This window comes from Myxine glutinosa, chromosome 2, assembly GCF_964187855.1.
Source record: "Myxine glutinosa chromosome 2, kmMyxGlut1.1, whole genome shotgun sequence".
NCBI lineage: Eukaryota > Metazoa > Chordata > Myxini > Myxiniformes > Myxinidae > Myxine > Myxine glutinosa.
In genome coordinates, this window is record NC_136262.1 from 52,570,726 (window position 1) to 52,642,219 (window position 71,494).

Consider the following 71,494-nt stretch of genomic DNA (forward strand, 5'->3'; position numbering starts at 1 on the left):
TAGTCTAGTAGGAAGACTAGGTCCCCCTGCACCCCCCGGAGATATACTTCTAATCAGTGTTTCTAGATTGGAAAAAATGTGTAGAAAATGACTAGCTATGGCCCCAAGCTGAAAAAATGTCCCACATACCATTTTTATGCAAATTACTGCTGCAAATTTTATGCAAAATTATGCAAATTTTATGCAAATTTTTGATGAGGAGTAGAGTTGAGGGGTCTTTGAGGGCTTCATCGAGGTGCTCTCGGTTGCAAGACTGGGTCATTCTGAGAAGCACAGCAGGGTCAGAGATCATGATGTTCTCCTCCTCAGTGAATCTCTCCATCAACAGCCTCTCCATTGCCTCACACACTGTTTTGAGGCAAAAGAGGGACTTTGCGTAGGCCTTTCCACTGAGAACACCTTTGAGAGATCCACTTGTTACTAGTTGTGCCTCAAAGAGAATCTCTGCATATCCAGAACCACGCATCTTGTGTCCAGTGAGCATCCCGATGTAGTTCATGGATGTGTGGAAGGGTCCAATCGTTACTACATGACTAGCAAATTCATTTGGCCAGCGCCAGATGATGGGAAGGGCTTTCATGCAGACACCCAGATCAAATGTATTCAGGACCCATCTCTGACCCACCTCAGCAGTTGCTGCCTCGGAACGCTTCAGTAGCTCACGAACAACTGCGTTGTCTGTGATCGGTTGGTGGATAGGCGTGCAGTAGTCGACTGTTGATTTGCTGGGTGGGGGAGAACCAGTTGCAGAGGTGAAACCCCCTAGCCCAGGCACAGGCTGCAGGCCATTGCCATGCCATGCAGGCACCAGGCACAGACCGATCACAGACAACGCAGTTGTTCGTGAGCTACTGAAGCGTTCCGAGGCAGCAACTGCTGAGGTGGGTCAGAGATGGGTCCTGAATACATTTGATCTGGGTGTCTGCATGAAAGCCCTTCCCATCATCTGGCGCTGGCCAAATGAATTTGCTAGTCATGTAGTAACGATTGGACCCTTCCACACATCCATGAACTACATCGGGATGCTCACTGGACACAAGATGCGTGGTTCTGGATATGCAGAGATTCTCTTTGAGGCACAACTAGTAACAAGTGGATCTCTCAAAGGTGTTCTCAGTGGAAAGGCCTACGCAAAGTCCCTCTTTTGCCTCAAAACAGTGTGTGAGGCAATGGAGAGGCTGTTGATGGAGAGATTCACTGAGGAGGAGAACATCATGATCTCTGACCCTGCTGTGCTTCTCAGAATGACCCAGTCTTGCAACCGAGAGCACCTCGATGAAGCCCTCAAAGACCCCTCAACTCTACTCCTCATCAAAAATTTGCATAAAATTTGCATAATTTTGCATAAAATTTGCAGCAGTAATTTGCATAAAAATGGTATGTGGGACATTTTTTCAGCTTGGGGCCATAGCTAGTCATTTTCTACACATTTTTTCCAATCTAGAAACACTGATTAGAAGTATATCTCCGGGGGGTGCAGGGGGACCTAGTCTTCCTACTAGACTACATAGGTCGCTACAATGTAATCAAAATAATTGTACTACTGAGGTATAGTTCAGTGTTATTTCTGATTTAAAATAGTTATTGAGTACATTATGAAGCTGGATAAAGTTAGAATATATGCTGTTACACCATAAAATGAGAAGAAATGAAGGATATAATATGTGTTTCTAAGAATTCCCGATTTTGGTCATTTTTCAACATTTTCCCTTTCTGTTGTAAGGGGTTTACATAACAACTATGTATCATCTATAAACTTTAATGATATTATAAACTTTGCCTATAAGTCTTCTTATATAAAGAGTATCTTTGTTATTCTACACTTTATTGGTATGTATGAAATGGGGCAGTCTATTGACAAGATGCCTTAATTTTCACTTCCCTTCCAAATCGGTGACCTTTTGACCTCTGAGGACGTCATCGGTGATGTGATCAAAATAATTTTACTACCAAATTGTAGCCTGGGCCAATACCTTTCTACTGATGCCTAACATGTGTGTTTTCGTCAAAGCTGACCCTATCTAAATCCCAAATGTATTTCCCCTACCCCTAATTTTTTGACCAAAATTGTTGCATGCAAAAATTCAAAGTTATGGCCATAATTTCAGTTCGCAAGAGTTTTCGCAGAGCACACAACCTAGAATCTGTGCGGAATTAATATATCTACCAAAAAATACAGTCAAACAAAGTTTAGCATCCATCCCCACCTCCATCGGGATTTTAGGGCCTTGGCTCCCCTACTATTAGCTACAGGTGAGCGATCATTCAGCAGGATCAAACTGATCAAGAATCATCTTCACTCCACAATGACTGAAGAACAGCTTTCTGAGCTGGCATTGCTCAGCAGAGAAAAGGATCTTGCTTCAAGGGGGGTGTAAACTATAACATCACAAAAACAGCTAAAAACAAATTGATGATTTTATCCAACATTGACATTTTACCTTTAAATCTAAAACAAATCAGCTTCTAGCTTTTGATTGGTCAACCAATTCAGTGACCCAATATGCAAATTCTTAAAATGTCAGGTCAATTGGATGAAAATTGACGATTTTATGTGATGCTGACCTTTGAGCTTTGACCTTTTGCCCAAATTGTGCATGGTCGTAGCGATGCTGACAGAGGTCAGGTGCAGATTCCTTTTGGAATGCACGCAGTCGGCAGGTGCTATACGGCCTAAGGGGAAAAGGTCTCTCACGATCACCTTCCCATTTCTCTTTTACTTTGCCAACTACTTACTTATTTACCCTCTACCTGCCCGACGGGCAACGTTGTTCTAAGCATGCAACACATTATTTTGACGCATAGTCGCATACCTTTATTTGGGAGGTGTATAGGCAACTCACAACTCCCTCAATTGCTCCCGAAAATAAATTTTTTCATAACCTGGGTTACGTGTATGAAGCAAAAACATGCTGACTGATTACAATTCAAAACACCTCACTGCTCTGGAAAACATGGGACAGGAATACTGTGCGGTAAATGATGGGACGTGTAATACTCCCTCCCACCACGAGGCGGCGCTACACGATACACATTCACATAGAGAATAATCCTCTTTACATATCCGTAGCATATATTGTGCCTTGTGTATGACCCCAAGTCAACCTAATAATTACACAACCAAACCTAACACGGAGGAGAAAATTATTAATGAATTAAAATTAAATAACAGAAATATAAAATGGACCCGCGGCCTATACGTTAGTGTTAGGACGAGCGGACATAGGATCGCCACGGCTCTAAACATGCCATATAATTCGCTTTTGAAGAAGAAGAAGATTAGGTATAAAGACAAGAAGAAGATTAGGGATAAGGGAAGAAGAAGTGGAAGCTGTAGCGGAGTCGGAGGGAAAGGCGCATCGGCGTATTTAAAGAGGTGGGAGGGGTCGGTAGTTTGGTTTGTATCGGGTTCGGTTACCTTTAGCAGATTGTTGTGTTGAATGTGCGAGTTCAACCAACTACAGTATAAACATAATAATTGTAACTATTACCATGTGAGTTTTATTCCAGGAATTTAACCTGTTCAAGTTCCATCAATAACAGGTGTGTTTTGACGTGCTCGGTGTACGCACACGTTTGATTCGTAACAAGTTTAGAGTGAATTAAAATTAACCTTAAACCATCGATCATTGTAATCATTATTTATTTATTTGTTATTACGTCATGATATGACTCGAAGGAAAGATGGAGGAGGGGCCATGAATCGGGGCTCGATACAAATTCACAAATTTTGTACCAGATACTTTAACCTCTTTCTCCCTCATTCTCTCCCGAACCTCCCTGTGATTTATTCTTAATTTTGGTAAAAATGATTTAATTATTTACAATCGACATAGTGACGACTTGGTTAAAAGGCACTACACACACACACACACACACACACACACACACACACAGCCTTCCTTCATCATTATACCCATGGTCTTTTCCATCCCCATTAACCCTGGCCAACCCCAAGTTTTCCACCTCGGCCACAGAAGGTGGACGAAAGTTATGTTTGGATGGAGGTTTTGTTTTCATCCCTGTCTGTCTGTCTCTTTGTCCGTTTGTTTGTGAACAGGATATCTCAAAAAGTTGTGGACGAATTCTGACGAAATTTGGTGGATGAGTTTGTTAGGTGAGAAGTACAAGTGATTAGATTTTGGTTCAGGTCCGAATCCAGATCCGGCCTATCGGTGGGATACAAAACATAAACTGTTGAACCTGGTGGAGGTATGTGCTCTACCGAGTGTAGGTACTACTGGTTACTAAGTTTCCCCCTTCCTATATCTTACTCATTTCTTTTTCATCCCATGTTGTGTCCATCTCTCCCTCACTTTCATTGTTTCCTTCGACCCTCCTTTACCTCACTCCTTCATGAGCCTGGACTTTGTAAATAGTAATTCTATGTATGACCTTTTGCCTGTGGATATAAGGTGCAGAGAGAGTGAGAGAAGGAAGAGGTAGGGTTAAAAGCGGTATGGGATGGTAGGTGGTCAGGTTAAAAGGGGTATGGGATGGTAGGTGGTAGGGTTAAAAGGGGTACGGGATGGTAGGTGGTCAGGTTAAAAGGGGTACGGGATGGTAGGTGGTAGGGTTAAAAGTGGGATGGTAGGTGGTGGGGTTAAAATGGGTATGGGATGGTAGGTGGTGGGGTTAAAAGGGGTATGGGATGGTAGGTGGTAGGGTTAAAATGGGTACGGAATGGTAGGTGGTAGGGTTAAAAGGGGTACAGGATGGTAGGTGGTAGGGTTAAAGGGGTATGGGATGGTAGGTGGTAGGGTTAAAAGGGGTACGGAATGGTAGGTGGTAGGGTTAAAAGGGGTATGGGGTGGTAGGGTTAAAAGGGGTATGAGATAGTAGGTGGTAGGGTTAAAAGGGGTACAGGATGGTAGGTGGTAGGGTTAAAAGGGGTATGGGATGGTAGGTGGTAGGGTTAAAAGGGGTATGGGGTGGAATGGTTAAAAGGGGTATGGGATGGTAGGTGGTAGGGTTAAAAGGGGTACAGGATAGTAGGTGGTAGGGTTAAAAGGGGTATGGGGTGGTAGGGATAAAAGGGGTATGGGATGGTAGGTGGTAGGGTTAAAAGGGGTATGGGATATTAGGTGGTAGGGTTAAAAGTGGGATGGTAGGTGGTGGGGTTAAAAGGGGTAAGGGATGGGAGGTGGTAGTGTTAAAATGGGTACGGAATGGTAGGTGGTAGGGTTAAAAGGGGTATGGGGTGGTAGGGTTAAAAGGGGTATGGGATGGGAGGTGGTCGTGTTAAAAGGGGTATGGGATGGTAGGTGTTAGGGTTAAAAGGGGTATGGGATGGTAGGTGGTAGGGTTAAAATGGGTATGGAATGGTAGGTGGTAGGGTTAAAAGGGGTATGGGGTGGTAGGGTTAAAAGGGGTATGGGATGGGAGGTGGTCGTGTTAAAAGGGGTATGGGATGGTAGGTGTTAGGGTTAAAAGGGGTATGGGATGGTAGGTGGTAGGGTTAAAATGGGTATGGAATGATTGGTGGTAGGGTTAAAAGGGGTACGGGATGGTAGGTGGTAGGGTTAAACGGGGTATGGGATGGTAGGTGGTAGGGTTAAAATGGGTATGGAATGGTTGGTGGTCGTGTTAAAAGGGGTATGGGATGGTAGGTGTTAGGGTTAAAAGGGGTATGGGATGGTAGGTGGTAGGGTTAAAATGGGTATGGAATGGTTGGTGGTAGGGTTAAAAGGGGTACGGGATGGTAGGTGGTAGGGTTAAAAGGGGTATGGGATGGTAGGTGGTGGGGTTAAAAGGGGTATGGGATGGTAGGTGGTAGGGTTAAAAGGGGTACGGAATGGTTGGTGGTAGGGTTAAAAGGGGTATGGGGTGGTAGGGTTAAAAGGGGTATGGGATGGTAGGTGGTAGGGTTAAAAGGGGTATGAGATGGTAGGTGGTAGGGTTATAAGGGGTACAGGATGGTAGGTGGTAGGGTTAAAAGGGGTATGGGGTGGTATGGTTAAAAGGGGTATGGGATGGTAGGTGGTAGGGTTAAAAGGGGTACGGAATGGTAGGTGGTAGGGTTAAAAGGGGTATGGGGTGGTAGGGTTAAAAGGGGTATGAGATGGTAGGTGGTAGGGTTAAAAGGGGTACAGGATGGTAGGTGGTAGGGTTAAAAGGGGTATGGGATGGTAGGTGGTAGGGTTAAAAGGGGTATGGGGTGGTATGGTTAAAAGGGGTATGGGATGGTAGGTGATAGGGTTAAAAGGGGTACAGGATAGTAGGTGGTAGGGTTAAAAGGGGTATGGGGTGGTAGGGTTAAAAGGGGTATGGGGTGGTAGGGATAACAGGGGTATGGGATGGTAGGTGGTAGGGTTAAAAGGGGTATGGGATAGTAGGTGGTAGGGTTAAAAGTGGGATGGTAGGTGGTGGGGTTAAAAGGGGTAAGGGATGGGAGGTGGTAGTGTTAAAATGGGTACGGAATGGTAGGTGGTAGGGTTAAAAGGGGTATGGGGTGGTAGGGTTAAAAGGGGTATGGGATGGGAGGTGGTCGTGTTAAAAGGGGTATGGGATGGTAGGTGTTAGGGTTAAAAGGGGTATGGGATGGTAGGTGGTAGGGTTAAAATGGGTATGGAATGGTTGGTGGTAGGGTTAAAAGGGGTACGGGATGGTAGGTGGTAGGGTTAAAAGGGGTATGGGGTGGTAGGGTTAAAAGGGGTATGGGATGGGAGGTGGTCGTGTTAAAAGGGGTATGGGATGGTAGGTGTTAGGGTTAAAAGGGGTATGGGATGGTAGGTGGTAGGGTTAAAATGGGTATGGAATGGTTGGTGGTAGGGTTAAAAGGGGTACGGGATGGTAGGTGGTAGGGTTAAAAGGGGTATGGGATGGTAGGTGGTAGGGTTAAAATGGGTATGGAATGGTAGGTGGTAGGGTTAAAATGGGTATGGAATGGTTGGTGGTAGGGTTAAAAGGGGTACGGGATGGTAGGTGGTAGGGTTAAAAGGGGTATGGGATGGTAGGTGGTAGGGTTAAAAGGGGTATGGGATGGTAGGTGTTAGGGTTAAAAGGGGTATGGGATGGTAGGTGGTAGGGTTAAAAGGGGTATGGGATGGTAGGTGGTAGGGTTAAAAGGGGTATGGGATGGTAGGTGTTAGGGTTAAAAGGGGTATGGGATGGTAGGTGGTAGGGTTAAAATGGGTATGGAATGGTTGGTGGTCGGGTTAAAAGGGGTACGGGATGGTAGGTGGTCAGGGTTAAAAGGGGTACGGAATGGTAGGGTTAAAAGGCACACCCTATCTATGTGAATGTACTATTTGTTCAAGGTTAAAAAAAAAAAAATTCTCCAAGGCAGAGAAGCAAAGCATGCCAGTCTTACTCATCGTTTCCTTATCCTCACAAATATGAGAAGCTTCAGAAGAAAACAAAATATCCTGTTGTAATCCTGGGGTTGTGGTCACAGCTAGGAGACTCGATGTAGAATGAAGAACTTCTTGTTGGTGAGGTCTATTATCAAGAAGACATATGTCTTTGTCAATGATCTTCCTTTTACGTGAATTTACTGGCCTATCAAAGTGAAATTTGTACCTCCGCCACCATCGGTGGACGAGGTTAACTTTTCACTCTTGTTTGTCTGTTTGCAGAGCAGGATATCTCAAAAGTTTATGGACGGATTCAGACAAAATTTGGGTCACGTGTGTGTAACAAGGATGTATTGATTCGATCTTGGTGAAGATCCGGATATGAGACTTTTTAAACTGATTCTTCACCATTGAAAGATGGGGCCAAAAACGATATACAGTAAAGCACGACATCCCAAAGTTGTGAACGAGTTATGACAACACTTGGTGAATGGGTTGGTTAGGTGACGAGAACAAGCCGATTAGATTTTGGAAGTCCAAATCCGGATCCGGACATATCGGTGAGATACGAATGGTAAACTGTTCAGCCTGGTGGAGGTATGCGCTCTACCGAGAACAGTTCTAGTCTGATTCTGTGTTCACTTCCGGGAAGTATAAATGTAGAATCTGCATTGGATTTTATTCTTTTTTTTATTATTGTCTGCCATCATTCTTCCTTTTGACTTTCTATGGCAAAAATTGTCTTTGTGAATGTGTATTGTGTAGCGCCACCTCCAGGTGAGAGAGGGTATTACAAGGCCCAGCCTTGACAGTGCAGTATTCCTGTCCCCAAGTTTTCCAGTGCAATGAGGTGTTTTGAATTATGAGCAGTAACCTTAGGCATGTTTTTGCTTCATGCATGTAACCCGGATTATTTTTTTCTTAATTTTAGGGAGCTCGGTTGCCAAAAGCCACCCAAATAAAGGTGTATAAGAAGAACGTGTTGCATGCTTCGAACAAGATCGCGGTGGGTGGGTACTCTGAAAGTTGTATATAAATACAGATTTAACTAGAATGACACTGGGTAGAAAGCGTACCTCCACCAGGCTGAACGGTTTACGTTTTGTATCCCACTGATAGGTCATAATCTGGATTCGGACCTGAACCAAAATTCAAATTTTTTTTTTTTTTTTTTTTTTTTTTTGTATACTCAATCGAGGCTCGTGAAAGAGCTAACATTTATTTCACAAACAAATCAACCAGACAAACAAGATATATAAAAAGAGGGAGCGGAAGACAAAATGGGGAGAGAAGGGGAAGCACACAAACACAACATTTGAGAGCAGGGAGAAGTGTGGGAGGGAGAGGGCTTGGGGGGAGGAGGCGTGGGAATGGGGGGGGGGGGGGGGGACTTGGCTTGTTCTTGTCACTTACCCAACTCATCCACCAAGTTTTGTCCGAATCTGTCCAACTTTTTGAGATATCTTGTTGACAAACGAACAGACAGACATGGTTGAAAACATAACCTTCATCCACCTTTGGTGGCAGAGGTAAAAATACTGTTGGTATTGTGTCGATATAACATTTTGAGTGTCCCACAAAATGCACACAATCAAAAGTTTATTTTTCTTGTTTTTTTTGTGAAGTTGTTTGGAGAAATTATTATCTCTACCCTCCCTTCAGCTGCGATGCCAGAGGGTCCATCTTTGCGTCGGTGGCAAGAGCTCGTTGTGGATTATTGGGGTGGACGGGTGGAGCGGGTTGCAGGTTCTACCAAGCAGATTGCATCCCGTAGCCTAGTCGGCCGCATGTTACGTTCTTCACAGGTTTGTGGTGTCACAGCATAATGTTGAGTAATTTTTTACGAGGACTGAAAGAATAGCTCAAACGTGGAGCATTCACCGTTGAGATGCCGAGTTTGGGTTAAATTCCCATCCCATCTATAAACTTCCACTCTTGCTTTGTGTCGGCGAGTGCGCTGTATTTCAGAGGGTCATTAAATTGGGTGGCCCATCTGCTGGCATTCACTGGTGGACATTAAAGATCCCACAGTGAGTTTCTAAAAGATTATTTGGCCGTTTTATGTGGTAGTTTGGCCAACTTCCTAATTCCTTCCCGAACCGACATAACCTAACCTACATAGTATTCCTGCAACAGAATAGTGACCGGTCCCATGTTGATGCTCAGTTACGGAACCGTTCAAGTCGTGACTTGTCATAGTTGCAATGCAATGCTCCATAAAGGAGTATGGGCAATATAATTCAAACTTTTTTGATGTGAGCCTTTTTGACTAACCATATTCTGTTGTTGTCCAATATTGTCCATTAATTTTCAGGTGTCTGTTTTTTGCAACTGTTTGCGGACATTTTGTATGCACACAAAATGCATCTCAAATTTTGCATGCAGGTGCATGGTAAACGGCTTTTTATCGAATTTGAAACTTCAGAGGCAACGGCACTGTCTGAGGCATCTCAATCACTGAAGAGCGTTCCGCAAGCAACGAGTGATAGAAGCTCTGAACAAACCGAAGTTGAGAAGAGTGACTGTGGAGATGTAGCCAGTGGGACCACAAGTGGTAGAGAGGGAGAGGAAATGGCATCTGTAGTTGGTGTGGTCAGAAGGGGTGGTTCCCATTGGCTACAGTTCCACTTTGGAATGTATGGAAGTGTTCGAAGAGATTCGCTTGCCCGAGCAACCCGTGCCAATAAACGTGGAGATTGGAAAGATCCCTCACCGAGGTAATACCTGATTGTGTGCGACCTCATTTTATTGTGTACTCGGATGTTGCCGTTTTAAGAAATGTCCACAAATATTATAATTCCATTAATAATAATAATAATAATAATTCATTTATTTTGTATAGCGCTTTTCATGAAGCCCAAAGGCGCTTTGACAGAGTGGAAAACATAATGCATAACAAAACATGAAAACAACAATTGCAAAAAGACAAGAATCAATAGGGAAATATTTAAAGCAAAAGGAGGGAGAAGGAGAAGTGATAGTCAGGGGTTAAATGCTGTGGGTTGAATGTTGAATGCAGTGCTGAACAGGTTGGTCTTGAGTGATGTTTTGAATGTGGTGAGTGAGGAGGAGTCTCTGATGGTGTGAGGTAGTGAGTTCCAGAGGGTGGGAGCAGCGATGGAGAAGGCCCTGTCCCCCCCAAGATCTGAATTTGGTCTGGATGGGGGGGGGGGGTCAGGAGGTTGGTACCAGCAGAGCGGAGGATTCTCTTAAATCACATTAAAGTGGCGGTTTTGGTTCACCAATTTCAGGAATGTCTTTGGAAATCTGAAACATCACTTCTTGCCTTGTCATTACTTTTTTTTGCTTGTTGATTTTTCAAGTTTTGTTGATTTTTGGTTTTTTTAACTTCTATTCTTCATTAATTGGTTTAATGAAACATGAATAGTCATAATTTATCCCTTTTTTATAATTATTATTATTTACCTCTTTTATCCCACTCTCACTTAGGCTGGTGCTGCATTTTGGGGCCTCGAAATTTCTCGCCTTTTACAATTGCCGCATAATCTGGCTGCAAGGAGAGCCGCGGCTCGCCCCGGCCACTGACATTCTGTCGACCGACTTCGACCCACACGGGGCCGCTACCGTGCTGGCGCAGCCGGCTCCTGTTGCGCACACACTGCTAAACCAGAACTGCTTTGCTGGACTCGGTGAGACACTTGCCATGATCTGCCCTTTGGAAATGTGAAAAGTAAAAAAAAATTCGTAGATTTTCAGCATCGTTCTATGCGGACCATGTCATCGCATCATTTATCAAAAAATTTCCATACAAGATTTGTAAGAAAATATATTTGTTCCTCATTATATAGTTTTTTTAAAATAACGTTGGCTTTTATTTGACTGTTGCATATCTTGTTCCTAGTTCTGTTTGACTAGTGACCACCCCACGTAAATGCTATCTCAACAAACGTTGAGATGATGGCTGCTAACGCCATTTTCTTGTATGTATTTTAATGTTGCTTTGAAACATAACCCTCTCTAAGGCTATATTTCCAGTACTGTATGACGAGACTTTCGTCTTTACACCACTTATTCCTCCTTTTATCCATCCATTGTTTACCTTCCTCGCTGTTCAAGACCATTTCTCGAGCTGCCCATTCCACCCTCTTCACCTTTAATGATAGTTTGAAACTTAACCATGAAATAGTTTGTGGGTGACGATACCCACACAATGTTACTTCAACTTAATGATAATGATTTTAACAATTGTTGAAAGATTTGTGACACACACACACACACACACACACACACACACACACACACACACACACACACACACACACACACACACACACACACACACACACACACTATAGGAGGGGTTAGCAAACTGACCAATTGCACTTTATAGTACGGTACATATAGCTGAGCAAAAGTAACATTTTCGCCACATTATTAATGGGGCAACCTCTTTCATGTTACATTGGGGATATGCCAGATGTCCAAATGCAATAATTTGACCTAATTTGCCCTCTTTAAGGGACCGTCTACTTCTATATCCACATTGGTAAAAAGCTTTAATCATTTGGACTGGACTCCTGGTTCTGGGTTTGCAGCACATGGATGTCCTGATCAGCAGCTGCTGCTTCCAGCCCGGACCAGATACATTGTGTTTTACTGTTTCATTTTAATTCCTGTTTTGCTCGTAATGTTCATCAATTTTTATGTCTGAAACCACATCTTGCTGTGTTCAATCATCCGATTCATGTTCCGGATAAATTCAGGCCTACTGGTGATAGTCAGTTGGTGCTTTCCCTCTGTTGTTGGCCTCGTTTTCGCTCCTTTTATCCCAGGCATTGCTACTCCTATTTTCTCAGCTCAATCAATTTTCCCTTCCTCACTCAAAATTTCAAACAATATATCACTATTATTCACTCTAACCCCTCACCTCCATAAACAACAACAATGTCTGAAGGGGAGGGGGGAGGGTGGGGAGGAAGCTGTTTATCCCCTGTGCTCACTGCTCAGTTACTCGTTTCCCTTTTCCTCCTTTTCAATATCACCAAACTCTGTCTTCATTAAATATAAATGCTTTTTCTTCCTTTAAAAGCATTTAAAATAATTTTGAAATGAATTTCAACTTTCAACCCTCAATTATCTCCTTAAGAAATGCTACACGTGTTCTTCTTCACCAAGATCGTGTCAACTCTCCGGCATCTATGTCCAAGTATGTGTCCAATCTCAGGAGAGCCAGAAAACAATATCTGTCCAATTTCACGAATTAAATTAAAACCTTGTGCTCCTCCTCCAAACCTGCTGTCTCTCTCTCTCTCTCCCTCTCTCCCTCTCTCCCTCTCTCCCTCTCTCTCTCCCTCTCTCTCTCTCCCTCTCTCCCTCTCTCCCTCTCTCCCTCTCTCCCTCTCTGTACCCACCTTTCCCTGCCGTACCCAACTGCTCCTGAACTTTGTTGCTTTTGCACCTGAGAAGGTTATTTCAACTCTCGACTGTTACTCTGCAACTGGGTCAGATGGTTTCAGCTCACGTGTCCTAAATACCTGCTCTGCTGCTCCTTCACCTTATCATTTACCCTAGGTCATCTTCCATATCTGCCTGGAAATCTGCCAACATCACTGCATTGCATTAAAAAAAAGTGGTTCATAGAACACGATACCCACACAATGTTACTTCAACTTGATCATTTTAATGATTTTAACAATTGTTTTAAAAATCCGCAAATTTAGTGCTATTGAAGTAGTCCATAAGTGGTCCCAAACACCGCCCTTATACACCACCCATTGAACCTTTTATTTAAATTGAAGTACAGGTATTGCAAACCTGGAGGTTTATGGAAGTATTATGACAGGCGATTTGTGTTCTACAATATTCAAATACATACTTGATTGAATTTAAATAAAATCATTATTTAAAAGTCGTATAAATAAATGAATTCCCGTTTTACCGCCATTTTCTGTACTATCCATTACATCACCTTATCGAACACATTACATTAGTTATTCATGTGCGATCAGGTCGAACTCAAAGCCAAGGTAGACTAAAACAAAAGACTCGTCTTAGCCATGTTCTGATTTGTGTTCAAAATATAACATTCAATTTAACTAAGCTGTTCCTCGATCATAAACTGATAGGACGCGCAGACATGAACCAATTGCTGAACCCCACTTTTCACTTTGTGTGCGGGGTAAAAATCTGCAAAAACTGATCCCCTTAACAACAGACCTAACAGCTTACATCCAATCAGTAAGGTCAATGAATCGATCATCGCAATTGATATGACATCCTTCTTTTTCTCCAACACCCTCATCTTGAATCACCAATTTGGTTTCAGATCTGGTCATTCTACTCGCCCAAGAAGGGATGGAGGCCCTCAATGTCAGACATGAGATCGGGGCCGTCTCTCTGGATATATCTTGTTGTTTTTCTTAATCTGACATCCTGCCTTGGTCTCCAAACGCTCTATGTATGACATCCAAGGCCAATTCCACGCATGGCTTGCTGACTTCCGCTACTCTCGCAGCCAATGTGTGGCTCTCAACGGAATACCTTCATCTCCTCTCCCTGTCAAGGCTGTAGCGCCCCAAGGCAGTGTTCTGGGCCCAGTCATTTTCCTGATCTTCATAAATTATCTGACTGTCTGGAAAATCCCCTTTATCTCTTTGCTGATGACTCCACCCCCTGCCGTGACATCCCTCGTCCTCCAGACAGGCAGGCTGCAGCCTCTTTCTTCCCTCTATTCAGACGTTGAAAACAATGGCAAGGTGGTATGTCTTCACTTGGAATATATCTCTCAATCCCTTCACTGGTATGTCGGCAAGGTGGTATGTCTGCTCACCTTCACTCTTTCATTCCTCTTTTCTCCCGCCTCTGGAACAAACTCTCACACTCCCTTCAATCCCACTCCTCCCTCCAGGTCTTTAAAACAGCTGTTCACCACCATCTCTTATCTTCCCCCATCCAAAACCTTGATCTTTTCTACCCCCGCTAATTCACCCCAGATCCACCTTGTTTGAAATTCCAACTTCCTTCCTGGAAGTCCTGGCAGTGTCCATATGTTTATACCTCTCCCACCCCCTTCCCCTTCACATGCCTCCCCCCCCAAAGCCCTCTCCCTCCCACAGATCTCTCGATGTCTCCATGTCTCTCGGTCCCTGCTCTCAAATGTTTTGTTTGTGTCCTTCCCCCTCTCTCCCCATCTTGTCTACCGCTCCCGATGTTATTTGTTGTATGTGTCTGTTTGTCTTTCTGTGTGATTAATGTTCGCTCTTTCACGAGCCTCGATCTTGTATGCAAAAAAAAAAAAAAAAAATCCTGACAAATCTCACACACTCACTATCTCTCCTAAAGGACCGTCTGGCAACCCTCCCCCTCACCCCCCATATACTTTCTCAACGATCCTCTTGAGGAAGTTCAGTTACTCAAAGTCCTGGGTCACAGTATCAGCCATAATCTTTCTTAGGCAAACCACATTTCAAAGTTGGCTTCCAAAGCTAGTCGTCGACTGGGCATCCTCCGTCGTACAAAGTCCTTCTTTGGCACACCTGATGTCATCTGCACCTGCAAGGCCTTCATCCGCAACATGCAGGGTGCACACGGTCCACAATCGACCCCTTTCTGGTGAAACTACCCAAATTCAGAATCGCTACTCACAAACACATATCGCGACTTGTTTGCACCTCCAAAAACCTTTAGTTTAGCACTACTTGGACAAAATAGGGCATCATTTTACGCCGTCTCGGCCAATCAAATTTGCCACTCGCACCATCAGCGTTGAGAAATATCGAGATTCAGACAAATGATGGGTCGTCCTTGGAAATATAGATTGTGTTCGGAATCACAAAGCAAGAGTTGAAAAGAATCGTCCCATGTTCTTTTTCTCAAGACTACATGGGGTAACATGTTCTATGAACTCTCTCGCTAGCATGGATTCACTCTAATCTTTAAAAAATGCATTCCACATCTGTGTTCCTTGATCCAGGAAACATCATTAAGAATGAAGCTTTGTTTGCGGCAAAGGTGAACCCGCTGTCCTTCGGGTCAGCATTGCCTCAAAGTCGTATCTTCTCTCTTGTGCAAGAGGTTCTCAGAATTGCACAAACGTGGAAAGATGGAATGGATGCTAGAACCGGCTTACAAGGTTTCTACCAGGTACAATGTTTGGGACAGTTGTTACGGATTCGTCACTTCCGTTGTGGTGGTTTTCATCCACTGTAAACATTTCTGATTCCATGTATTATTATTGTTGTCATTTAAAGGGAATAGATATTTCTATTTTCAAAAGTAAATGTTTTAAATGAAACAGGGATGGCGACGAAGAGGAAGAGGAGAAAAAGAGGCGGAGCAAGTGGAGTCGGACAAGAAGCATAGCTGCTTCTTGGTCTGGAGCGAACGTTGGCGAGCAAGAGTCACGAGTGAACGTTGGGTTTCCCAGGAAAGGGATTCCTGCGACAGAGTGGTTATCGCTGTGACAGATTAACCTGCGTGTCAGGTTTTGCGATCGATTCCGGAAGAGAATCGTTGGACTGCCGTTACATCTCGAGTACGGCCGTCGGCCATTTTGACTCGCGCGTCGAGCAAGGTTTCTTTGCTTCGTCAGCAGTTTTCACCGCTTTCAGACGCGCGTGTGTGTGTGTGTGTGTGTGTGTGTGTGTGTGTGTGTGTGTGTGTGTGTGTGTGTGTGTGTGTGTGTGTGTGTGTGTGTGTGTGTGTGTGTGTGTGTGTGTGTGTGTGTGTGTGTGTGTGTGTGCGCACCATGGCTTTTGTAGATTAATTTGCGGTTCGCCAACTGAGCCGTGAAAGTCCATACCCGAGGGTGTGATTTCCCAGTCGCCTTGAGGGCGCCTTTGTGCAGCTTTGGGGCTGTGTGACTGTACTTTCCATCCGCACGGGATTCTGGTCTCGATTGGACATCGTTCTGGCGATCGCTGGAGCGAATCGACTCCGGCTTGAAACCGGAATCAACTTGGGTTTGAAGCCGGGAAAGAGACATTGGGAATGTTCTGGTTTCACTCACTTGGAGCACAGTGAGTTATATATTACGAAACTGATGGTACCATCATAGGATATATTGATTGTACTTTTGATTACTATTATTGTTGTACTGTTATTCTTGTGTGATCTTAATACAATATTTGTTTGTGAGTAACAATTGGTGTGGCTTCACCATTGATCTTTGACATACGGAATAACACATTTTTCTGCCGTGACTCCTCTCGGGGCTCGGAGGTACACCGTGACCAGGGGGTCGGGGAGGAGCATGTAACACAGTAACGTTCTTTGTTGACGTTGTTTTCCTTGCTAAACATAATCTGCATTGAGTCGTAACGTAGTATTGATTCACTGAGTAGCATGTAAGCCATCCTCCCTTCTGTGTTGTGGTTTGAAGGCAAATCCATCATGAACTCTTTTTCTTTTTTTTTCTTTTTTTTCTTCTTCTTCTTCTTCTTCCTTCCCCCCCCCCCCCCCCCCAAGAATACTTGCAGCATAAAGAACTGAACTTCAAGTAAATTGTTTTAGCCCATACCTTTGATCCTACAAATAAGCCGCAAGTATTGCATTGGTTTTGATAATGCCCTTTATGATGTTTCAAATTGGAGAATTATTCATGTGTGTGTTGGTTTTTGGTTAAATCCACATGCGGGTTTCAGGAGGTGGAATGGAGCTCTCCCAGGTCTCAAAGTATCCACCTCCACCTCCGTTTGTGTGTGTGCTGGTGTGTGTTTGTTGGTGTGCTTTTTGTTAGTATGTTCTTCTTTTCCTCCCTGTCTCCTTTCTTTTATTTGTCTATGGGGAGGGGTGAATCTTGCAAATAGTCTTTGTAGGGTTCACCTGCCTGCACCTGGATGTGTTTTAGTGTAGAGGAGTAGCAGCTGAAACCCAAATCCTATCCAGGTTCCTCCTGATGACTCAATCTTTGTCTATTTGGATTCCTTCTGATACTCTGGTGCTGTTTGGTTAGTTATTTGATTATTGACTGAAAGCGGTCAGACAGCAGCAGACACTGAAAATATGTACAAATGTCTGAACAAGAATAAGTAGAAAAAAAGGTCTATAAAACAAGCCATTTATTTATTGCCTTTCACTTTGATCCTCACACCTGAATTCCTTCTGTTTTCAGGTCTATAAGAGGTCGCACTGCCCTTTGGGCCACCAACTACTCCGTGAAGATCTAGGACCCCAACATTGCCTGCAGAGGCCTACCTGGTGGTGCCCTGATTGCCAGCCCCTCGTGTCCATACGGCCCAACTTGGTTCAAGAAGAGTAGGTTTAGTAGAGCGCACCTAATTGGCCGAATTATTTTAATGGGCAAGAAGTGTAAAAGGTGTGGAGTTTTGTTGCAATTATAACCAACCATAATTCATTTACAGCCAGGCTTGCTCTCTTCCAGAGCACATTGATGGCTGCAATTCGTTAATGGTGTAAATTTTGTTGTTGTTCACCTTTTTGAAATACGTTGTTGTTGTTGTTGTTGTTGTTGTTGTTGTTGTTGTTGTTGGCTTAAAATTACTTTCAACATGGTTTGTGTGTTGAAATATTTGTATTAGGAAGTTCTTCAGTTGTCTTCTTTGTATTGATTGTCTTCCATACAATGGTGATAAATTGTCCCATTGCTTCCCCAATTATTGGTGAAAGGTAAACTTGACCATTGAGTAATTGAGCCTCGGCCCAATAAAATTACACCATTTGGTAAAATGTTCAACCATTGAAACATTTTTGCAGATATTTATTTTCTTTTTTTTCTTCTTTTTTTAACAGCTGAAGGGAGAAAGCAGTCCTCTTTGGCTTCTTTTTTTCTTTTCTTTTTTCCTTCATGGCAATTCATTGCTGCAAAAGAGCAAAATTCTCATTTCACGCTTGCATTCTTTTATGCAAACACAGCCAAAGAATGGAGGCAATGTGTTTTCAGGTTGTCGTTTTTTTTTTTTTTTTTTTTTTTGGTTACCACAATAACTTGAGAAGCACTGAAGGGATTTCAACCAAACTTGGCACAAGTATGGATTGTAAAAGAAGATGAACTGATTCTATTTTTGGGTCTAAAAGGTCAAAGATCATGCATCCTTTAATCATTTTGCAGACCATAACTCGAGTTAGAAGCTTATGATGTCTTTTCTACTTTTCTTTTTCATATTCCCTCTCATTTGAGCTTTCATTTTTCCTGTGAATTTGGAAGATTAAATGTAACTGTGTTCACAACTAAAGCGTGCCTTTATTCTATGATGGTGCATCATTATTGTCTGTATGGTCATTGGTGGTTTCTTTTTTTTTTTTTTCCAAGTTAAATAATTATGTCGCACTTAAAGCCTGAAATCATCATATTGTAATGGTTGCTAGAAGACAGGGCAGCATGTGGAATCGTACTAACATAATCATGAGACTTCAAACAAACAAACAAAAAAATACCTTTTGGGGGGCAAACTCTCCCTCCCCCAACCCCATATACCTGCTAAGACCCAAATTTTTCTAATGCCTTGATACATCATGGGTGATTAAGGTTGTGGAGAAGTTTCATCAAAATTGTATGTGTAGTTTCAGAAAAGAAAGCAAATACCTATTTTGGGGGGTGACAAACCTGGACCCACTTTGACCGCCCATAGACCCTCTTAGCCTTTGATTTTCTTAGTGCCGTGAACAAACTTTGGTACATCACGGGTGATGAAGGTTGTGGTCAAGTTTCATCGAAATAGTGTGTGTAGTTTCAGAGAAAAAAGCAAATTCCTATTTTCGAGGGTCAAACCTGGATCCACTTTGACCCCGGTAAACCCCTTTAGACCCCACTCTTTTTTTCTTTTTTTTTAATGCCATGAACAAACTTTAGTCACAACACAACAAATATCATTTATGCCAAATTTGGTCACAATCCCATCAGCGGTTTCGGAGAAGAAATTTCAAGTGTCGTCAGTCCGTCAACGTGCCATCACATAAGCTCCCTTGAATTTCGTTCCAGGTGAGGTAAAAAAAGATCACGGACGTCTTCTGCACCACCCAACTCTGGTCGGATCCTGGTGCCAAATGTCATTTTACCTTACCTGTAAGATGACTGAAGCAGATAGAGAACCATGCTGACCACCACACAATGGATCTCAAGTGTCTGAGCGAACCAACGTTATCCGCCGCAACCCATCGCCTATTGGATACCAATTGATTGCTTGGGCTAATTAGCCCTAGGAGCGCTATATCCAACCAAACCCTAACTGGATAAATAAAGACAGTTCTTTATACCTTATACTTTATAGGTTTATTTAAACCAAGCGAGGCAGAAAATGCCAGGAGAAACTAGCAATGGCAGTCCAAACAAGAAATGCTGGCCGCACAAGCAATGTGATACAGGTGCATATACATTTCCCCAAATTACCTCCGTGACAAACCCACGATTGGAACCTCAATAAGGCTCTTAACACCATAACTTCGTTGGGTGGATGTTTGGCGCCAACTAAGTGAGATATATGGGGGTGTGGAGAAGAGGAGGGGGGGGGGGGGGTGAGAAGAAATGGTGAGAAAGAAATACTTTGGGGACTTTTGAAATTTCAAATATTACCGGTCTTTTGCGTGTCCGGACCCAACTTGCGACAACCCGCTTGGATTGCTGCCGCCCAATGGTCTGGCCTGGTTGTCCATATATCGCTTTACTCCCACTCACTCTGCTCCATACATGCTCCAGATCTCCTGGGGTGCCCCTGATAGTAACTGGCTGGCGTGATGAATTGCACAGCTTTGGTGGGAAATAGCTGTCAGCGAGGTGAGGGGCACAGCTCCAATGTGGCCAGGTGGCGAGATAAGCAACTGGGCTGACGCGAAGGTGTGCAGGGCTTGGTGCAGAGGTGTGTGTGTGTGGTGAGGTGAAAAGAAACGAAGAGTGCATAAAGAGCGCGAGCGTAGTGAAGTGAAGCGAGCTAACTGGAAAAATAAGGAAAAGGAAAGATGAGTTTGAGAAGGGATGAAAATAGAGCAAAGTCAAAGCAAGCTGTTCTGTACAAAGCTCGAGTTCCTGTTTAAGTGCTTATTCCTTCTCTACACTCCTCGTTTTATTCCTTCATTCCTGCCCCCCTCATCCCTTTCCTCACTACTCTGGGACTCTCATTGGTGGAGAGCCCACGAGGTCAATCTGACTCTCACATCTGGTAATTGTCTGTGTCCCATTCTTATGCCCCACACAGGAGCCTGATTGGTGGGGCAGGGTGTCCATGGTGGACTTTACGGGAAAAGGAGTGGTGAGAATTTGGTGCACACCTGCCAGTTCCATTGATTAAATGGCTTCCTGTTGAGGGGAACCCATCAGGATGTTCGACGAGTAGGCTGGCGAGCCCGTTGCATGGATTTCTCGCTAGTACGTCATGAGTGTGGTGTTAGCCGTGAAATGGTTTGAGTCCAGAATGTAAAAAGGAAGCAAGATGCATGAAAGCTAACTGCATTCGCAATGCATGTCTATCCACATGAATACAGTATATACTTAAAAGCAAAACAGAATACGAAGACATAACTAGATGGTATTCATAGAATACTTACCCACGCAGTCAACTTGGGGCAAGCAAACTCTTCTGTTTTTGAAGGGTTTTTTTTTCTTTGATCCAATATGGCTGCCTATCCGGTGTGTACCCCGGTTTAGAATAGGTACACCGTATCCCTGCGTGTCGTAAGAGGCGACTAAAAGGGTTGGCGTCAGGAAGGGCATCCGGCCATGAAAACATTGCCTCAAAAAGGCAACCATGACAATTACAACTACATATGGGCAGGGTACAGCCAGAAGTACCTCGTGGGGGACCCCACTCGTCAAAACTCAAGATGGGGAACCCGATCGAAGCAAGGGTGGAAATTACCCCATTTATGACGACGAAACATCTGATGCCCGACGTGGAGATCGGTTTCTGAGATTTGGGATGTGGAATGTAGGGATAATGACAGGAAGATCAGGAGAAGTGGTGGAAGTATTGTTCAGAAGAAGAGTGGACATATGTTGTGTGCAGGAGATGAGATGGCAGGGAAGTGGTGTGAGAATGGTGAATGGTAGGCAGGGACAGAAATACAAGTTTGTGTGGCAAGGGTGCCCAGAAGGCGTGAATAGTGTTGGTGTCCTGTTTTCTGAGGAGTTTGTAGACAGTGTGGTGAGTGTGACTAGAGTGAGTGATAGGTTGATGATGGTGAAAACGATGATTGGAAAGCTCTTGGTGAACGTCATCTCGGGATATGCTCCGCAGGTTGGTCGGAGCAATGAAGAGAAGGACAAGTTCTGGTGTGCGATAGAGCTGATGGAAAACGTGAAAGATGAGGAAGTTGTTGTGGTATGAGGAGACCTAAATGGACATGTGGGAAGGAGTATGGACGGTTTTGAGGGAGTTCATGGGGGTTACGGATATGGTGTGAGAAATGGAGAAGGTGAAAGGATTTTGGAGTTTGCTGATGGAGCTGATTTGTTGATTTGTAATACTCAGTTCCAGAAAGAGGATAATAAGCTTGTTACATACACGTCAGGTGGGTCGACGACAACCGTCGACTACCCTACTGGTGCATAGGCGAGATAGGGGGAACCTCTGGGACACAAACGTGATCCTGTGGGAGGAGGCTGTTTCACAGCACCACTTGGTTGTCTACGACATAAGGGTGGAAGGTGCGAGGAGAGCTCGGCGGGTGAAGTACCAACCGAGAATGAAGGTGTGGAGGTTTAAAGAGGTGACAGGAAGGGAGGCATTAAAAGAGAGGCTGAGTATGGTAGAGGATGATGTGGTTGAGCTTGAAAGTGGTTGGATGTCAATGAAAGATAGTCTGTTGGGAGCCGTTGGTGAGGTATGTGGATGGACAAAAGGACCACCGAGGCACTCGGAAACATGGTGCTGTGATGATGAAGTTGGAAAGAAGATTGACGAGAAGAGGAATAAGTTCAAGGAGTGGCAGAAGGTGAAGGGTATGGGGGCAGAAAAGGCAAAGCATGAAAGTTATAAAGCAGCCAAGAAGGCTGCAAAGAAAGAGGTAGCAAAGGTGCTGGAGGCATGTAGGAAAATGTTTGGAGAACGCTTGGATTTGGAAGAGGGTCAGAGAGCGGTATTCAGGATTGCAAAGCAGATAGCGAAAGAGAGGTGTGATGTGATGGGGGTGAGTTGCTTGAAGGATGAAGTGGGACAAATCGTTGTGGACCCAGATGGAATTAAAGGAAGATGGAAGAGATATATGGAAATACTGTTGAATGCAGAGAATGAATGGGATGGAAACATAGAGAGTAACCCAGTTTTAGGACCGGCAGAGAAGATAACCGAGCAGGAAGTTGAGGAAGCGATAAAAGCAATGAAGAGTAGAAAAGCAGGAGGGCCGACAGGAGTTGTGGGAGATATGTTGAAGGCAGCGGGAAATTGGGGTGCGAAGAGAATGACAGAGATATGCAATCTGGTGGTGAAAGAAGGCCGCATGCCAGTGGATTGGGAACTGAGTACCCTCGTCCCTCTATACAAGGGGAAAGGTGACCCTCTGGACTGTGGCTCGTATCGAGCGATAACGTTATTGGAGCATGGAATGAAGGTATTGGAAAGTGTGTTGGAGAGGAGGATAAGGAAGAAAGTGAAGATTGACGAAATGCAGTTTGGACCAATGCCAGGAAGAGGAACGACAGATGCCCTTTTTATTGTGAGGCAGTTGCAGGAGAAGTTCATGGAGAAGAGGAAGAAGTTTCTTGGGTTTGTTGATCTGGAGAAAGCATTCGATAGGATTCCACGTGAAGTAGTGACATGGGCATTGAGGAAGTTAGGAGTGGAGGAATGGTTGATCAGAGTGGTGATGGCAATGTACAAAAGAGCACGCACAGCTGTAAGGACGAAGGACGGGAACAGTGGTGAGTTTGAGGTAAAGGTGGGACTGTATCAGGGGTCGGTACTAAGCCCACTACTATTTGCAGCTGTGATGGAGGTGCTGGCTTGGAACGTAAAGGAGGGTTTACCGTGGGAGTTGTTGTCTGCAGATGATCTGGTGTTGATTGCAGAAAGTATGGATGGACTGAAGGAGAAGATGGACAAGTGGAAGGAATGTGTGGAGACAAAAGGTCTGAAGGTGAATATCGGAAAAACGAAGGTGATGGCAAGTGCTAAAGCATGTGGTGAGGTGGAAAGAACTGGGAAGTGGCCGTGTGCTGTGTGCAGGAAGGGTGTCTGAGTGAATTCCATTCAATGTGCAATGTGCGCTGAGTGGGTTCATCAAAAATGTAGTGGTTTGAGAGGGTCATTAACCAGTGTGGCAGCTACATTCAAGTGTAAGGTGTGCACAGAGGGAGCTGCAGATGGAGGAAATGTTGAGTTGGATCTTGGAGACGGCATGAAGCTGGAAGGTGTGAAAACATTTTGTTTCCTCGTGCATACCTCGACGTGCGTGTTACCTCGACATGCTGAATGGAGAAGGTGGATCAGACTCGGCAGCGGTTGCTAGAGTGAGAGGTGCATGGAAGAAGTTTCAGGAACTGCGTGGCATGCTGACGGGGAGGGGTGTGTCGTTGAAGCTGGAGGGAAAGGTGTATGCTGCATTTGTGGGAAGTGTTATGATTTATGGGAGCGAGACATGGGTAAGGAACGTAGAGCAGCAACGAAGGTTGGAAAGGGTGGAAATGCGAATGGTTCGGTGGATGTGTGGAGTGTCGTTGAGAGAGAGAGGAAGACAAATGATGAATTACGAAAGATGATGGGAATAGAGCCTGTGATGGATGCTGTGAAGAGAAACAGTTTGAGATGGTTTGGTCATGTGTTGAGGAAGGATGAAAGTGACTGGTTGAGAAGAGTGATGGAAATGAATGTAGAAGGAAGAAGATGACGGGGAAGACCGAGAAAGACTTGGCTAAAGATGGTGGAAGAATATATGCGGGCAAGGGGGTTAACAAGGAGAGATGCAGAAAATAGGGCAAGATGGAGAAGATTGTCATGGCGACCGCAAGGCTAACCCCCGCTCTTGCAGGGAAAATGGCCTTAAAATGCCTGTTGTTGTTGTTGTTGTTGATCCAATATGGCTGCCAGATCATGTGAGTGATGACATCATAAATTTATATTCTCCAATATAATTGTTGTGTAAATTACGCTCACCTCTAGGCTTTCTAGCCTGGGTTTCATTCTCGACCCAGCTTTAAACTGTCATCCCGATATTTCACAGGAAGGGTGATTCATCAACGTCTGTGCCATCCCTCAGATGGATGTTAAACTGGCGTCTCGTCTGCCGGCATTCGTTGGTGGATGTTAAAGATCCCATAGTGTCCTTCGCAAAGCGTAGACAAACTATAGCCGGCACCATGAGCAAATTCTAAATTCCTGCTCTTAACTAGTCAAATGTCAGGCCTGGCCATCTAGTGTGTGAAGATTCAGGCCAAGCTTCACATGGTCCACCAGCACAATAAAGATGAGATAATGATGGTCATTAAAGAAGAAGAAGATTGCGATGTGTACTCTTAAAAATAATCTTGGTCACGGTGGGCCCCATTGCAGGCCTGGTGCCATTGTAAACCCGCCACTGTTCATACTTACCTGCATGACCACACAATCTGGTGGAGATACAACCAGCGCATTCCTGATATCCCTATAGTGTGTGAATCTGGTATTTTGGTGCTATAGTGGGGAATTATTTTTCTTGTAGATGGCCAACATCCCAGACAAGGTACCTGGCAAATTTAATATTCTGATTTTAATATTTTAGCATGGCTAATTTATAAAACATAGGGGCAATACCCCTGGTGCTCACCTGGTGCAATAAACAGTATACTGCACTGACTAAAGGTATTGTTACGGACCGCGGATAAGATGTTGTTTTGCCGAGCGGATGGCACCGCGGCCGAACAGTTACCCCGACTAACCCGATTCCTGGACGTTGGCCAAAATCGCGCCACAGATATTCAATGGGGAAAAGACAAAGGCGACACGGATGTGAAGAAGAAGGAGCCAGAAGTAGGGAATACGAATATAATTTATTTGCTATTTACAAGACCAAAGAAACCAAGGAAGAAGGAAGGATAATAAAATAATATACAGAAGAATCAGAGACACAGTGCAATTATTAGCTTACCTACAGTCTTAATTAAACCCAGGACAGAACAAACAAAAGACAGACTCACACGGGGAATGATGATAGGAATGGCAGGAGGTGGATGGCTGGAGGGGGAGGAAGGTTCAGCTGGACCCCCAGCACGGTCGGGTTGGGGATTAGCAGCCGCTGCCCTTTCTCGATCGGCGCGTTTAGCAGCCGCCGTTCCTCTTTCGATCGGCGCGTTTAGCAGCCGCCGTTCCTTCGCAGCCCTGCTCAAAAACTGCCGTCAAGGCCCCCAAGCTGCTGTGGCTGAAGCTGCTGTGGCTGCTGCTGCTGTGGCTGAACTTGCGGTGGCTGGAACTGCTCTTTCAGGGATCCCTTACTCAACTCTTCTTAACTAAACTCAACTCCCCTCGTACTCAACTCAACTCTTCTCGTACTCAACTCAACTCTTCTCGTACTCAACTCAACTCAACTCCACTTAGTTCAACCACTTAACTCTTGCTTTTGCACGCACGCTTTTATAGCGCCTCAGGCGATCAAGCCGCCGGCCTTCAGGACACTCCCCTCGGTGAGCTCGCTTCGGCCCTGATTGGTGGGCACAGGCCCTCTGACTCCACCCTTGATGACAATGGGCGGGCACGCCCTTCTTCCCCGAGCTGAGCACATGCTTAATGGCGGCTATTGTAGTTGGCAATAGAAGTTTTGGGAGTGGGAATGGGGCATGAAAGGGAATCTATCTTATTTCACTTGGTGCAATGGAGTGTCATCTTAATGGAAGACAAGGCCTTACCCTAATACACATAATAAGGAAATAAGCTACTGAACAGGGATATTATGGTGTCCTTCATGTATGCTTTATGGAACTAACTACGGGAAGGCCCTTTGACCTTATACAACACTGGATTAAGGAGGGCGATATTTTACAACAATTTACACTACAACAACAAAAAAACTAAAACCATGCTCATATCCACAACACTGCACCCTCCTCCTCTTAGGCACGTCCCAGGCCTATAACTTTAACTTTTAGTGTGGCACGTAGGTGTAGTTCCCTCTACATTTAACCTGACCCTGAGTGCGACCGTTTTAAAACATAAATAAATATGTCCCGCTGCTCCATTGCACCCTACCTAACAGACTCATGCCCACAGCTAACCGAATTGCGGAATGGTCTTCAAACTATACATTGACGGTGGGGAGCATTATTTACAGTGACGTTACATTATTTACAAAACTAACCCAGGACCTGTGATTGTTCTTTTTTTGAGGGGGGAGACAGTCTGCTCTGCATCGACGCACCATGTAAGCACCCAAAACGCACCAACACACCCTCAAGCACCAATCGGTGCTCAGTCATCACTGTTCATCAAAATAAAAACGACAACCCCTAACCCTGCTGGTGGTCTCTTGCTCTTCGGCTCCCTCTGCTGGCTATTTGCTTTCTTCCAGATGTCATTTTCTTTGCTGGCGGCCTATTTGCACGATTAAAATGCACCCAACGTGTCCATTTTTATTTATTTATGGCCCACAGGGCCGACTAGTGTGGTTCACCTGTAGGGCATCGGTGCCCAGTGGCCAAGGTCCGCCAGCAAGATCTCGGGCCTTCATGGCCGGTGCCAGCAGAGGGGCCATGCCCCAACCCACAGGGTCCATAAGTGGTGCTCAGCCACAGACATGTGGTCCATAATGTGGTGCATCGATGTAGACAGCTGTGGTTGCGAGAGGTTCGGGCGCACAATGTCCGACTCACGCACGCTCCCCTCGGCGCCCAGTGGCGCACAGGTCCTCATGTGGGAGACAAAAGGGGGAAAAGACAGATGAGCGAGGGGTAAGGTCACAAGGGTACACATCAATCAAGGCAATGCAAGGCGAAGTGCGTACGGAGAGCAAAGTGAGAAAAGTTCATACCTACCCCCCCCCCCCCCCCCTGTCACCTACTCTACCCTTGCCCTTACCCCATATTTACAAAATCTACACCTTTACAAATTCGTCGCTACCGTCACGTCTCCCCATATCTCTCCTACACCAAATTCGTCACCACAATCCCTCTAGCCAAAATTTGCCATCACCCAATTCATCATCAATCCCTCCTAAGGAGGAAGAGATGGAACATAAAGCACAATGTCACACCCACGTCATGATGCGTCTCACATTCCAAACATCTGCACAATAAAAATAATAAAACATGGCATGGTGTGGAGTTACGTCACCTCAGGTGAGTGGATGCAGATGGTGCGAGGAGATCTTCATCCTAACTACTTTCTAAATGACTTTAATACACTTTACACTACCCGGGGTCTTTCCCTGCCAATCCATTGGCCATCTTACACAATGGGTTCTAAAAACCAATTCCCGTTGACCAAACTGTGGTGCTTCTCAATTTGGGGTCTCACTCCCCCGATTCAACTCCCTGTGCCCTTGCACAATTTCAGGACTGGGGCGTGTAGCTCTCCCAGCAGGTCTACCCACCTGCACACCTCCACCACTGCAGTTGCCACCCGAGCTTACCTAGCTCCTCACCCTAACCTATCTAATTGGGGAAGGCCCCTCCTGGCTCTGTCACCCCTCGGTGCCCTCTGGCACTGGGCTACCCGGGTCCGTCCTCCGGATCCTCGGGCCCCATCCACAACAACTCTACCGGCTCCCAGAGCCCACCTGCGGCCTCACCTGGCCGACATCCTCACAGTGGTGGAGTGCCCAAACCAACTACACACACTAACAGGCTACACGCCCAGCCATTTCCACAACACTAATGCACCCATCCAAATACCATTCTTTCACCCGCACCACAGATGCCAATATCCAACCACAATTTAACTATACCCTCTACCTAACACTTAAACTACCCTCCCCGGGTATTCGTGATGGGGGTCCACTCTTCCCCCATTCACACCTCCGCACCATCCACTCCACTCTACAGTTTCCATCATACTCACTCCACGACCATCCATTCCCATACTCCATATACTCCAGACTCCATGTCTTCCACACAACCATTCTCCATACACCTGTCATTGCACACCTGTGCAATCACACCTAGTGCCACCTGCACCCTCCTTCCTTCCTGGACCATTTGGTCAGCACAATACTCATCACTATCACTCACTCAAACACTGCTCCACCCACCTGTCCAGTTGCACACCTGTGCAATCACACTACAACTCACAATCATTTACTCATACCCTGCTCAATACACTTGAATACACCTCCAACACTCATACGGCATCATCTGAACTACCTGTTGCCCTGCTAACTTAGTGCTCCCCGTCTTCCCTTTAAACTAAGCACATACCACGTTATTATAATCCACACTAATCTACCTGCGTCCCCACTACAGGTATCATTGTCACTACCTAACCTTAACGTTACCTAAGGTCATCTTCTAGGTCCCTACACACAATATCCTAACCCTCCCGGGCTAGTTTTCACTGCCATAAACCCCATAAGACTAGTGCTCCTTTGCCCCCGTTGTGAGAGATGGCAGAGTTGCCATCCCATCACATCGGGTATCTCAAACTATAAATTTTGCTCGTCCAAATTCAACAAATCAAAAATTTGCCAATCATCTCATTTTGTTTTTCTAATTTTGGGTCCAAAACACTATCCTCATCATCAGGCTACTCGCTAGTGCCTCTCAGTGCGCCAATTCATCTCTAAAGCTCGGCTTCGTAAAGCCGAGCAATGAATGCGGGTTGTTTGGTGCCAGCGGCTGGATGCGTCCGGCATTCGGTGCGGGGAAGGACGCTTACCCGGGCCGAGATCCCATGCACCATCTCGGCACAGAGCCGTCCAATGGCCTGATCTCGACCTGCCGGAACGCCTCAACAAAAAGGGGTCGCCATGACGACCCTTCCTATCGGGCTGCCCGCTCCGCCTAGTGGAGCACGGACGCGGCCGTTCCGAGCGAGGCCCAGCGTGGATCGCGTATGGCGGTTCTTTCGAAACCGCCGTGGTTCAGATCCCCGCTGGTCCTCGCGGCACGCGAAGCTGCCCGGCGCGCACCGAGGGCCCGATTCGGCTATACGTCGCTCTAACCGCTAACCCGGTTACCGTCGATGCTCCACTTGCATGCTCACACCCCGCAGCCCGTTCCTTGCTCCTCATCATTGCACCTTCTCTTACACCCCCAGGTACACTCATTCCGCTCACAGACTTGGTCACACACCTGACCACCGCACACCTTTGCACACACTCGTTCGCACACCTCACCAACACACCTCTTCGCGCCCCCTTCTCGGTCACCTCCTCGGTGACAACCACAGGTGTGCTCTCACTTGCACACCCAACCACGTGCCTCACTACTAACTCAAGTGTGCATTCCCACACACGCTCTACCATTCCAGGTGTGCATCCTTCCATTCCAGGTGTACATCCTCTCTCACCTGCCACAACCAACTCACGCTCCGTGTCACTCTCACTACTTTCACGACCACACTCGGTCGCGCACTCACCCTTACTCTTGACGGCGCACTCTTTCCTCATGCACCCGTTCGTTACACACCTTTCTCGCGCACACTCTCCGGTTACACCCTCCGTAACACTCACCACAGGTGTGCATTCTCCCTTACTTTTGACAGCGCACTCTTTCCTCATCCACCTGTCCATTACACACCTTTCTCGCGCATCCTCTTGCGCACACTCTCTCGTTACTCCCTCCGTAACACTCACCACAGGTGTACACTCTCTCGTTACATCCTCTGTAACACTCCCCACTCCGCGCTTCCATGTGCCCCCTCGCACACGCGCTACGACCAACTCACTCTCGACAGCACACTCACTCCTCGGCGCGCACTTTTTCCTCACACACCCCAGAGTCGGACATTCTCGCACACCTCCTCCTTCGCACACCATACCTGTCGCACACTTCACCAACGGCCTCTCACGAACACGCGGATCCAAATCAACCCCCAAGCCGACTGAAGCTCCCCTCACATCATATACATTTCCACATATATCACCACTCACCTCGGCACCTCGTCTCCGCACCTCCTTCGCCACCTGCAAACTCTTTATTTGGTTAGTGAGCACATCATCATGATTTGAACACAGACCTTGCACATACTCCATCACTTCCTCCTGTATTTCTCTCATTATTTATTTAGTATTTTGACGTATTTAGTATTTAGTTTGACGTGACCTCAACGTATTTAGTTTCCGTCCGTCTCTTCTTAATTTCACTCACCCCCTCTTCCACCTTCTCTAACTTTTGCTTCACCTCTTTTATTTCCCGGTGCGTCTCCTCAATTTCGTCCTCTAAGGCTACCTTGACCGTTTCTATGTGCGTCCTCACCTCCCGGTCCTTCGTCTCCATTACTTCTGTCACCTCGTCCAACCTCGTTGTCAGTCCCTCACGTACCATCTGACATTGCCTCTTCGTCGCTATCATCGTCCTTGATGTCTCTTTGTGTCGCTTTTAACCCTCCTAGTACCGCAGTATTCCTTTGTACCTGCTCCACTAACTCCGTCTGTCCCACCGTCAGCTGTTCCACCTCCTGCGTCAAACCCTCTATTCCCCCTTGTAACTTTGCCGTTCCATTTCTCACCTCTTTCTCCATACGCTTCTCACCTCGCTTTACCTCCTCGCGTACCCCCGAGACCTCCTCGCTTTCACCTCGTCGTATCTCCTCCTTCATCTCCTCCATCTCTTTTGTAGATGCCACCCTCATCTGTCCCAATTCATCCCTCTGAGCATCCAATTTGGTTTCTACCCCGATTTTCACCTCCTCTATCTGCTCTCCCATTTGTTTAATTTCTCGGGCGGATTGCTCCCCGATTTCCCGCAATTTGTTTTCCATCTTGTTTTCTAACCCCTCTAACCCATTTTTCACCCCCTGTATATGATTCTCCTGGGCCGCCATTCTATTTTCCACCCCCGTTAACCCATTTTTCACCCCTTCTATCCCATTGTCTAACCCCTCAAATTTCTTGTCTAACCCCTCAAATTTCTTGTCTAACCCCTCAAATTTCTTGTCTAACCCCTCACCGGTACCCCTCGCTTCGTCCCTCATTGCCCCCATTTGGCCCCCCAATCGCTCACTATCAGCCCTCAATCCCACAAGTTGGTTTCCCATTCCGACAATTTGGTTTCCCAAGTCATTCCTCAGGTCTTCACTTGTCTGGACCATGAGCGCCCTTATTTGTATCATAAAGAGGTCCAAATTCACCGGTGCTGCGGGCGCGGCTGCCCCAACCACGTGCGAGCCGCCATTTTGTGCCTCTACAACCACGTGCGCGAGGACACCATTTTGCGCGCCTGACACCTCCTCAACCACCTCCTCATTGCTCTTCTCCATTTCCTCCCTGTGGTCCTGAGTTACCCCTAACCCCTCTTCTAGCTCACCCACCTGCATCCGATCGCCTTGACTAGCCATGGCGCGATTCAATTTGGGATTTTAAAAACTAAATCTTGGCCGCTCCAAATTTGGACCAAATTTTTTTTTTTTAGATGTTTTAAAAATTTGGTTCGGGCCTCGTATCTCACCCCCAGACACCAATTGTTATGGACCGCGGATAAGATGTTGTTTTGCCGAGCGGATGGCACCGCGGCCGAACAGTTACCCCGACTAACCCGATTCCTGGACGTTGGCCAAAATCGCGCCACAGATATTCAATAGGGAAAAGACAAAGGCGACACGGATGTGAAGAAGAAGAAGAAGAAGGAGACAGAAGTAGGGAATACGAATATAATTTATTTGCTATTTACAGGACCAAAGAAACCAAGGAAGAAGGAAGGATAATAAAATAATATACAGAAGAATCAGAGACACAGTGCAATTATTAGCTTACCTACAGTCTTAATTAAACCCAGGACAGAACAAACAAAAGACAGACTCACGTGGGGAATGATGATAGGAATGGCAGGAGGTGGATGGCTGGAGGGGGAGGAAGGTTCAGTTGGACCCCCAGCACGGTCGGGTCGGAGATTAGCAGCCGCCGCCCTTTCTCGATCGGCGCGTTTAGCAGCCGCCGTTCCTCTTTCGATCGGCGCGTTTAGCAGCCGCCGTTCCTTCGCGGCCCTGCTCAAAAACTGCCGTCAAGGCCCCCAAGCTGCTGTGGCTGAAGCTGCTGTGGCTGCTGCTGCTGTGGCTGAACTTGCGGTGGCTGGAACTGCTCTTTCAGGGATCCCTTACTCATCTCTTCTTAACTCAACTCAACTCCCCTCGTACTCAACTCAACTCTTCTCGTACTCAACTCAACTCTTCTCTTCTCGTACTCAACTCAACTCAACTCCACTTAGTTCAACCACTTAACTCTTGCTTTTGCGCGCGTGCTTTTATAGCGCCTCAGGCGATCAAGCCACCGGCCTTCAGGACACGCCCCTCGGTGAGCTCGCTTCGGCCCTGATTGGTGGGCACAGGCCCTCTGACTCCACCCTTGATGACGATGGGCGGGCACGCCCTTCTTCCCCGAGCTGAGCACATGCTTAATGGCGGCTATTGTAGTTGGCAATAGAAGTTTTGGGAGTGGGAATGGGGCATGAAAGGGAATCTATCTTATTTCACTTGGTGCAATGGAGTGTCATCTTAATGGAAGACAAGGCCTTACCCTAATACACATAATAAGGAAATAAGCTACTGAACAGGGATATTATGGTGTCCTTCATGTATGCTTTATGGAACTAACTACGGGAACGCCCTTTGACCTTTATACAACACTGGAGTAAGGAGGGCGATATTTTACAACAATTTACACTACAACAACAACAACAAAAAAAAACATTCTCATATCCACAACAGTATTTTAAACCAATTTCAATGGTTGCTAGAAGACAGGGCAGCATGTAGGATCATTCTAACAATCATAAGACTTCAAACAAACAAACAAACAAACGAAATACCTATTTTGGGGGGTAAAAAACCCCCGCCCCCCTCTCCCAACCCCATATACCTCCTCAGACCTCAATTTTTCTAATGCCTTGAACAAACATTGGTACATCATGGGTGATGAAGGTTGTGGTGAAGTTTCATCGAAATTGTGTGTGTCGTTTCAGAGAAGAAAGCAAATACCTATTTTGGGGGGGTCAAACCTGGACCCACTTTGTCCCCCCCCCCCCCCCCCCCCCCCGTATCTCATTAGACTTTGATTTTCTTAGTGCCGTGAACAAACTTCGGTACATCATGGGGGATGAAGGTTGTGGTCAAGTTTCATCGAAATTGTGTGTAGTTTCATCGGAAAGAGCAAATTCCTATTTTGGGGGTCAATCCTGGACCCACTTTGACCCCCGTTAAACCCCCTTAGACCCCGATTTTTATTAATGCCTTGAACAAACGTTAGTCCCAACACAACAAATATAATTTGTGCCAAATTTGGTAGCAATCCCATCAGCGGTTTCAGAGAAGAAGTTGCAAGTGTTTACGGACAGACGACGCGCCATTGCATAAGCTCCCCCAAACTTCGGTCCAGGTGAGCTAACAAGAGGTGAGCCTGGCTAATTTAACATATCGTAGTAATCCATTTTTGTTTAACACGAGACACATTGTTGTCTATGTGTGGATGGTATTTCAACAGCTTGTACACGCAGTTATTTTTTATTCCTTGCAAAATCGAAGATTTATTGTGCATTATTCTGTCTGTTTGTCTCCTTGTTTGTCTGTCTGTCTGTCAATCGCCTACAGTTGAGAATTTTAAACGGATCTTCATGAAACTTCAACAAATGGTTGTGTTGGTCATAAGGAAGAAGTCTTGATTTTGAGGTCAAATTTCTAAAATTGTCATTTTAAATCCGATTAACTTGAAAATTAAACAGCAATTACATAGTGCTTCATTAAATTGGGGAACCAACTATTTTAAGGTCTGAAGGTTAAAGGTCAACTCAAGGTCAAACTTCTAAAATCATCAATTTTCATCTGAAAAATCATCACTTTTAATCCTGTCAACTTGAAAATTAAACAGCAATTACATAGTGCATCATTAAATTGGGAAAGCAACTTTTTTTTTAGGTCAAAGGTCAACTCAATGTCAAACTTCTAATATCATCAATTTTCATCTGAAAAATCATCGATTTTATTCCGATTGACCCAAGCATTGATTAAGATCGTCAATTTTAATCTTAAAATGAAATGGACAATTTGATGTACCTATGGCAACGTTTTTATTAGGGGTGTGGGTTGATTTTGCAAGTATCATGCTTTGCATGATGTCTTTCTTGTTTATTAATGTATTTATTTATGGTAGCTCTGCTTGTCTTTGGAATGACTGATTCAAGGTTAAACCCTCTGCTCTTTCTGTACTTTGTCCTCCCCATCCCCAGGCTTCATCAAGGTGCGCGCAATCCACCATCAACCCCTTATGGTAAAACTACCTAAATCCAAGATCACTGCTCACCTCCACTCATTCGTTCCTCTTTTCTCCCACCCCACCCCCCATCCAAAACCATGATCTTTTATTCCCTCATTAAGGCCTTCCAAACTCCAAGTTCTCATCCTTCCAAATTTCCAGTTTTAACTTCCTGACATTTTGCTTCTGTATCCATCTTGTCCACCCTTTCCTACCCCTCATTCCTCTCCACACCCATTATTTATCCTAGTCTCCATCTATTTTGTCCTTTACCCCTGCTGTTGTTGTCTCACCCCAGTACACGCTCCATCAGCCTCTCAATGCGAGATAAAATGTTTTTACTCGGTTTGCCTGCCTGACGGTCAAAGTTGAAAATCATTCCAAACAGGAAACTTACTGTTTTTAGGGACGTCATAATGGACACAAACAACAGGTATGAATAACTAATGTAACTTCTTAAATAAGTTGGTGTAGAAGACGCTGCATCAACGGGGGTAAACTTCCGAATAAGGTTTTTTTTCTACAATCTTTAAAATCTTAATTTTATTCCAATTTAATTATATACTTGTATATTTCATAACACAAATCATGTTATTGGAACTTTCAAAAACCTCCCGTTTAGCAGTAGTTGGACAAAATATTACTGCATTTTACATCATCTCAACCAATAACATTTGCCGCTTGCAGATCCCCCCCATGTCCTTTTCTTCTCAAGTCTACAGGTGTGGAGTAGTGTTCTATGAACTCTAGTTTTAACCTAATTCTCAATTTTCTTTTTCATAGGGGGTAAACAAATTTGGAGCAAAAGTTCTCAAACCTTCACAGACTAAGACCCTGATGAAATGACCTGAGCAAATCATGATACCTTTCAATCACGATTTTCATCTACATATTATAGTGGTGTGGCGGACACGGAAGCTCACTGGCGTGGTGACATCATTCCGCGCACCAAGTGGGTGGCGGCCACGCCGAGGGGTAGGCGTGGCCTGAGGATATACACCCGGAGCCCGGAGCGCGCCAGTGCTACAGTGACCTCTTTTAATAAAGAACATTAAACTTACCGCGTTGTCCGCTTCCTCCTTGGTAGCAAGTCGCGCGCGTAGCACCGCGCACTTCATTGGTGACCTCCGACATTCGAGTCAGCCGTCGCTGACCACCCGAAACCGCCGCAACAATGGCTACCAACGCGGTCTCCATCAAGCTCCCCTAATTCTGGGAGTCACAAGCCGAAGTTTGGTTCCTGCAGGCAGAAGCCCAGTTCCGACTTCGAGGCATCACGGTGGACGAGACCATGTACTGCCACGTGGTCGCCGCCCTCGGGCCCGGCATGGCCACCCACGTCGTATCGGTCCTAAGGGATCCACCTGCCGACGGCAAGTATGAGGCGGTCAAGCGTCTCCTCCTCGCCACGTTCGGCCTTACGGTGGACGCACGGGCCGATCGCCTCTTGGACCTCCCCGAGATCGGGGACACGCGACCGTCGGTCCGTATGGATCATGATGGATACATGATGCTGGCGCTCATGGGCGACGAAACCCCGAATGCTCTATTCCGGGCATTATTTTGATGCCAGCTGCCAGCACGAGTCCGCCTCGCTTTGGCCGGTTCCGTGTTAACGGAACCCCGTGCGCTCGCTGCCGAGGCCGACAAATACTACGCGGCTTTGGACACTCAGGCGAGTCTTGGCGCGGTCGCCGCTCCCGAGGCTCCCGAGGCTTTCCCTGATGCACCGCACCTCGTGTCCGCCACCACGCCCCGCCCACCACCACCGCCGCCGCCGCGAAGAAAACCGCGGCCCTCCGACGCCGCAGCCGCCCACCTGGTGTTTCTTCCACGCCAAGTTCGGCCACGAGGCTCGGCAGTGTCGCCCGCCGTGCTCATTCGGCAGGTCGGGAAACGGGCGAGCCGACGCTCGGTGGCAACTGTGAGCGTCGGCAATTCAAACAGCCTTCTGTACATAACGGACACCTTGTCCGGGCGCCGTTACCTGTGCGACACAGGAGCGCAGGTGAGTGTCGTTCCTGCCGTTACGTCCGACAAGCACACCGCGGGCCGAGGTCCCGCGTTGCTTGCGGCCAATGGTACGTCTATACGCACATACAGAAAACGCTGTCTCTCCCTGCGGTTCGGAGGGCAGGTTTTCTGTTGGTCGTTCGTTACGGCCGACGTGCCCATGGCACTGCTCGGCGCAGACTTCTTATGTGCTAATGGATTACTGGTCGATGTAAAGCGCAGAAGGCTTGTCCAGGCTGAGACGTTCAGCTCGCTCGCGTGCGCGCTGCACGGCTCGTTGAGCAGCTCACAGAGCGGCTCATCGAGCGGCTCGCCGAGCGGCTTGCTGAGCGGTTCGGTTCCGGCCAGGTTGATCTGTACGCTTCCGGCAGCGGACGAATTCACCCGCCTCCTCGCGGGTTTCCCGGCCCTCACGCGGCCGACCTTCTCGGCGGGTACCATCAAGCACGGGGTGGAACACCACATCCCCACCGCCGGGCCACCGGTCTACGCCCGGGCACGCCGCCTCGAGCCGACGAAGCTCGCGGTAGCGAAAGCGGATTTCGCCACGCTGGAGCGGCTCGGCATCGTGCGGTGCTCCGAGAGCGCGTGGGCGTCGCCGCTCCACATCGTGCCCAAGCCCGGCGGGGGATGGCGACCGTGCGGGGACTACCGGCGCCTCAACGACGCCACCACCCCCGACCGCTACCCCGTCCCCCACATACAGGACTTCTCCGCCCGGTTGGCGGACATGTCCTTCTTTTCAAAGGTGGACCTCGTGCGCGGCTACCATCAGGTTCCTGTCAGGCCGGAGGACATCCCGAAGACGGCTGTCATCATGCCGTTCGGGCTTTTCGAATTTCTTCGGATGCCCTTCGGTTTGAAAAATGCAGCTCAGGCGTTCCAGCGCCTAATGGACAGCATCTTGCGAGGCTTGGATTTTTTGTACGTCTACATGGACGACATCCTCGTCGCCAGCGCGTCCCGCGAAGAGCACCTTCATCACCTCCGCACGCTCTTCGAACGCCTGGGCCAGCATGGCCTCATCGTGAACCCCGCCAAGTGCCGGTTCGGCGTCACCAGCATCGACTTTTTGGGGCACCGCGTCACCAGGCACGGGGCCGTCCCCCTACCGGCCAAGGTGGAGGCGGTGAAGGGGTTTTCCGTGCCCCCGCACGATCAAGGGGCTCCAGGAGTTCCTGGGCATGGTAAACCTTTACCATCGGTTCCTGCCCCGCATCGCCCAGCTCCTGCGCCCCTTACACGAGGCCCTTCGAGGGAAGCCGGGCAAAGGTGACGTTACCTGGACCGGGCAGATGGACGAGGTGTTATCGGGCGCGAAGCTCGCCTTGGCCAACGCCACCATGCTCGCGCACCCGGCGCCCGATGCACCGATCGCCCTCACCTCCGACGCCTCGGACTACGCAGTGGGCGCGGTGTACGAGCAATGGGTGCGTGGTGCCTGGCAACCGCTGGCGTTCTTCAGCCGGCAGCTTCGCCCGCCCGAACGCCGGTACAGTACCTTCGACCGCGAGTTGCTTGGGCTTCACCTGGCGGTCAGGCACTTCCGCCATCTGCTCGAGGGCCGTGCGTTCACGGCCTTCGTCGACCACAAGCTGCTGGTTTTCGCGATGGGCAAGGTCGCCGAGCCGTGGTCGGCCCGGCAACAGCGTCACCTCGCGGCCGTGTCCGAGTACACAACGGACATCCGGCACATCGCGGGAAAGGACAACCCAGTGGCCGATTGGCTTTCCCGGGCCGTCGCCCACGCAGTCCACCTTGGCATCGACTATGCCCAGATGGCGGTGGACCAGGCCGCCGACCCCGGGGTCCAGGCCCTGCGGACCGCCGTCACGGGCCTCGGCGTCACCGAGGTGCCCTTCGACGGCGTGGGCACAGCCCTCGTTTGCGAAGTCTCCCTCAGGCGGCCTCGCCCCATCGTGCCCGCAGGCTGGCAGCGCCAGGTTTTTGACGCCATCCACGGCCTGTCCCACCCTGGCACGAAGGCCTCCCAGAGGTTGGTCGCTGACAAGTTTGTCTGGCATGGCCTCCGGAAGGCTGTCCGCGGCTGGACCAGGACGTGCCTCGCGTGCCAGCGCGCAAAGGTGCACCGACACACCCAGGCCCCCTTGGCCTCGTTTATGGTGCCGGAACGTCGGTTCGACCACGTTCACGTGGACCTGGTGGGACCTCTGCCCCCCTCGCGGGGTTTCACCCATGTCCTCACCATGGTGGACCGCACCACCCGGTGGCCGGAGGCCGTGCCTTTGGCGACGACGACGGTGGCGGACGTTGCACAGGCGTTCATCGCCACCTGGGTCGCCCGGTTCGGCGCCCCCTCGGACATCTCGTCCGACCGCGGCCCCCAGTTCACCTCGGAGCTCTGGGGGGCGGTCGCGCGGGGGCTCGGGGTCCAGCTGCACCGAACCACGGCCTACCACCCCCAGGCCAACGGCCTGTGCGAGCGCTTCCACCGCTCCTTGAAGGCCGCGCTCCGGGCCACCCTCCGCGATGGCTGCTGGGTCGACAGGCTCCCCTGGGTCCTGCTGGGCCTCCGGACGGCGCCCAAGGACGACCTGCGCGCCTCCGCGGCGGAGTTGGTTTTTGGACAACCGCTGCGGGTGCCGGGCGAGTTCCTCCCCGACCCCACGGCACCTGCCCCTGCGGGCGCAGGAGCATTCTGCGCTGCAGGAGACTGCCCGGAGGTTCGCCCTGGTGCCGACGGCGCACCACGGGCACCCTCCTACACACATCACCCCGGAGCTTCGCACCGCGGAGTACGTCTTTGTCCGGCACGACGCCCACCGGACACCACTGCGGCCCCCGTACGACGGGCCTTTCCGCGTGCTGGAGACCGGGGTGAAACATTTCACCCTGGACATCGGCGGCACTCCTGACCGGGTCTCCATAGACCGCCTCAAGCCAGCCCACCTCGATGTGGACCACCCACCACCGGTGGCTCAGCCCCCGCGTCGGGGCGGGCGGACCCCCGGCACCGCCCAGCACCACAGGCACGCCGCCCCCCGGTCCGGCACCCATCCTGGGTACAGCCGGGGGCATCCCACCTGGCATCCCTGCACCACGGACGCCGCCGGTCGCCAGAGGGTGCTTCGGCCGGGTCATCCGTTTGCCCCGCAAACTGGCCCTCCAGGTGCGCGGGAATTCTGGGGGGGGCGCGTGTGGTGGACACGGAAGCTCACTGGCGTGGTGACATCATTCCGCGCACCAAGTGGGCGGCGGCCACGCCGAGGGGTAGGCGTGGCCTGAGGATATACACCGGGTGCGCAGCCCGGAGCGCGCCAGTGCTACAGTGACCTCTTTTAATAAAGAACATTAAACTTACCGCGTTGTCCACTTCCTCCTTTGTAGCAAGTCGTGCGTGTAGCACCGCGCACTTCAGTGGCACTTTTCTGTCCGTCTGTTTCTCTCTTTCTGCCCATTGGTTGGACAGCTGGCCTGACTGCACCCACAATGACGTCATTAGAAGGAGGCTGACTCCAATCAGGCATTTTGGTTTTCATGCAGTTCAGGCCTTACACATCGTCGACCCTGTCATATTCACAATCGCAATGCCCTACCTTTACATTGCTAAACATACATTTCTGGGAACATGCGAGGCAGCTTCTCGTTTCCTATACACCGCTCAAAAAGGGAGGGTTTTCCATGGGTTATTATTCTTGCTAGTAGCTAGTGTATTGTAAGAATACAAAGGACATTTCTTGTTCCAATTGAATTGTATTGGGACAATGTACTTTGATACATACAGTTTGCTTTTTAAGATAAATGCAATTTGAACAACTATGAAACATTTTTCCTGATTTAATAACACACAAACATTTTTTGCAGACCTTTCCAAGATATATCCCATAGTTTTCCGTCAGTTAAAAAAAATAAAAATTAAGGCTGTTTAGCCATAATGTGCATCTGTTTATTGCGTATGCAAATATGGCAACGTTTTGAATCCCTTCTCTCGTGCGTACGTAATAAGTAGATGGCCCAGTATTAGCCCAGCTTAAATTTTCTTGTACATATAATAATTCGGATGGACCGTGTTTTGTGTTCCAATCTGAACCGCCTGCTGATGATGCTCGGAATAAGCTTCAAATCCCTCACATTCTTTGTATTTATCGATTGTCTACCAATATAATTCTAATTCGTATTCAAGTACATCGATGACTACCCATGTCTTTGTCCTGCACGTTACTTTTGTTCAATGTGAGAACATCAGATCAGATCGAAAAAATAATATTTGGTGTATCATTCAGCTCGGCGTGTAAAAACCATTGCCCCCCTAATATGTCAAGCGATCCTCTCGATCTATTATAAAATGAAATTCAAACCCAAACGTTGCGTTATATGACGTATTTGTCTTTTAAAAGTTATAAAATCCATGAAATTTTAATAATAAACGTTGAAAAGACAATTAAAATATCGCCATTGGGGAATCGAGACGTGGGCATTTGCCATTTAGGCCGAGTGCGCATGCGCCGAATTCTTTTTCCGGTGCCATGGCGGACGCGGCGTGAGTTGTAATTGGCATTGTGCTTCCTCAAATCTGTTACCATCCACGTTCTGTTGTTCATAATTTGTTCTTCTCTTATTTATTCCAACTGTAGAAACATCTATGTACTTCGATAGCCTTGTCTTTTGCTTGCGTTACCCTGCGTTGTTCATAACCTGTGGTATTTAAGCAGCCTTTGGAATGGCGGCCTATTATTTTAATATTTCGCCTCCTTTCTTTACCTGGTGTAGCGTGTTTACTGCACTTGGGTTTTAAAGCGTTGGTGTATTCGATTGTTTAATGAATGCGCGAGTAAATGTGACAATCTGAAGGGTGTTATTGTACCGAACACGTCGATAACATTTTGGATATAATCGACGGAAATTTTAAGTTTTTATTTATTTATTTTTGTTCCTCGAGTTTCGTGATGGGAAAGCGGGTTGAGGTTCGTGGGTGAGCTCGAACATCTAAGGGATCAGGAGGTAACATAACTAAAGGACCGGTATAACGAGATGGGGGCGTATGGGCCAAACTTCTCCTTGCTCAACTAACACAGCCGGGTTGATGGACAAAATATAGGGAAACTTGTACAAATAGAAATGTGGAGAAATGGTTGGGAGGGGAGGACACACGTGGTGGACAAGATGGATACAGAAGCAAACTCTCAGGAAGGAAAAACTGGAAATTTTGAAAGAGGTGGGCTTGAGGAGGGTTAGTGTGGGTAGAAAAGAGCATGGTTTTGGATGGGGGATGATCTGAAGACCTGCAGGGAAGAATGAGAGAATGTGTTACTTGTTCCACAAGGGGTGAGGGAGGAAGAATGAGTGGAGGCGAGGGGTTTGCAGGTGACCACGTGTGGCCTGCAGAAACCTGGGGATGGGTTCAAAGCCCAGAAGGAGCAGAGGGTGCAAGACCAGGAAAGGGTCGGTAGAAGACAGAGAGACCACTGGCCTGTCTGTGATGGCGAAGTGATAGGCCCATAGACACAGCTTCATCGCGAGCGATTCCAATAATATTGAAAGCCTTGCTTTCCACTGCGTCGGGCTGAGTAAGATGTGAAGCAGGGGAGCAGCCCAGAGGTGAGAGCAGTACTATCGATCTGCGGCTTGGAGGTGGATAGGATTTCAGGTGTGCCAAGGAAGGACTTTGTACGTGGGAGGATGACCAGTGGTCGGCATCTGGCTTTAGAGGTCAACTTTGAAATGTGGTTTGCCCAAGAAAGTTCACGGCTGATGGTGAGACCCAGGAGTTTGAATGACTGAAGCTATGGCTGGTTAAAAAACATTTCCTGTTTATCATCACTTTTTTTTTTTTTTAAGTGGGTAGGTAGGGAGGGTTTTTTTTTTTTTTTTCCCCCAGAGTGAAATTTTAATGGATTATTCAACGCACTGTTTTTTTCTTAAATATACTTGATCGGACATACATGATGAATCATGTTATGATTTCTAAACCAGTAAACCTTCGTATGTACGCACTGATACGATTCAAATAAAGAAACCTATGTCACATTGAGTTCTGTTTACTTTTAATATTTGCTGATACAACACAATGGTAGACCAAAACTTCGGCTTTTAAGAATAATGTCCGGTTGCCATACATGTATATCAGCAGCTATTGCCATAGCATTCATACATATCGAAAGCATTATGTTCATTGGTCTTCTGTTGGTTTGGCTGATCCAGGACAGTAATAACGAACTGAATGAAATTTCCAAGGGTATTGATGACATCTGCCAATGTTGAATCTCTAGCTGCAACATGGGTCATAGTCTTTTATCTCCCACTAAGATGTTTACCACTCCATTGGTGTCCTCAATTGGTACACCTGAAAAAGAAAAATCACTATAAAATATACTTGTATATTGTCTACTATACTGTATACCTATCAGCCAAGCCACAAACAACAAAAATGTGGGGAAAAATTGTACATTGAAAAAATGAGCGCACCCTCCCCCCCCCCCCCCCCTCCTACACACACACACACACACACACACACGCACACACACTTCCTTTCACAACTAATAATTGCAAGTATTCATCAGTCTCAGATCAAATTCAGTGTTTTGTACTGAAATTCTGTTTCTTCCAAGTCTGGATTTGGTTTGGAATTTTGAACCACCTGGGAATGAAAACTAGAAATACAGACATATCGACAGATTTTAGTTTAGAACAGAACTGGAGTCTAACATTTCCCACCATTCTTTATGAATAAGGCCAAGTAAAAAAAAAAAAACAAAGTTTCTCGTCCGGACTTTTTTGAAAAAAGGAGGAGGGAGGCCCTTACTATTTACTGTTTTCATTTTTTTTGCTATTTTTTTCTAAGATGGCTGCCATGAATTGAATGACCACTGTGGCTGACTTAAAGACTCTATAGTTTGTCCAATGTAATGTGAAACATGCCAGTGTTGATTGTTACCGAAAGGCCTGCAATTTCATTTCCAAATTAGCAAATAAATATATGCAGAAATCTAGGCCTACTTTATTAACTACAACAGGGCCTAGATACCTAGCTTCTCACTTGGAGACCCGCGTTGTACTCCCACCTCCCACCATTAAACCTACATCATATGGTAGGACTATGGCCTGACTGTATTCACACTTCAGAATACACGAAACTACAACTAGTACTAGACCATCCAAGTATAGCGTTACAGCTACATATGGATTTTTTAATGCACCAAGTATTTAAAAACAAGTACACTAGAAAATGTATATCTTGATATGGCTTAAATATTACGCTATATCACGACGCCAACTTACTTTCGTTGTTTGGTATCCATCACCAATGTCATCTCCATCGTCAAATTCTCCACTGGCAAATTTAGCGAAGAGATCGTTCAACGTTCGCTTCTCATCTACAACTGATCTCGCGAACCAAGACTTCAAAACTTTTGTCGACGAACGTATGTATGCTTACACACACGAATATCGTCATATTCCCTACTCAAATTTGTACCATTAAAAGTACTAGGGCATGCCCGTACTATATCTATATCTAAAATTATATCCCCCCCTCTATTTACATGAAATGGTTTGGTCCATGAAATGTTTTGGTCCATTCGCAACGCCAAAGCGAACGGCGAACGCTTTACATGAAATGGTTTGGTGCATGAAATGTTTTGGTCCATTCGCAACGCCAAAGCGAACGGCGAACGGCTTGCGAGTACAGTGACAATCCCCCCGGGGTTTTTATTAGTTTTAAAACATAGTTTAACGCCAACATAGCGCCAACATAGTTTGCAAACGTGAAATAAATGAATACGCTCTCAAATGTGCCATCCGAGGCAGAGTGTGTCCGCCACGTTCGGCACACGCGATAGCTTGCTGCTCTCTGATTGGTTGAATCGTTTTTTGGACATAGCTCGGTAAGTAATTGTCCGATTAATATGAAACCTTGAAAAGGCACATCCTCGGGTCCCCAGTAATATACCTGGCAAGTTTAAAGTATATCGGACCCGTGGTTGTCGAGAAACAGCGGTCACAGACAAACAAACGTACAAACAAACACACAGAGATTACTGGAATTATAGATAGATGAAATGCAAGATTTTTACACGTAAATTGCACTTGCCCAGTGCACAACCGCTGCGAGAATTGACCGTCTTTAGCACAGAGTTTCTGCGTTAAGCCTAGCATGTATTAACCAGGAAGTTCCGTTAGAGGGCGGGATCCATAATAGTTCAGATCATCAATGCACAAGATACGATCGGGAAACGGCAAGTTTTAGACCGAGTTTCTTCGCAAAACGATTTTTTTTTAAACAAGTATATATTTAAAAAAAATAGTATTAAGTAGTAAATAAAAGTAGGCGGCGACCAAAAAGGAAGCGGGCGGGGACGAGAAACATTTTTTTTCTTTTACTTGACCACAACACACTTGGTAGGGGACCGAAAAACAACAACAACCACAGTTCCCGAAAAAGGCCAACCCCCGCTTGCGGGGAAAAATGGCCTCTAAAGGTGTTTTTTTTTACTTGGCCTAAAATAAGGAAGCACACATCCCATTTAGTCAGGTTCACTATGTCAATAAATTATATTTCGTTCAAAATCATGGTAGATTAGCAAACCTATACATTTTTGGAAAGGTTATAGCATAAGGAAACTAAAAATCAATGTTTACATTTGGAGAGATACCTGTATGGCGGCCATTTTGGATTTTCAAAATGGCCACTAAAATACATATTTTGTTCTATTTCTGCCTCTAATTACCCTAAAAACTTTTTAAAATATACTAAACCTATATTTTCAGGGACAAGGAATCCAATGAAAGTATCAAATTAGTGCTATGGGGAATGGTAAGACACGAATCAAAGGTTTTGAATTGCAAAATACTGTCTTTATATTCGTGATAAGTTGCATAATCAAATACATGTTATCATTTTGTACAGGCAGTTAACATCAAAATGTGTCACAATAATTCATATCACCAAACATACACAGGCAGTCAGCAAAATCATATATACACATGCAGTCAGTATAACTTCACATCTACATAGGCAGTCAATGACAAAATATACACAGGCACTCAATGGCATCAAACATACACGATTACAGAATATGCCATTTAGAGTTCGTCATCACTGTCCTGTGTGTCGTATCCGACAATATAGTCCGCATCGTTTTCACAGTCCGTTCCACACAAGCAAAGGTCGGTCAAATTGATTGGCAAATCGAATTGGTCGAATGGTCGATCGAATCGAATTCGATGAATTGGTCGAATGGTCGATCGAAGCGATTGGTCGAATTGGTCGAATCGAATTGGTCGGAATTGGCAAATGTAAACATTGATTTTCAGATTTTCCATGTAATAACGTTTCCAAAAATGTATAGGTTTGCTAATCTACCATGATTTTGAATGAAAAAACATAGTGAACCTGACATTTATCAGAAGCTAAACCTTGCGGTCCACGTAAATGGCGAGTGAGGGGGAAAAGGGAAAACCCGCACACACTAAATATTCAACAACAACAACGTACATTAAAACGGTTATATTTCTTACCATCAAGCGTTCCCGACACGAGCTCGTACTACAGTTCGTCTAGACTCTAGAGTGATATTTTCTGGCACTTTGACACCAACCCAGGCCTTTAGAACACTGGACGTTCGCCGAATTTGGCAAACAACGAACGGCATTTTCTGTCAAACTCACGCACATGGAACTTGGCTCAGACAGTATGCGAGCACATACAAAATTCGAACTTGTTCCACTGAGCGGGAACGGATTTTACTGACTTCGCGAGCAAAAATATATATATATTTTTTTTATGGGACGGGTGGCGATGATAAACTGGAATTTTTTTTTTACCAGCCTAAGAAAGTAGATTGAGGGTTGAGGGGTTGCATGATGGTCCCTCCAGAGAGACTGTTGGACCAGCTTGTGATTTCATCAAGCTATGCGGAGAGGGAAGGGGCTGCCACCTTGTCTGGCTTGGTCTATAATTTTACATATTTATTTATTTGTGATCAATGTGGGGTTTTAGCAGAGATTGTTTATTTTTCTTATTGTCTTTGTTCGTACCTTTCCCCTTACACGTGGCTTAATGATGATTATCTTTCCCCGTCCAATCAATCATGACGAATTATTATGTCAAGCAAACTTGTCTGAAAGCCACATTTATTTATTTATCTGAGTCAAATGTTTTGGTGATGCATGCCAGACCAGCTTTCCCATCTTGAATATAATAAAATATATAATAACCACCTTTAGAGGCCATTTTTCCCCACAAAGCGGGGGTTGGCCTTTTTCGGGAACCGTGGTTGTTGTTGTTTTTCGGTCCCCTTTTTGAAGCAATGTTTTACGGCCGGATGCCCTTCCTGACGCCAACCCTTTTTGCCGCCTTTAACGACAAACAGGGAATTACCAGTGAACTGGTACTCAATTAGCCGACCTCGGAAGGATGACAGGCTGAGTCAACCCCCCTGGCGTTAATTCAGCAATCGACCGGGATTCGAACCCAGGATCCTTGGATCCTAAGCCGACACCCTAGCCGCTAGCCCAACACCAGGCTTTCCCATCTTGAATGAGATCGGAATAACCATTTTTACCCCCCTTGAGTACTCTGTTGCTATTTTAACTTGGTGGTGCTTTGAAATTTAAAGTTGAGTTTGAGAGTGCAGTATACCATTTTATTAAACAGACCAATGGTTATGCAGTTGGACAAAGTAACTATTTGAAACTCGTCAAACAAAACTGTTTTGAATAACTAGTCTTACCACTAGTGAAGGCTCATGTGGATCTGTTTTGTTTCGCTCGGTCAACAATGGAATTAATACAAAGTTGGAGAAGCTGCCGTTTGTTGGTTTGAAATATTATTATTATTCATACAACCTCTTCACTAGCTCTAGTGAAGGAAACTTCCTCCAGTCTAGTGGGGGAAATGGCCTTAAAATTCCTGTTGTTGTTGTTGTTGTTGTATACCACCTCTTCACCTGAAATGTCAGCTTCTCCTTAGTTCCCATGGCAGCTTCTAAACTTAGATCAACTTTCCATTGATTCCATCCAAGTTATCCTGTTTGGCCTACAGATCTCAGCACTTCTCTTGGGAACAATGGATGACACCAGGTTAAAATCCCGTACAGTGTTCATTTTAACAGTAATGTTAACCATATCAAAATATGCTGATGTGATAATGTTCTGTATATCCAAGCTCCTCCTGATCCTTGAAATGCTAAATATTCTGCTGTCAGCCATTAAATCATTTGGGATTTGTTGTCATTTGAATGTCAGCCAGCTGCAACAGTCTTTGGAGTGTTTATGATGATCAGGTGTGACATTTGTTCGTATCTTCAATTGTGTTGTGGAACGAACAGCCAAAGATGGTGATACTTGAGAGAAGTGTCCATATCACATGTTGATAGGTGCCGCTGTAGTGTAATGGTCTTGTGAACTACCATGTTGGTGGGTTAAGCTCTGGATTTAGTTCAAAGTCTTTTGCTGTGCTTGTATTTCCCTTGTTCATATTGCAAGGATGCATAGGAGTTTGTACTTTATCTAAATGCTGTCCGAGATGTCGAGCAGCTTTGCTTTTCGATCCGTTTAATTGGTGTTCATCCTGTTTTTTTGTTCACAGAAAAAAGGTGGCATCACCGCCAACAAAAAAGGGCACGGATTCGGCATCCCAGTCTTCTGCGAAGGCAAAAGGCAAAGATACCAAGCCAGCTGCACCGAAAGCCCAAGCCAAGGCGGGCAATGTGGTAGCGGTGCCTCTGGGGAGGAAGCAAGCGGTAGCTGCTGCTGCAAAGGCTCGAGTGAAGGTTAGGAGATTGGCCGAGCAAAAAATTTTACAAACCAGCCTGAAGCGGTTGAGTAGCCGCAAACGCCAAGCAAAGTCTGAACTGAAAGATGAAAGGAGAAAGGTCAAAAAAGCCAAAATTGACCCCAAATCAAAAGAGAAGCTCACAAAGGTGGCGAAACCCAAAAAGATAGCAAAAGCCGCAAAAGCCAAAAAGGCGACTCTGTCTGGTAAGAAAAAGACCAAGGAAGCAACTTTGAAGAAGAAGCTGCCCAAAGTTCCGGAGTCATTGCAGAAACGCAGAAATGCATACCAGAAGGCTCGGGAGCGGCGCTTGCGAGAGAAGCTGCAAATTGAGAAGGTGAGTACTTCATTGTCTTCCTGGTTGTACTCAAGCGAGAGGGTACACGAGGGTGTAATAGTAGTTGCGTCTTTTTTTCTTTCTTTTTTTAACATTTATTTGTATGGGTAGAGCAAAGACAAGTGGACAGGAATTTTTACTTTTTTTCCACAACCATATTGCATTGCATTTCTACCTGCGTAGCAACGCCGTGCAAAGCAGATGGTGATGCGGCATCGCGCCCAACGGTACATGAAAGAGTATCAGCAGAAGGAACGCTCTGAGGTCAGAATGTCACGAATGGCTCGCAGGGTAGGAAACTTCTACGTGCCCGCCGAGCCTCGACTTGCGTTCGTTATTCGCATCAGAGGGTGAGTACAAATCTGTATGTCCCATTTTGGAGTCCCCCATATTGATTTTAATTAGTGTCACAAAATATATGTTACCGCTATTCCGAAGCTTCTATGACCAAAGTATGGGCCACTTGCCATCTTTATCTGTGAACTTTCAAGAAAACACCAACTGTCGTGATTCACATATTTTATTTTATACAAAATCATTTATGTGATGTGATATATGGCTTTGTGATGACTCTCTTTCCCCATCCAATCAACAATGACGAACTCTTATATGTCAAGCTTGAAACTGTCTGAAAGCCATGCAAGCTTCAAAAAGAATTATGATCCATGGGTAGCAATAGTCCTGTAGGTGGTAAATCAAATATCGACTGCAATGGTTCACCTTTGCGAGCATGAGCGATGAAGAGGACATTGCTCTGCCATCTTGCAACGAATCGGACCATGAAGCAACACTCCCAATTCAAACAAGGAAGCTTTTTAGGGTCAAGGACACTCCTTGGAGACATGGCTGTATAAATGACCCTCAACACACGACCTTTCAACGTGTGCACATCTGCCAAAAATTAGCATTAGAGCAGGGCTTTTATAGACAGTCTTGACCTGCATAAAATCATCATCATCACCAGCACAGCACACACGTGTGATGTTGGCTTGTCAGGCAATGTACAGAGCATGCGTCTGCACTTGCCTACGAGGGCAGGTAGTGCCTTGTGACTCGTATAGTTAGTTGTACATTTAAGATGGTATTGTTTGGACTAATAAAAACATTACCGTAGGGAAAAAAATAAAAATTGATCTGGCTGGATCGATGCTAAGGAGGTATTCGAAAATGGTATTTACGATATCCTATTATTTTATTGTTTCTTATTTTATTTTATTTTCCCTCTCCCTCTCCCCCTCCCCCATTACCTTCATGTCCCATCCTCATTACACACTTGGCATGCTGATCCTTGCCAGTATCAACCAGGTGGCACCGAAGCCAAGGAAAGTCCTCCAACTCATGCGCCTCCGCCAGATCTTCAATGGAGTTTTTGTCCGTCTCAACAAGGCCTCTATAAACATGCTGCGCATTGCAGAACCGTTCATTGCCTGGGGGTGAGTTTTGTGGGAAGAGGGCAAGATGTTTCTACTTGAAAGGTGTTACATACTGTGTTTTATTATTTATTTCTGCCACCACACAACAGCTACCCCAATCTCAAATCGGTTCGTGAGCTGATCTACAAACGTGGCTATGGCAAGATTCGTAAGCAGCGCATTGCACTTACTGAGAACATGCTGGTTGAGCGCTGTCTCGGTGAGTTGTAATCTTGCTGGAACAGTGATGTCTAGATACCAGTGTTCCTACCTGTGAGACTATTTTATTCGGGTACCATATGCCTTTTAGTCTGTGGTACCATACCTATTGTTTTTGTTCTTATTATTCTTCCGCCACGATTTTGCGCATTTATTCCCTTTAAAATTAATTTTCTCTGCAATCGTTGGTCCAATTGACAATTTTCACCAAATAAGTGGCTCCACCTGTAGAATTTTTTTCAATGCTAATTATGACGTAATAGGTCTCGTGGTATGGGCGCCATCTTGGAAAAACCTAAAAACTTTGCCCCTCTATATCTCCGAAACCACTCTATGCAAAAAATTGAAACATTGCTCATTGTATAGTACTCTTTATGGGGAAAAACATATCAACGATGACATCATAATTCGATAAGCAGAAAGCTTGATCGATCAGTATGAAATTTCTTGAGCGTGATCTCGGGATAAACTGGTCGAGAAAAAAAAATTGGTGGCGTCATCGATCACGTGCTTCGGCAGCTGTATTGGATTGAACATAATGATAATGCCATTAAAAACTCTTCTCCTCTGAAACGGCTGAGCAGATTGAGGCAAAACTTTACAGGCATGATCGCCGACCCATAACAAACAAAACGTTCTGCATTCATGACGTCTTCGGTCACATGGTTTGGCAACTGATTTTTTTTTTAGCCGTGTCGCAGACGCTGGTCATAGAGTGCCCTCTGCTGTTGTTGTTCTTGTTCTTCTTGTTCTTCTTGTTCTTCTTGCAGAGAAGACAAAACCTCAAAGCTCCACCCATTCTGGGAACCATAGCTCCACCCATTCTGGGAGAGCCTTCATATAAACAAATATCCACCATTTTATTAACTCGCATAGCTTTGAGGCCTGTTTTGTAGGCCCGTGGTGTCTTCCTCTCTCACACAGTTTTATTTCGAATCAAATTCGACATATCATTTCATTTTTCACAGTCGTTAACATAGTTTTAGACTCGGTTGAAAAAAAACGGGAAGAAAATCCGATGAAAGTTGCCCTTTATAGAACGAAATGAATTCTCAAAGGCCTGTAACTTCAAGTCCATTGAGATATATTTTTTTTAAATCGCGGCATGGTCAGTCATACACCGCCCGAAATAAGAGACGGGAAAATGCCGAGATATATTAAAAATTCGTCCATTTGATGACGATCGTCACGATGAAATATTTAATTTATACGTCGTCACAATAATGTGGAGAGAGGAGCATAGCTTCGTTCACGTGTCGCCACACACGGGAAATTGCCGAGATATATATATTTTAAATCGCGGCATGGTCAGTCATACACCGCCTGAAATAACAGACGGGAAAATGCCGAGATATGTTAAAAATTCGTCGCCACACACGGAAAATTGCCGAGATATATTTTCACTTTGCACAAAAATAACATCAAGTAATCGAATCAATAGGAATGTCCTGTGCCTATAACATCGACGTTATAGGCACAGCTGCATCTAGGCATTGTGTAACATCGACGCGGCTTTTGTTTTAATTAAAACTTTTTGTACTTGTTTTTTGAAGAATACAAACAACATGCATTTTAAGGCCATTTTCCCTGCTAGAGCAGGGGTTTTCCCTGCTAGAGCGGGAGCGGGGATTTTCCCTGCTAGAGCGTGCGTAAGCGAAGGACTGCATTCGAATTTGGTGTGTGGGTGCAACCCACGTCAAAATCCAAGATGGCCGCCGCCATGTATGTCTGATGCCATGTATGTCTGAACCTTGTAACCTGCATATCTCGAAAAATAAGCGAAGTACCAACGTCTAATCTGGTGTGTGGGTGTATCTAGGCACAAGGAAGAACGCTGTTTAAAATCGGGTCGCCACGTCAAAAGCCAAGATGGCCGCCGCCATGTATGTCTGAAACTTGAGATGAATATCTTGAAAAATAAGCAAAGTACCAACTTCTAATTTGGTGTGTGGGTGTATCTCGGCATAAGGAAGAACGCTTTTGAAAATTGGATCGCCACGTCAAAATCCAAGATGGCCACCACCATATATATGCCTGAACATTGTGAGCGAAATATCTTGAAAAATAAGCGAAGTACCATCTTCTAATCTGGTGTGTGGGTGTATCTAGGCAAAAGCAAGAACGCTGTTTAAAATTGGGTCGCCACATCAAAATCCAAGATGGCCGCCGCCATGTATGTCTGATGCCATGTATGTCTGATGCCATGTATGTCTGAACCTTGTAACCTGCATATCTTGAAAAATAAGCGAAGTACCAACTTCTAATCTGGTTTGTGGGTGTATCTCGGCATAAGGAAGAACGCTATTGAAAATTGGGTTGCCACATCAAAAATCCAAGATAGCCACCGCCATGTATGTCTGAACCTTGTGAGATGAATATCTTGAAAAATAAGCGAAGTACCAACTTGTAATCTGGTGTTTGGGTGTATTTCGGCATAAGGACGAACGCTATTGAAAATTGAGTCGCCACGTCAAAATCCAAGATGGCCGCCACGATGTATGTCCGACACTTGTGAGATGAATATCTTGAAAAATAAGCGAAGTACCAACTTCTAATTTGGTGTGTGGGTGTATCTCGCCATAAGGAAGAACGCTATTGAAAATTGGGTTGCCACATCAAAAATCCAAGATGGCCACCACCATATATATGTCTGAACCTTGTGAGCGAAATATCTCGAAAAATAAGCGAAGTACCAACTTCTAATTTGGTGTGTGGGTGTATCTAGGCACACGGAAGAACGCTGTTTAAAATTGGGTCGCCACGTCAAAATCCAAGATGGCCGCCGCCATGTATGTCTGAATCTTGTGAGAAGAATATCTTGAAAGATAAGCGAAGTACCATCGTCTAATTTGGTGTGTGGGTGTATCTCGGCATAAGGAAGACCGCTAAAGTGGGTCGCCATGTCAAAATCCAGGACGGCCGCCACCATATATATGTCTGAACCTTGTGAGCGAAATATCTTGAAAAATAAGCGAATTACCTTCTGGTGTGTGGGTGTATCTAGGCATAAGGAAGAACGCTATTGAAAATTGGGTCGCCACGTCAAAATCCAAGATGGCCGCCTCCATGTTTGTCTGACCCTTGTGAGCGAAATATCATATCATATAGCATGTTTTCTGCGTGTTCCACTTTGTCAACTCTCATCACTTCCCCAACGGGGGACCGAGGCGTAACGCTTTTTTTTGAAGAATACAAACAACAACATGCATTTTGAGGCCCTTTTCCCTGCTAGAGCGGGGGTTAGCCTCACGGGTCCCCATGACAATCTTCTCCATTTTGCCCTATTTTCTGCATCTCCCCTTGTTAACCCCCTTGCCCGCATATCTTCTTCCACCATCTTTAGCCAAGTCTTTCTCGGTCTTTTTTGCCATCTTTATCTGTGAACTTTCAAGAAAACACCAACTGTCGTGATTTCCATATTTTATTTTATACAAAATCATTTATATTCATCTCATTTTCCATTTATACCGTGGCTTTGTGATGACTCTCTTTCCCCGTCCAATCAACAATGACGAACTTATGTCAAGCTTGAATCTGTCTGAAAGCCATGCAAGCTTCAAAAAGAATTATGATCCATGGGTAGCAATAGTCCTGTAGGTGGTAAATCAAATATCGACTGCAATGGTTCACCTTTGCGAGCATGAGCGATGAAGAGGACATTGCTCTGCCATCTTGCAACGAATCGGACCATGAAGCAACATTGTCCCAATTCAAACAAGGAAGCTTTTTATGGTCAAGGACACTCCTTGGAGACATGGCTGTATAAATGACCCTCAACACACGACCTTTCAACGTGTGCACATCTGCCAAAAATTAGCATTAGAGCAGGGCTTTTATAGACAGTCTTGACCTGCATAAAATCATCATGGCATGGCATGTGATGTTGGCTTGTCAGGCAATGTACAGAGCATGCGTCTGCACTTGCTTACGAGGGCAGGTAGTGCCTTGTGACTCATATAGTTACATTTTAGATAGTATCAGTAGTTCTTCACGATAATTATTGAGCATTTGTTTGGACTAATAATCCAGTGTAGGACTAATTTGTTTCCTTCACGACTGGCAAGATTTTTTTGAAGAATAAACCTTTAAAAATTAAACTCCTCCAGAATGTCGACAGATTGAGTGGAAGCTTCACACACGTATTCCCCATGCATTGGGGATACCATAGCGTTCCCGAATAATTCATGTCACATGGTTTGACAGCTATGTTGGATTGAACGAGAATCTTAAAAAACTTGTTTCTTGAATGGCTTCATTGATCGATGTGAAACTTCACAATTATGATCGAACAGTTAAGGGGAATATAAGTTTTTAATTTCATCCTGATCAGACCCATGTTCTGGCACAACAACACAACAACAACAACATGCATTTTAAGGCCATTTTCCCTGCTAGAGCGGGGGTTAGCATTGCAGTCCCCATGACAATCTTCTCCATTTTGCCCTATTTTCTGCATCTCTCCTTGTTAACCCCCTTGCCCACATTTCTTCTTCCACCATCTTTAGCCAAGTCTTTCTCGGTCTTCCCCGTCCTCTACTTCCTTCTACATTCATTTCCATCACTCTTCTCAACCAGTCACTTTCATCCTTCCTCAACACATGACCAAACGATCTCAATCTGTTCCTCTTCACAGCATCAATCACAGGCTCCATTCCCAGCATCTTTCGCAATTCATCATTTGTCTTCCTCCCTCCCAATAACACTCCGCACATCCACCGAACCACCCGCATCCCCACCCCCTCCAGCCCTCGTTGCTGCCCTACGTTCATTACCCATGTCTCGCTCCCATAAATCATAACACTTCCCACACATGCAGCATACACCCCTCCCTTCAGCCTCAACGACACTCCCCCCATCAGCACGCCACTCAGTTCCCAAAACTTCCTCCACGCACATCTCACTCTAGCAACCGTTGCCGAGTCTGATCCACCTTCTCCATTCAGCATGTCTCCGAGGTAGCAAAATGTTTTCACACCTTCCAGCTTCACGCCGTCTCCAAGATCCAACTCAACATTTCCTCCATCTGCAGCTCCCTCTGTGCACACCTTACATTTGAATGTAGCTGCCACACTGGTTAATGACCCTCTCAGACCACTACATTTTTGATGAACCCACTCGGCGCACATTGTACATTGAATGGAGTTCACTCCGACACCCTTCCTGCACACAGCACACGGCCACCTTCCACCCCACCACATCCTCTACCACCCGCCATCACCTTCGTCCCTCCGATATTCACCTTCAGACCTTTTGTCTCCATACATTCCTTCCACTTGTTCATCTTTTCCTTCAGTCCATCCATACTTTCCGCAATCAACACCAGATCATCTGCATACAACAACTCCCACGGTAAACCCTCCTTTACGTTCTGAGCCAGCACCTCCATCACAGCTACAAATAGCAGTGGACTTAGTACCGACCCCGATGCACTCCCACCTTCACCTCAAACTCACCACTGTTCCCGTCCTTCGTCCTTACAGCTGTGCGTGCTCTTTTGTACATTGCCATCACTACTCTGATCAACCATTCCTCCACTCCTAACTTCCTCAATGCCCATGTCAATACTTCGTGTGGAACCCTATCGAATGCTTTCTCCAGATCAACAAACCCAAGGAACAACTTCTTCCTCTTCTCCATGTACTTCTGCAACTGCCTCACAATAAAGAGCGTGTCTGTCGTTCCTCTTCCTGGTATAAATCCAAACTGCATTTCTTCGATCTTCACCTTCTTCCTTATCCTCCTCTCCAACACACTTTCCAATACCTTCATTCCATGCTCCAATAACTTTATCGCTCGGTACGAGCCACACTCCAGAGGGTCACCTTTCCCTTGTATAGAGGGACGAGGGTACTCAGTTCCCAAGCCACTGGAATGCGGCCTTCTTGCACCACCAGATTACAGATCTCTGTCATTCTCTTCACACCCCAACTTCCTGCTGCCTTCAACATATCTCCTACAACTCCCGTCGGCCCTCCCGCTTTTCTACTCTTCATTGCTTTTATCGCTTCCTCAACTTCCTTCTCAGTTATCTTCTCTGCCGGTCCTAAAACTGGGTTACTCTCTATGTTGCCATCCCATTCATTCTCTGTATTCAACAGCATTTCCATTTATCTTTTCCATCTTCCTTTAATTCCATCTGGGTCCACAACGATTTGTCCCACTTCATCCTTCAAGCAACTCACCCCCATCACATCACACCTCTCTTTTGCTATCTGCTTTCCAATCCTGAATACCGCTCTCTGACCCTCTTCCGAATCCAAGCGTGCTCCGAACATTTTCCTACATGCCTCCTACGCCTTTGCAACCTCTTTCTTTGCAGCCTTCTTTGCTGCCTTCTAACTTTCATGCTCTGCTTTTTCTGCTCCCGTACCCTTCGCCTTCTGCCACTCCTTGAACTTCTTCCTCTTCTCGTTAATCCTCTTTCCAACTTCATCATCCCACCACCATGTTTCCGAGTGCCTCGGTGGTCCTTTTTGTCCATCCACATGCTTCACCAACGGCTCCCAACCGACTATCTTTCATTGACATCCAACCACTTTCAAGCTCAATAACATCATCCTCTACCTTACTTAGCCTCTCTTTTAATGCCTCCCTTACTGTCACCTCTTTCAACCTCCACGACCTTCATTCTCGGTTGGTACTTCACCCGCCGAGCTCTCCTCGCACCTTCCACTCTTATGTCGCAGACAACCAAGTGGTGCTGTGAAACAGCCTCCTCCCCCGGGATCACCTTTGTGTCCCGGAGGTGCCCCCTATCTCGCCTACGCACCATCAGGTCGTCAACGGTTGTCGTCGACCCACCTGACGTGTATGTAACAAGCTTATTATCCTCTTTCTGGAACTGAGTGTTACAAATTAACTAATCGGCTCCATCAGCAAACTCCAAAATCCTTTCACCTTCTCCATTTCTCACACCATATCCGTAACCCCCATGAACTCCCTCAAAACCGTCCATACCCCTTCCCACATGTCCATTTAGGTCTCCTCCCACAACAACTTCCTCATCTTTCACGTTTTCCATCAGCTTCTCTATCGCAACAGCATGTTCTGGCAGCCATATTTATTTAATTGCTTGATTTGTTTTGTTTTTTTGGAAAGGCTTGAGCTATTGAAGTCAAACGATACAAATTGGATCGAGTCGTCAAGTGGAATACACATTTAAAATTTGAACATGATCGGTCGCACGGTCCGTCAGCTAGAATGTTTTAATTATTTCGAAAAGAACAAGTGAATCCTCTTGGATTGCGCTGAGGTTCGGACATGGAATTTCTAGGAGGAAGTATAATTTGTATGCAATGAAAGTACATGTAATATGGGATCGAGTAAGATCGAGTAAGCTTCACCAGTGCGCGTGCGCGAATTTACGTCACGTCGGCAGCGAGAAGGCGTTCCCCAACACGAACCAATCAGGAACTGCCACGCCCACTTATATGATCTCAGAATTCCTGTGACAGGAATTAGCGTTACACTGGCTGGAAGTCATTCGCTAGAGGCGCTTCCTCGGCGCCAATCACCAGTGCGCGTGCGCGAATTTACGTCACGTCGGCAGCGAGAAGGCGTTCCCCAACACGAACCAATCAGGAACTGCCACGCCCACTTATATGATCTCAGAATTCCTGTGACAGGAATTAGCGTTACACTGGCTGGAAGTCAATCGCTAAAGGCGCTTCCTCAGCGCCAATAAACATTACAATTTCGCTGCTCCAGAACGGCCTACAAGATCGATGTGAAACTTCACGCACACGATCAGAGTGTTTCTGAATATAGCTTGATAATTCAAAAGTCATCAGTCGTGCAGTCTAGTAGTAATTTTATTTTTCTCACTTCCGTTTCATTGAATATGTTAAAATCCAATTTTGAATCTTTTTTTTTTTTTTTTTTTTTTTTTTTTTTTTTTTAAGAGGACGTCATGTGTCACTTGTCCGATCAAAGCAGGACTGCTTGTGGTACCCGCAGTCATCACCCCCAGACGGCAGTTATAATGTGACAGCTCGTTTATTTTTTTTTTTGATTTTGCCTGGGTTTGGGGATTGACGTCATAGCTCCTATGTGACATATACATGTCATGACTCATTCTGCAGGTCGCTATGGCATCATCTGCATGGAAGATCTGATTCACGAGATCTTCACGACTGGCAAGACTTTCAAGGCTGCCAACAACTTCCTGTGGCCATTCAAGTTGTCAGCACCACATGGTGGGATGCGCAAGAAGACAAATCATTTTGTGGAAGGTGGCGATGCAGGCAACAGGGAAAACCTCATCAACAGACTCATCCGGCAGATGAACTAAGTGCTCTGGGCCTGCCCATGGTGGTATGGAGAATAAATGCTCCTTTTATCTTTTGTTGTCCTTTTTTCTTTCCTTCTATTTTTAAGTGGTGAAGCCACTTCAATGTTTGGCTATGTCCTTCTGTCCATCAAAAATGAAGACGAACCTTTATAACCTCCCGTGTTTTAATTCCAAAGGATAATTCTAGTGGGTTCGAAAGGGTTTTGTTCATTCTAGACTTTGCCAGTTTCATGGGGGGAAAAATGCCAAACTGAACCGCTTCTTTCGGACACGGGTGCGATTTTGTTTTCTTTAGACGAGCAAGGCTCATGGAAGAGCGAGGTGTAACTGACAGACAAATATTAAAGGAATGAACGAACAAGAGAGAGGAGGGGGGAGGAAGCAAGCAGGTAAAATGGTTGTTCAGTAAAACTCCTTGGTCTTGATTGGTGAAGAAGAGAAATGACCTGTGACTTGGGTGTTGTGGAGTAATTTGTGGTTTCTTGATTTTTCCTGTGACCATTTAATATTTTGTGGCAGTTGATGAGCAAGCATTTCACAACCCCTGCACCAGTGATGGTATTGTTGATTGCAAAATGCCTAAAGCTTCCGATTGGAAGAGCTACACTGGACTATTGCTGATATTAAAGTTGAGGTCAGATTTCCATTTAAAATCCCATTGAACAAAATAGCTTCACTGTCAAATATTTTGTTTAAAACTGTCATTAATGTCAAAGGTTTGCTGACCGTTGAAGATTACCCCTGTGCACATTGACCCTGGTTGTAGGATAGCCTGGTTCACTTCTGAGACTTGCAACAGTGTTTTGGGGATTTTGACTGGGTCTCCCTCTCTTCCACAGGACGTGGAAATTTTTTCCATATAAACGTTGGTGAATCCTCTTTGCTCAATAAAATGGAAATTTCCTTCATTATTGTACTTGTCTTTAATTCTGCAGTTGGAATTGTGCGTGCGTTGTAACCATTTGAGCTTTTGTCATAAAATTTTCAACAAAGCTTTATGAGAAATATGAAGAACATGTTAATTTGGTCAAAAGGTACGTTTTGTTTTTATATTTTTCTTGATCAGCCGATTAAAAAAAAAAAAAATTAATTTGTTTTTAGATCAAACGGTGTGTTGGTCGCATTAAATTAGCAATTTCCATCCAATTAACTTGAAATTTGAACAGGGTTTGCTTATTGTATTACTGAATTGGTTCACCAATAAAACATGAGAAGCTGATTGTTTTGAGGTCAAGGTCACAGAATCGTTAATTTCCATCTGGTTGACTTGAAATTTGAGCAGGGTTTGCAGATTGAGTCACTGAAGCTTATTGCTTTTTAAGAGCATGGTCACCTAAAAAATTTTTTTTTTTTTTAATTATTTTAGCTATTTTTGTCATGTTTACCATGACGATGAAAAAGACGTCTGAATGCAAAGCAAATGCTGATGGCCTTTGCATTTTCAGATGCCTTGTAGTTACCTCCACCATTGAGGTGGATGGAGGTTTTGTTTCCCCCTCCCCCCTCTGTCTGTTTGTCTGCCTGTGAGCAGGATATCTTTACGGACGGATTCAGCCGAAACCTGGTTGACAGATCGAGTTTGTGATTAGGGCGACTTGATTCAATTTTAGTGAAGATCTGGATTAAGTTTGGGATAAGAGAATTTTTAAGCGATTCTTCACCATTGAGAGAGAGGGCCAAAACTATGGCATATCAATTATGGGTGGGTTATGACAACTTGGTGGATGAGTTGGGTCGGTGACAAGAACAAGCTGATTCGATTTTGGTTCAGCTCCGGATCCAGATCCGGCCTGTTGGTGGGATAGAAAACAAACTGTTCAGCTTGGCAGAGGTATGTGCTCTCCCGAGTGCCATTCTACTTTAATTTTTTTAAGCCTTGCCTCCTGCAAGGCCTATTTATTAAGTCGAATTTACCACTTTGTGTTAAGCTTGCACCATATTTGCTTGCTGTCCTCAATTCGTCATTTTGACTTTTATCTCATCCATAATAGTTTAGAAAGAGGTGAATTTTTGGGAAAATGTATACAAGTTCATCAAAATGGGGCAGTGGAAGAATTGTGTAATCGGGGGGAGGGGCTAAAATAAAATTGACAAATGAAGGACCAGGGTACTGCAAGAGAAGATTTGAATTTATTCACTTATTGAAATGACAAAAGACACTGCTACTTTTTTTTTTTTTTTTAAACAAACAAGGGGGTATATATAAAGTACAGTATTGAGTTTCATTGTGATGTCTTTCTGGCTGTCCGCCATTATGGAAGAGAAGGGTGGGAGGCAAGACTTTTTTCTTTTTGTATACAAGATCGAGGCTCGTGTAAGAGCCAACGTTAATGACAAAAAAACAAACGGACATGAGACAATAAAGGGAGTGGGAGACAAGATGGGGAGAGGGGGAAGCTCACAAGTACAACATTTGACAGCAGGGACATCGGGAGATCTGTGGGATGGAGAGGGCTTGGGGGTAGGAGGGGTGGGGGGTGGGAGAGGTAAAAAAACAAAAAAAAACATGGACACAGCTAGGACTTCCAGGAAAGAAGTCGGTATTTCAGAAAAGTGGATCTGGGGTGAATTAATGGGGGTAGAAAAGATCATGGTTTTGGATGGGGGAACATAAGAGATGGTGGTGAACATCTGTTTTAAAGACCTGGAGGAAGGAGTGGGATTGAAGAGAGAGAGGGAGTTTTTTTTTTTGTTTTTTTTGTATACAAGATCGAGGCTCGTGAAAGAGCGAACATTAATCACACAGAAAGACAGACACATAAAACAAATAACATCGGGAGCGGTAGACAAGATGGGGAGAGAGGGGGAAGGACACAAACACAACATTTGAGAGCAGGGACCGAGAGACATGGAGACATCGAGAGAAATGTGGGAGGGAGAGGGCTTTGGGGGGGAGGCATGGGAAGGGGGGGTGGGAGAGGTATAAAACATATGGACACTGCCAGGACTTCCAGGAAAGAAATTGGAATTTCAAACAAGGTGGATCTGGGGTGAATTAGTTGGGGTAGAAAAGATCAAGGTTTTGGATGGGGGAAGATAAGAGATGGTGGTGAACAGCTGTTTTAAAGACCTGGAGGGAGGAGTGTGATTGAAGTGAGTGTGGGAGTTTGTTCCAGAGGCGGGAGAAAAGAGGAATGAAAGAGTGAAGGTGAGCAGAGAGCCGAGATTTCGGCAGTTTAACCATCACAGGGTGGCTGGCAGATCTTGTGCGACCTGTAGGAATATTTGGGGGACAGAGCACAGAGAGAGCTGGGGGAGCAAGGCCGGAGAGGAGTCGGTAGAAGACAGAAAGACCACCTACCTGCCTGCGGTGAGTGAGTGAAAGGCCCTCAGAGATAGCTTCATCGCGGGAGATTCCAATGATTCTGAAAGCTTTGGATTCAACAGCGTGAAGCCGAGCCAGGTGTGAGGCAGGAGCACCAGCCCATAGGGGAGAACAGTATTCCATTGAGCTGCGGATGAAAGCCTTGTATGTGGTGAGGAGCTCAGGTGTGCCTAGGAAGGACCGCACGACGGAGGATGCCCAGTCGGCGACTGGCTTTGGAGGCCAGCTTGGAAATGTGGTTTTCCCAAGAAAGATCATGGCAGATAGTGAGACCCAAAAGCTTGAGCGACAGAACTTCTTGGAGAGGATTGTTGAGAAAGTAGATGGGAGGGTTGTCCAGTCGATCTTTTCGGAGAGACATAGTAAGAGTGTGAGATTTGTCAGGATTGAAAGACATGTTCCACTTGTTTGACTAGTCTGTGATTTTGTCCAGGTCTTCAGAGAGTGAGGAGGCTGCAGACTGCTGATCTGAGGGAAGAGGAATGGAGCGGCAGAGAGTGGAGTCATCAGCAAAGAGATAGAGAGGATTTTCCAGAGTCGGAGAGATCATTGATAAAGACCAGAAAAAGCACAGGGCCCAGCACACTGCCTTGGGGAACTCCAGCCTGAACAGGAAGGGGAGATGAGAGAAATCCATTCAGGGCCACACGTTGACTACGACCAGAGAGGAAGTCCGCAAGCCATGCATGGAGATTTCCATGGTTACCATAGGAGGAGAGTTTGGTGAGCAGAGCTGGGTGCCAGACCCTATCGAAGGCACGTGATATGTCAAGGGAGACAGCTCTGATTTCCTGTTTGGGATTGAGGACCTCCATCCATTGTTGAGACAGCAGAAGCAGCATGTCCAGAGTAGAGTGACCTAGTCTGAAACCAAATTGATGATCAGAGATCAAGCCATTGGAGAAGAGGGAAGATTTCATATCCGAAGCAATGATGGATTCCATGACTTTGCTGATAATTGGGAGCAGGCTGATTGGTCTGTAGTTGCAAGGATCTGTTTTTGCACCTTTTTTGTGTAAAGCGGTAATGTTTGCTGATTTCCAAGATGCTGGCAGATGACCTTGAGCAAAAGATAGGGTGAAAAGAACAGAGAGAAGGTGAGATAGAGCGGCAGAGCAGGATTTTAGGACCCGTGGGCTGACGGTTTGTTCCAGAAGTGGGAGAAAAGAGGAGTGAAGGTGAGCAGAGTCTTGATTTTGACGGTTTCACGATAAGAGGGTTGCTGGCAGATCTTGTGCGTCCTGCAGGAATATTTAGGGGACAGAGCACAGACACGGCTGAGGGGGAGGGGAGGGGCGCTAGGCCAGAGAGTAGTCGGTAGAAGACAAAGACCACCAACCAGCCTGCAGTGAGTGAGTGAATGAAAGGCCCTCAAAGCTAGCTTCATCGTGGGAGATTCCAATGGTTTTGAAAGCTTTGGTTTCAACTGCGTGAAGCTGAGCTCGGTGTGAGGCAGGAGCACCAGCCCAGAGGGGAGAGCAGTATTCCATTGAGCTGCGGATGAAAGCCCTGTATGTGGTGAGGAGCTCAGGTGTGCCAACGAAGGACTTCGCACGACGTTGGATGCCTAGTCGGCGACTGACTTTGGAGGCCAGCTTGGAAATGTGGTTTTCCCAGGAAATATCATGGCAGATTGTGAGACCCAAAATCTTGAGTGACAGAACTTGGAGAGGATTGTATAGAAAGTAAATGGGAGGGTTGTTCAGACGGTCTTTTCGGAGAGACATAGTGAGAGTGTGAAATTTGTCAGGATTGAAAGACATGTTCCACTTGTTTGACCAGTCTGTGATTTTGTCCAGGTCTGCAGAGAGTGAGGAGGCTGCAGACTGCCGATCTGAAGGATGAGGTATGGAGTGGCAGAGAGTGGAGTCATCAGCAAAGAGATAGGATTTTTCAAAGAGTCGGAGAGATCATTGATGAAGACCAGAAAAAGCACACGGCTCAGAACAATGCCTTCGGGAACTGCGGCCTGAACAGGAAGAGACATGAGAGAAATCCATTCAGGGCCGCATGTTGACTACGACCAGAGAGGAAGTCCGCAAGCCATGCGAGGAGATGTCCATGGATACCATAGGAGGAGAGTTTGCTGAGCAGAGCGGGGTGCCAGACCGTATTGAAGGCACGTGATATGTCAAGGGAGACGGCTCTAATTTCCTGTTTGCATTGAGGACCTCCATCCATTGTTGAGACAGCAGAAGCAGCATGTCCAGAGTGGAGTGACCTGGTCTGAATCCAAATTGATGATCAGTGATCAAGCCATTGGAGAAGAGGAAGGATATCGGAAGCGATGATGGTTTTCATGACTTTACTGATAAATTGGGAGCAGGCTGGTTGGTCTGTCCTTGCAAGGATATGTTTTTGCACCTTTTTTGTGTAAAGCGGTAATGTTGGCCAATTTCCAAGCTGATGGCAGATGTCCTTGAGCAAAAGAGAGGGTGAATATAACAGAGAGAGGATGTGAAAGAGCGGCAGAGAGGGTGTGAAAGCGGTAGAGCAGGATTTTAGGACCCGTGGGCTGATGCCATCTGGTCCAGTTGCAGAATCGGAGTCGAGGATTGATAGAAACTTCTCCACCCTGTCAGGAGAGAAGGATTCAGAATCTAGGAGCAGCTGGGTATGGTGTGCACAGAGAGAGACGGGTTTGGGACACAATATTTTGAGACAAACACGGAGTTGAGGTATTCAGGTTTTTCACGTGCGGAGTCAGCTGTGTAGCTGTTTGAAATAAGGGAGGTGATGGAGGGGGGACAAACATCAGAAACATTTGACAAGATGCCACCAGGATTTGGAAGAGGGAGACAGGTTTGAGAGTGGAGAGATATTGTTTCCTGGATCTGCTGAGAGTAGACACACTTTTTCCGGGCTTTATGAAAGGAAATAAGATTGCTTTCCAGGAGGCGAAGACAAGTTGTTTCAGGGCAACTGCCTCACCACAAGATTCCGTGTATCATGGACAGGAGCAAGGGTATGACAACTGAAGACGGCATGGGATACATCTGTGCATGAGAGAGCAGTTTACTTTGGAAGAATTCCCAGGATGAGTTGATGTCAGAGGCAGTGGAGATGGGAGACCAGTCCAGATGATTTATGGCTGCTTGAAGACCGTGCTCGTCAGCCTTTGTGAAATGCCAGACTTGTCGGTGCTGAGGAGGCTCTTTGAGAATGGCCAGAGATGTCCACTTTAACAAGCATATGGTCAGATAAACTGATTGGAGCAGATGAAGAGCAGCAGACACTTGCAGGGAAGTTTGTCATAACCAAGTCGAGAAGAGAAGATGCTCCGTTGACTGATATCCGGGTCGGGAAATTGACAGATTGTGAGTCCCAGCGAGTTGCAGAAGTCCTTTGCTGAGGTGCCATGGCTGGTGAGAGGTTCCCACACCTAGCCAGCTGGCATGATGACAGATATTAAGGAATCAGAGATATCTTGAAGGAGGAAAGTGTCTGTTAAGCAGATTAAGCCTGGTTTGTCAGAAGCAACCTGTATGGAGAGATCAATCAGGTTTGGGCACAGGCCCCGGATGTTTGAGACAGACTTAATTCTGAGAGAAACAGCCGAGACTTAATTCTTCAAGGGCAAAATATTTTTTGCCAGCTTCGGAAAACATCCCCGCAATCGAATTACAATACACCATTGATCACTTTTGTTGTTTTCACGTCTCCAAAATGGCGGTCTGCCAGCGAACGCCCAGATGTCGTGCCGTCACGGGACACGATCAAAGCATTAGGATGGGTAATCGCCATATATACACTACATGACCAAAAGTATGCGGACACCCCTTCGTGGATTCGGCTATTTCAGCCACACACATTGCTGACAGGTATATATAAGCACACAGCAATGCAATCTCCATAGACAAACATTGGCAGTCAAATGGGCCATACTGAAGAGCTCAATGACTTTCAACGAGGCAATGTCAGGATGCCACCTTTCCAACAAGTCAGTTAGTCAAATTTCTGCCCTGGTAGAGCTGCCCCGGTCAACTGTAAGTGCTATTATTAGCGCTGAGGAAGCGCCTCTAGCGAATGACTTCCAGCCAGTGTAACGCGAATTCCTGTCACAGGAATTCTGAGATCATATAAGTGTGACGTGGCAGTTCCTGATTGGTTCGTTTATTGTCATTGTCATATTCTTCATTATGCCTATGTACTCTGAAATAATGAGGAATCGGGAATAACAAAAGTGGATATGTCAAATCTTACTCGATCCCATATTACATGTACTTTCATTGCATACAAATTATACTTCCTCCTAGAAATTCCATGCCCGAACCTCAGCGCAATCCAAGAGGATTCACTTGTTGTGAAGTGGAAACGTCGAGGAGCAACCACAGCTCAGCCGCGAAGTGGTCAGCTATACAAGCTCAAAGAACGGGATCACCGAGTGCTGAAGCGCGTAGCACGTAAAAATCGTCTGTGCTCGGTTGCAGCACTCACTACTGAGTTCCAAACTGCCTCTGGAAGCAACGTCAGCACTACAACTGTTTGTGGGAGCTTCATGAAATGGGTTTCCATGGCCGAACAGCCGGACACAAGCCTAAGATCACCATGCGCAATGCCAAGCGTTGGCTGGAGTGGTGTTAAGCTCGCCGCCATTGTACTCTGGAGCAGTGGAAACGCGTTCTCTGGAGTGATGAATCACGCTTCACCATCTGGCAGTCTGACGGACTAATCTGGGTTTGGCGGATGCCAGGAGAACGCTACCTGCCAGAATGCATAGTGCCAACTGTAAAGTTTGGTGGAAGGTGAATAATGGGCCGGGGCTGTTTTTCATGGTTCGGGCTTGGCCCCTTCGTTCGAGTGAAGGGAAATCTTAACGCTACAGCATACAATGACATTCTAGACGATTGTGTGCTTCCAACTTTGTGGCAACAGTTTGGGGAAGGCCCTTTCCTGTTTCAGCATGACAATGCCCCCTTGCACAAAGCGAGGCCCATACAGAAATGGTTTGTCGAGATCGGTGTGGGAGAACTTGACTGGCCTGCACAGAGCCCTGACCTTATCCCCATTGAACACCTTTGGGATGAATTGGAACGCTAACTGTGAGCCAGGCCTAAAAGCCCAACGTCAGTGCCCGACCTCACTAATTGTAGCTGAATGGAAGCAAATCCCCACAGCAATATTCCAACATCCAGTGGAAAGCCTTCCCAGAAGAGTGGAGGCTGTTATAGCAGCATAGGGGGGGGGGGGGGGGACCAACTCCATATTAATGCCCATGATTTTGGAATGAGATGTGTGATGTTTGGTGTCCACATACTTTTGGTAATGTATATATTCCCGAAGCATGGTGTGTTCAGCTTGCGAATGGGTTAAAGGTGGGGGGGGGGGGGGGCGGTTGAAAGTCAGGTCAGATATGGGAGCATGCGCCGGAGCAGTGTGTTGCTGCATCCACTTTCCGACAGTACTCCAGGGGCCTCTGTCTGGCCATCCCCCAGGCTAATGCCTGGCCCATTACTATCTCCTTGAGATGTCGATCAACCTGCTGCAACCACGAGGCATGCTGTTGGCCCGTTGGCCTTCTCCGCTCACGAAACTGCCTTATCTGGTGAGCTGGATCAGCGTCTGGAAAACGAGCCACATGTCCATACAGCCATATCTGACCCTCAAGGACCATATAGGAAACAAATCTCATTGGAGTCTCTCAGCACCCGCTTTCTGGACACAAAGTCCGACCACCGAAAGCCAAGGATTCTCCGAAGAAACTTGGTTCCAAAGAAGTTAAGTCTCGCTCTCTGGCCCTAGGTAAGGGTCCAAGTCTTGCATCCGTAGAGCAACAAGACTGGAAGCAACAAGGACTTGACTCTGGCTTTCATCTTCCTGCATAGATACCGACAGCGCCACACCCCATGATCCAATGAATTCATGACTCCCCAGGCCCGACCCAGACGTCTATCAACCTTTGGCTCGCAACATGCAGAGACATGAATAACACAATGCCAAGGCAAGTGAATCTTTTCGTAACCTCACCATCTTCGCCACAAACAGGCACAGACAAGACATAAGCCAACATCCAAGATGTCATTGAAAGCCTGGATCTTGGTTTTGACCCAGGAAATCCTTAATCCCATTGGCTCTGCCTCATTCAGTACCTGGAGGGTCCCCGTAAGAGTTTCCAGTGTCTCTGCAAAGATGACTGCATCATCTGCAAAATCAAGGTCCGAGATCTTGACACTCTCGAACGATGCACCGCAGCCTGACCTCTCCGACATCCTCTCCAGAATCCAGTCCATACAAGCGTTGAGGAGTGTGGGAGCCAGTACACACCCCTGCCGAACTCCAGTAACAACTGGAAATAAGTCAGAGATGGAGCTACCAAAACTCACAGCACTCTCAGTACCAGAGTATAGATCAGAGATCAGATTGATCAGTGTTGGTGGCACCCCACGAAGACCAAGAATCCTCCAGAGGGCATCCAGATTCACCGAATTGAACGCTTTGCGGAGATCAACATAGGCGACAAGCAGCCCCTGACGAAACCCTTGTTTGTGTTCGGTGAGGACCCAAAGCGCAAGGATACAGTCAATTGTTGACCTCTTTGGTGTAAAGCCTGACTGCTCTGGTCGCTGGTGCTCGAGCAGATGGTGGGAACCCTCTCAAGAATGATCCAAGCAAAGACTTTGCCCGGCACCGAGAGTAGCGTCACCCCTCGGTAGTTGTTGCAGTCCTGGTGATCACCCTTCCCTTTCCAGAGGGGGACATCAAGGCCCTCTTCCAGCTAGTTGGGATGATGCCTGTGCTCCAAACAGAGCACAGATCTGCATGTAGCGACTCAAGTGCAGCATTTCCACCAGCAATGAGAAGCTCAGCATGGATGCCACAAATCCCAGGAGCTTTGCCCCCTTTCAGCCGGTTCACCGCAACCTGTGTTTCCACAGGTGAAGGCGGTTCACAGTTAATTGGGGGGGATCAGCATTTGGGATAGAAACACCCCTGACCTCCAACTCAACAGCCGGTGGGTTAGCCTGGTACAGCCGCTCAAAGTGACCGGCTCAGCGGGCCTTCACTTCAGACTCCTCTGCCAAGAGGCCACCACCCTCTGCTCTAACTGCAGTATACCTAGGGACAGACTTAGAGGCACGCAATACATGGATTCCTCTGTAAGCAGGACAAGAATCACATGTCCACAAGTGATGCTCTCCCCTTTCACAGATTCCTCGCACATAGGCCTCCTTGTCCGCCCTCAGCGAGCATACAGTTTTACACCTCAGCTCCTGGAACAGTTCAGCTCTGCCATCGAACCTGGCCCTGCGACTGGTCAATGGTATCAAGCGTCTCCTGAGAGACAAAGTTCTTCTTCGCCTGATGGTGGGTTCCAAGACAGCCACCGGAAACATCAAGGATGGTGGTCTTGAAGGCACTTCACAACTCCTCAGGATCCCCCGAAGCATCCAGACCTCTAAACCCCACTCAACTTGCTCGCAAACTCCTCAGCGACCCTCTCCTCCTTGAGCTTGCCCACATCCAGCCGAGGCTTTGAGCTGCAACTTCAGAGTTGCTACAACAAGCCTGTGGTATAAGGTGGTTGAAGTATAAGGGAAAGTACGTGGGGAGCATACTTGTGGGCGTTTGCGCACACGGATAGTCCAATTTACGTTTTTCTTTTTCCGGAACTTGTGGCCATGACGGTGTAATTCGTGCCAGTTGATGGGTTTTTTTTCACCATTTTTTTTTCTGTCAACTCGTTTTCCATCAGTTGTTTTTTCAAAATAAAATTATTATCAAGCTCTTAGCAGGCAATGTAAGATTGATGTAATAATAGCGATATCTAATATCTATTAATATTGTAACAGCTTTTCTAGCTTAAGTGTATGTTGGACAAATGGCTTCAGCTCGAATTTTTGTCCGCGTCGCTGGTCTCTCGGGAGCGCTTGCTGTCTCTGCGGGAGCGTACGGTGCACACAGTGAGTAAAGTTCAGTTAGGTGGTGGCTAAAAAGGTAAACGTTTCTGCGTGCAAGTCAGGACGGACGTAAGTGACGTAATACCAGGAAAGGCACGCTCTGAACATGGATGGAATTCCCTATTTCAGCGGAATATTAGGCTAATACATTCCAATTTAGGGTCTCTAATAACCGATTGGAGATTGGTTCAAAGGTACAGAGATGTTTCCTGTACCTAATTCACATTACGAGCTGGTTCAATGGAGGTCACCGACTAGCCAGACCCAGAGCCAGACGTGTAAAGAGGGAAGGGAAGTGTTTGGCCCAGGAAAGCGAAGCGATACGGCGTGGGTGTGGCTTGTGACGTCATCACGTTTACTGTTGGCGTGCTGTAGACAACGAATGTCCTGGGTCTTAGTATATCAAGGGATTCTAATAATTATGACAAAGGAGATATGACTGAAACAAAGCCAAGGCGTGCACTTGCTGGAACATCTCTCAGTTATGAAAAGCCATTTCCTCCTCACTTGTTGTGATTGTTTTAATAAATGTTAGCTTGAGAGTGACAATAATCTGCAAGTAAGAGGGTCCAACTCTGACCTTCCGTAGATCCTCAGATGCATTCGTTCTTCCGGTAACCCCCTCCTTGTTGAACTCCCAAAATGCAGACTTGATGCACATACACCTCCACTTTTTGGTTATTTTCTCCCATTTGTGCAACTACATTGCTGAGGCTGTTCAATCTCAACCTTCTCTCCAGTACTTCTAGTTGTTGGTACATGGTACACCACCATCTCATGTCATTGTCCATCTCTACCCATGATCTTTTCAACCCCCCCATTAACCCTGCCGGCTACCCTTTCTGGGCTTTCTCACTCAGGTCACTGTTACTATGTATGCCCTTCTTCTCCTTCTCTTTCTCCTTCTCCTCCTTCTGCTGCTCCTCTTTCTCCTTCTGCTCCTCCTCTTTCTCCTTCTGCTTCTCCTCTTTCTCCTTCTGCTCCTCCTCTTTCTCTTTCTGCTCTTCCTCCTCCTGCTGCTCCTCCTGCTCCTCCTCCTCCTGCTCCTCCTCCTCCCCCACCCCCTCCTCCTCCCCCACCCCATCCTCCTCCCCCACCCCTCCCCCTCCCCCACCTCCTCCTCCCGTTATTCTTCTTCTTCGCCCTCTCCCCCTCTCTTTTCATTCTCTTGCGCATGTCCACCTGCTATCACATTGTCTCTACGTTTCCTCTCTTTCCTCAGTCATATTGCCTTCCTGCTCTTAAATGAGCCTAGACTTTGTATATATATATTTGTAAAACCAAATTTCATTTGGAAGTTGCTGCGGTTTGACAATTGTTACATTTGTTATATTGGACGGTGTTTAAAACACGATTGCAATGCTTCAAATGTGATGTATCAGTGTCATGCAGAAAAGTACATCACATCGGTCTGATTTTAAAGAAGGTATTTAATCTGCCATGTTAAACGATCTGAGTTTATTATGCCTCTGCAGCCTTCAAGCTCAGTGATGCAGATGACTACTTGAAGGAGGTAAAACATGTTCCGACCTCTCTGCACTGCAGCCCTTCTCGCTTTTAAAATCGTATGAAGTACGTTGTGATTAGGACGTGCTTCTAGTTTGTCCTGCTGTCAAAGTTATTGCATTCCCCCGCACTAGAACTTTGGGAAGACGTCTTTTGGAGTTTTGTTGCAACCGTTTCAAAGTTTACTTGGCTTCTTGTGCAGGTGTACGGCACAGCAAACCGCTATCATTACATCCACACGTTGGCGCTGCTCGG

General features: G+C 46.2%; 3 protein-coding genes across 8 annotated transcripts in view; all 3 read left to right on the forward strand.

The window, feature by feature from the left end:
- Positions 1–3,341: 3,341 nt before the first annotated feature.
- NEIL2 (nei like DNA glycosylase 2) lies at positions 3,342–17,972 on the forward strand. Of its 5 annotated transcripts, none has more exons than XM_078772782.1 (7): positions 3,350–3,376; positions 8,227–8,301; positions 8,958–9,100; positions 9,681–10,012; positions 10,746–10,945; positions 15,229–15,398; positions 17,368–17,972. In XM_078772782.1, exons 3-7 carry the CDS (start codon positions 8,963–8,965, stop codon positions 17,512–17,514), a joined length of 987 nt encoding a protein of 328 aa, XP_078628908.1. In that variant the 5' UTR covers positions 3,350–3,376; positions 8,227–8,301; positions 8,958–8,962; the 3' UTR covers positions 17,515–17,972. The 5 variants fall into 5 exon arrangements, with proteins under 5 accessions (XP_078628907.1, XP_078628908.1, XP_078628906.1 ...); XM_078772783.1 differs by lacking the exon at positions 3,350–3,376 and adding an exon at positions 3,425–3,543; XM_078772781.1 differs by lacking the exon at positions 8,227–8,301 and having other exon boundaries at positions 3,342–3,376.
- Positions 17,973–40,936: 22,964 nt separating this feature from the next.
- RPL7 (ribosomal protein L7) lies at positions 40,937–59,418 on the forward strand. Of its 2 annotated transcripts, XM_068108211.2 has the most exons (7): positions 40,937–41,019; positions 48,067–48,589; positions 48,773–48,939; positions 49,885–50,022; positions 50,112–50,221; positions 58,302–58,533; positions 59,350–59,418. In XM_068108211.2, the coding sequence occupies exons 1-6, from the start codon at positions 41,006–41,008 to the stop codon at positions 58,508–58,510; spliced, it is 1,161 nt and encodes a 386-aa protein (XP_067964312.2). In that variant the 5' UTR covers positions 40,937–41,005; the 3' UTR covers positions 58,511–58,533; positions 59,350–59,418. The 2 variants fall into 2 exon arrangements, with proteins under 2 accessions (XP_067964312.2, XP_067964311.2); XM_068108210.2 differs by having other exon boundaries at positions 40,958–41,019; positions 58,302–59,418.
- Positions 59,419–69,589: 10,171 nt separating this feature from the next.
- LOC137421801 (transmembrane protein 256 homolog) overlaps positions 69,590–71,494 on the forward strand; it is a 3,900-nt gene continuing 1,995 nt past the window's right edge. Inside the window, exons 1-3 of the mRNA XM_068108208.2 lie at positions 69,590–69,736; positions 71,209–71,246; positions 71,442–71,494. The exon at positions 71,442–71,494 is cut by the window's right edge and continues 28 nt beyond it. Coding sequence (XP_067964309.1) covers positions 69,655–69,736; positions 71,209–71,246; positions 71,442–71,494 — 173 coding nt within the window. The 5' untranslated portion in view covers positions 69,590–69,654. The remainder of the gene's footprint in view (positions 69,737–71,208; positions 71,247–71,441) is intronic.

Coding starts and splice junctions, on each gene's coding strand:
- RPL7 (XM_068108211.2), top strand. Junction 48,590..48,772: donor AGAAGCTGCAAATTGAGAAG/GTGAGTACTTCA, acceptor CTACCTGCGTAG/CAACGCCGTGCAAAGCAGAT. Junction 48,940..49,884: donor TTCGTTATTCGCATCAGAGG/GTGAGTACAAAT, acceptor GATCCTTGCCAG/TATCAACCAGGTGGCACCGA.
- NEIL2 (XM_078772781.1), top strand. CDS start 8,963: ATGCCAGAGGGTCCATCTTTGCGTCGGTGGCAAGAGCTCGTTGTGGAT. Junction 9,101..9,680: donor GCATGTTACGTTCTTCACAG/GTTTGTGGTGTC, acceptor TTTTGCATGCAG/GTGCATGGTAAACGGCTTTT. Junction 15,399..17,367: donor GCTTACAAGGTTTCTACCAG/GTACAATGTTTG, acceptor TTCTGTTTTCAG/GTCTATAAGAGGTCGCACTG.